General features: G+C 32.3%; 6 protein-coding genes across 12 annotated transcripts; 3 read left to right on the top strand and 3 right to left on the bottom strand.

The window, feature by feature from the left end:
• Nucleotides 1-6,975: 6,975 nt before the first annotated feature.
• Nucleotides 6,976-20,300, top strand: LOC131641734 (DNA (cytosine-5)-methyltransferase CMT2-like). Of its 2 annotated transcripts, XM_058912048.1 has the most exons (23): nucleotides 6,976-7,433; nucleotides 9,128-9,508; nucleotides 9,731-9,765; nucleotides 9,882-9,984; nucleotides 10,681-10,785; nucleotides 10,869-10,988; nucleotides 11,147-11,240; nucleotides 11,668-11,870; nucleotides 11,979-12,044; nucleotides 12,130-12,372; nucleotides 13,672-13,730; nucleotides 13,905-13,971; nucleotides 14,059-14,388; nucleotides 16,541-16,609; nucleotides 16,693-16,779; nucleotides 16,985-17,072; nucleotides 17,548-17,666; nucleotides 17,742-17,846; nucleotides 18,505-18,548; nucleotides 18,637-18,706; nucleotides 18,777-18,880; nucleotides 19,151-19,479; nucleotides 19,513-20,300. In XM_058912048.1, exons 1-23 carry the CDS (start codon nucleotides 7,191-7,193, stop codon nucleotides 19,752-19,754), a joined length of 3,306 nt encoding a protein of 1,101 aa, XP_058768031.1. In that variant the 5' UTR covers nucleotides 6,976-7,190; the 3' UTR covers nucleotides 19,755-20,300. The 2 variants fall into 2 exon arrangements, with proteins under 2 accessions (XP_058768031.1, XP_058768023.1); XM_058912040.1 differs by having other exon boundaries at nucleotides 19,151-20,300.
• Nucleotides 20,301-21,206: 906 nt separating this feature from the next.
• On the bottom strand, nucleotides 21,207-22,795 carry LOC131645532 (protein MAIN-LIKE 1-like). Its single transcript, XM_058915955.1, has 5 exons — nucleotides 22,754-22,795; nucleotides 22,192-22,635; nucleotides 21,972-22,118; nucleotides 21,495-21,884; nucleotides 21,207-21,392 (listed from the first exon to the last, which is right to left on the bottom strand). Exons 1-5 carry the CDS (start codon nucleotides 22,793-22,795, stop codon nucleotides 21,207-21,209), a joined length of 1,209 nt encoding a protein of 402 aa, XP_058771938.1.
• An 8,096-nt stretch (nucleotides 22,796-30,891) lies between these two features.
• LOC131641710 (uncharacterized) lies at nucleotides 30,892-37,927 on the top strand. Of its 3 annotated transcripts, none has more exons than XR_009295604.1 (11): nucleotides 30,892-31,202; nucleotides 31,287-31,352; nucleotides 32,102-32,285; nucleotides 32,745-32,941; nucleotides 33,082-33,132; nucleotides 35,248-35,339; nucleotides 35,533-35,597; nucleotides 36,381-36,478; nucleotides 36,857-36,961; nucleotides 37,063-37,311; nucleotides 37,397-37,927. XR_009295604.1 is itself a non-coding variant. In XM_058912020.1 (11 exons), the coding sequence occupies exons 1-10, from the start codon at nucleotides 30,963-30,965 to the stop codon at nucleotides 37,198-37,200; spliced, it is 1,236 nt and encodes a 411-aa protein (XP_058768003.1). In that variant the 5' UTR covers nucleotides 30,892-30,962; the 3' UTR covers nucleotides 37,201-37,209; nucleotides 37,397-37,927. The 3 variants fall into 3 exon arrangements, 2 of the variants coding, with proteins under 2 accessions (XP_058768003.1, XP_058767993.1); XM_058912020.1 differs by having other exon boundaries at nucleotides 37,063-37,209; XM_058912010.1 differs by having other exon boundaries at nucleotides 37,063-37,927.
• LOC131641724 (isoflavone reductase homolog) lies at nucleotides 37,379-38,939 on the bottom strand. The gene is made up of 4 exons (XM_058912030.1): nucleotides 38,463-38,939; nucleotides 38,131-38,371; nucleotides 37,652-37,855; nucleotides 37,379-37,542 (listed from the first exon to the last, which is right to left on the bottom strand). Exons 1-4 carry the CDS (start codon nucleotides 38,790-38,792, stop codon nucleotides 37,379-37,381), a joined length of 939 nt encoding a protein of 312 aa, XP_058768013.1. The 5' UTR covers nucleotides 38,793-38,939.
• A 6,133-nt stretch (nucleotides 38,940-45,072) lies between these two features.
• Nucleotides 45,073-46,784, top strand: LOC131641679 (uncharacterized). Of its 4 annotated transcripts, none has more exons than XM_058911985.1 (3): nucleotides 45,073-45,222; nucleotides 45,500-45,960; nucleotides 46,104-46,784. In XM_058911985.1, the coding sequence occupies exons 2-3, from the start codon at nucleotides 45,614-45,616 to the stop codon at nucleotides 46,576-46,578; spliced, it is 822 nt and encodes a 273-aa protein (XP_058767968.1). In that variant the 5' UTR covers nucleotides 45,073-45,222; nucleotides 45,500-45,613; the 3' UTR covers nucleotides 46,579-46,784. The 4 variants fall into 4 exon arrangements, with proteins under 4 accessions (XP_058767968.1, XP_058767960.1, XP_058767965.1 ...); XM_058911977.1 differs by having other exon boundaries at nucleotides 45,076-45,310; XM_058911990.1 differs by having other exon boundaries at nucleotides 45,083-45,237.
• A 193-nt stretch (nucleotides 46,785-46,977) lies between these two features.
• Nucleotides 46,978-50,897, bottom strand: LOC131641699 (cadmium-induced protein AS8-like). Its single transcript, XM_058912002.1, has 4 exons — nucleotides 50,771-50,897; nucleotides 50,324-50,570; nucleotides 48,908-49,165; nucleotides 46,978-47,716 (listed from the first exon to the last, which is right to left on the bottom strand). Exons 2-4 carry the CDS (start codon nucleotides 50,562-50,564, stop codon nucleotides 47,700-47,702), a joined length of 516 nt encoding a protein of 171 aa, XP_058767985.1. The 5' UTR covers nucleotides 50,565-50,570; nucleotides 50,771-50,897; the 3' UTR covers nucleotides 46,978-47,699.
• Nucleotides 50,898-72,089: the final 21,192 nt, after the last annotated feature.

Below are 72,089 nucleotides of genomic sequence, written 5' to 3'. Positions count from 1 at the left end.
AAAAACGTGATTTTACTAGATTTTCAAAACACTATATTTTACAGTGTTTAAAAAAATAAATTTTAATGTATTTTGAAAAAAACTCATTTTTACTGTATTTTCAAAAAACTCAATTTTATCGTATTTTCAAAAAACTCAATTTTACAGTATTTTCTAAAAATCGAGTTTTTCTAAATATACTGTAAATTCAAGTTTTCACAATTACAATAAAATCGAGTCTTTCCAAAAATAGTAAAATCAGTTTTTTTTTAAAATACAGTAAAATATGGTTTTTTGAAAATACAATAAAATCAGGTGTTTTGAAATTACATTAAAATCGAGTTCTTTTAAAAATACAGTAAAATCAATTATTTTGAAAATTCAGTAAGACCGAGTTTTCTGAAAATACAGTAAAATTAGGTTTTCTAAAAATACAGTAAAATATAGTATTCCCTAAATTACACTAAAATCTAGATTTTCGAAAATACAGTAAAATCGAGTTTTTTGAAAATATAGTAAAATCGAGTTTTTGAAAATACAGTAAATTCGAGTTTTTTGAAAATATAATAAATCCGAGTTTTTGAAAATACAGTAAAATTGAGTTTTTCCAAAATTACTGTAAAATTGAGTTTTTTGAAAATACAGTAAAATAGATTTTTTTTTTAAATTCAGTAAAATCAAGTTTTTTTGAAAATACAGTAAAATCGAGTTTTTTTGAACATACAGTAAAATCAAGTTATTTATTAAAATACAGTAAAATCGAGTTTTTTTTAAATTTTTAAAAATTCAAGTTTTTTCTTAAATACATTGAAATCGGGTTTTTTGAAAATACAGTAAAATCGAGTTTTTTAAAAATACAGTAAAATCGGGTTTTTTTAAGTATAGTAAAATTGATTTTTTGAAAATACAAAAGACCGAGTTTTCTGAAAATACAGTAAAATCGAGTTTTTCCAAAATTATAGTAGAATCAAGTTTTTTGAAAATATTGTAAAATCAAGTTTTTTGAAAATATAGTAAAATCAAGTTTTTTTTGAAATTTATAAAAACTCGAGTTTTTACTTAAATACATTAAAATCGAGTTTTTTTAAAAATACTGTAAAATCAATTTTTTTCTCAAAAATACAGTCAAATTGAGTTTTTTCAGAAATACAAAAAAATTGATTTTTTTCAAAAATACAGTTAAATCAAGTTTTTCCGAAACTATATTAAAAAAATCTAATGTTTTTTGAGAAATACGAAATATTGATTATATTTCTGAAAACATAAAACAAATATTCTATACAAAATATTTATTAAAAAAATGAATATATTTAAGTTAATTTTTTGGATGGATGGATATTCATCCATTAAAATGATCTAGATGGATGGATATTCATCCATTAAAATGATCTAAATGGATGAATTTGATGAATTTTATTCTTAATGGATGGATTGAATATTTTTAAGGAAGTTTAAGTGGATTGTTAATGGACTAATAGATTATTTTGATCCATCCATTAACAATCCAATCCATATCCATCCATTTTGACACCCCTAATTTTTTCCTTCTTTTGTGTTTTTGCAAAAAACAAGAATTTGTACAAGCTTGATTGTATTGTGAAATGTTAATTTGTTCATGACATATTTTTGCACACCAAACGCTTGAACCCATGACTTTATTTATATTTTTCTTTTGAGAATTTATGCAGGTTGTGTTATTTGTGAATGGAGGTAGTGATTATTGTGTAGTGGATTGGATGGATAGATTTTGATCTATGTTGATTTTTTATTTTTTTTTTTAATTTTGAAGGTTGATAGTTGTGTGAAGTTTGGTGTCTTGGCAGGTTTGTGTATTGATTTGAAAAAGGTTTGTGTTTATGATTTTTGGTGAATAATGGTTATGTTTGTTTGAAGGTGGATTTTGGTTTTGATTATGGATGCAAGGTTTTTATGGTTTTGCGATGGATGATTAGGAATTTGGTAAGATGATGGTTATGGTAATATAGTGTAGGCTAATGTATGCATTGTGTTTGATTATTATGCTCATGTAATTCAAAATTGTGCGAGCATATCGATACTTCTAAATACTTAACTAATAAACATGTTAAAGTTTATAAGAATGATTTCAAATATGAGTTATTGTGTGGTGTCATTTTGTAATGCCGAGATGACCATCTCACACAGTGGTTCTAGACCTCATTATTAAACTTTTCAAGTAAATAATCTATGAAAATTTCTCATTCCACCTTTATACATTCTCCTAGGTCCTTTGTGAAATTTTCAAAATGCCCCCTATTTTCGAAGATGTATCCCCGGACGCACCAAAAATCATTTTTTCTCAATAAAATTTAGAGATGCACAATCGATCCGAAGTCATTTTGAGGGTGTGTTCAGAGATGCATTTTCTCATTCTTCATTTTCAAAATATGAATTTTCTTTCTACCTCAATATATTCATTTCTCACTCAAGATCAAATTTTGAAGCTACATTTACTTGTTTCTTACCATTCTCAACTCCTTCCCACTTCAATTAACATCAAAGCTCTTTAATCCCTCACAAAACACATTTTTGAGTAAATTTTTCATTTAGCTTATTTTGATTTTTGATTAATGTATTAGCTCAAATAAGTTAGTTTTAATGCATTACATAACTCAAATAGTTTAGTGTTCGTATTTGGAGACTCTGTGATATGCTTAGGATGAGTTTGGTTGAGTTTAAATGAGCTAGGGCAGTTGTTACCATTAAAGTAGATGAAGCTTTTTTTCGGATATGCATTTCTAAACTGGGTTATTTCAGGTGTTCGGAGATGCATTTCCGAACTCTTTCATGTGCCATAATTTGTTTTTTCCAAGATATGGCTGAAAGCCAATGAAACCAAGGAAGGATGAGACTCGAGCGACCCACCCTATCTGCCTCAGCACGAGCATGCTACAATCGTCCCCCTCGGCTTCACGATAGGGAGACTTCAACCTCTAGGAGTTGACTTTCACGAGGGTCGGGATCCTAGGGTCATGCGACCCATGACGAGGATGAGCTAGTTGCACCCCGGGTCCTAGTTGTTGAGGATGCCCCCTTACAGACCCATTTCCAAGAGGTCCTACAGACACATCTTTACTCCTATATTTTGGAGAGCACGTGGCTCCGTATGTTTGTGAAGAAGAGGTATATTTTTTTTAACTTCCTCTATTTTTTATTTTGTATCCAAATTCAACTCAATTAATCATGTTATATTTTATTTTCAACAGGAGTGTGACTGTCTGAAATGTGTGAATCGTGCAAGAAATATTCACAATTTTTATCAGCATGGGGAAGCATAGTTCCAAACTGTACTCCAAGACTCTGGGCTTGCAGATCCTTGTGCTCCAGGGTACACCAGCATCATCAGTGGCATGCATGCTGCATTTGTTGAGAGATGGCATAATGAGACATCATCTTTCCACCTCCCTATTGGTGAGATGACTATTAAACTGGATGATGTAGCATGCCTCATACACTATCCCATTAAAGGAAGATTTATTAATCATTCTAAGTTCACCAGGACTAAGGCCATTGATATGATGATGACCTTTTGGGGAGGTGATTATGATGATGCCTTTGAGCAGTGTAGAAGCACCAAGGGTGCACATGCCAAGTTTTCCTATTTGGCGAAATTGTATGAAAAAAACTTGGAGACATCTGAACACCTAGACGCCGATGATTTATGGGTTGCGTTCCATAGGGAGTGTGTCCTAAGGTGCTACTTCTTGTTCTTGGTGGGCACGTCCATGTTTGTGGACAAAAGTGCTAACTACGTGATATGGCCTACTTAAAATATTTCATCGACTTGGAGTCCATTCGCGAGTGGAAATTAGGGGCAACATGCTTGGTTTACCTGTACCACAACCTAAACGAAGCTTGTAGATGGACGATAAATCAGATGACAGACTCATGCACCCTACTTACGGTAATTTCCAAATCCCACTATTAAGTTACAAACTATTTTTTGTTTTTCTTTTTACACTTGTTACTAATACTTTTTTCTTATTGGTTTTCAGGGATGGATACTGGCTCACTATCACTGCATCCACGGGTTTTCACATTCATCGACCTATAGTCATTATTGGCCATATGATTGCCGATTTGTCCCTCGCAGAGGGAATGATCACATCTTCTCGTACCATGTGTATATTGGCCGCACTCAACATGATGACGTAAAATAGAGGCCATACAGTGCACCGAGACAGAGTTTCATTCGACCCCATTTCCTTATACTCTAGATGGTTGGCATGTGAGACCAACATCATATGCAAGTATCTTTTCGAGCGGTGCATGCGACAATTTGGGTACATGCAGATCATTCTCAGGTCACCCTTTCAGGGTGTTTCTATCCGTACTGTCTGTAGAGACCTGGATGACATTTTGGCGGATTTTGAGAATCATCTGGTATCGGTGGAGTATCAGACTCACGAGGCCACGTCTCAGTGGAGCTATGTTGAGGGTTACATGTCATGGTTCTATAAAGTGTCACACCCTTACATGACACAATACGCTCTTGGATGTCCACCTAGACCTGCTGACGAGAAGCTCTAGGAGAATTAGCAGGCATTGGACGACCACGTCGTTAAGGTGTTGCCGCATAATCAGAATATTATGTGGCTTACACGTCAGAGCATCAAGTCCAGAGTGTTTGCGAGAGATGGAGATGAAGCGGTCGTCCTAACACAGTTCATGTTTGTGGACAAAAGTGCTAACTACGTGGATATGGCCTACTTAAAATATTTCATCGGCTTAGAGTCCATTCGCGAGTGGAAATAGGGGCAACATGATTGGTTTACCTGTACCACAACTTAAACGAAGCTTGTAGATGGACGACAAATCAGATGACAGACTCATGCATCTTACTTACGGTAATTTCCAAATCTCACTATTAAGTTAGAAACTAATTTTTTTTCTTTTTACACTTGTTAGTAATACTTTTTTCTTATTGGTTTTCGGGGATGGATCCTGGCTCACTATCATTGCATCCACAGGTTTTCACATTCATCGACCTATAGTCATGATTGGCCATATGCTTGTCGGTTTGTCCCTCGCAGAGGGGATGGTCATATCTTGTCGTACCATGTGTATATTGCCCGCACTCAACATGATGACGTAAAATGGAGGCCATACAGCATACCGAGACAGAGTTTCATTCGACCCCATTTCCTTATACTCTGAATGGTTGACATGTGAGACCAACATCATATGCAAGTATCTGCCCGAGCAGTGCATGCGACAATTTGGGTACATGCAGATCATTCTCAGGTCACCCTTTTAGGGTGTTTCTATGCGTACTGTCCGCAAAGACCTGGATGACATTTTGGCGGATTTTGAGAATCATGTGGTACCGGTGGAGTATGAGACTCACGAGGCCACGTCTCAATGGAGCTATGTTGAGGGTTACATGTCATGGTTCTATAAAGTGTCACACCCTTACATGACACAAGACGCTATTGGATGTCCACCTAGACCTGCTGACAAGAAGCTCTAGGAGAATTAGTAGGCATTGGACGACCACGCCGTTGATGTGTTGCCGCATAATCAAAATATTATGTGGCTTACACGTCAGGGCATCAAGTCCAGAGTGTTTGCGAGAGGTGGAGATGAAACAGTCGTCCTAACACAATTCATTTTTTTTGAGGCACAAAGTGACGTGGTTTACCATAGGTAGAGGAGGAACTAGGGTGTTAGGATTAGGAATACACATAAGAGTATTTTATTTAATTTTAATTGACTTTGAGAATAATGGTTGTACTAATATATTCAATTTCTATAATATTTGATTTTATTAAAGTTTTACGTGGTTCTATAATATTTTTTCTTAATCCTTGAAATAAATAACGTGGTTCTATAATATTCAGTTTCTATAATATTTTTAATCGAATTGAAATTAGTTTGGATCGAAAACATCACAATACTTGAAAACTGATTTTGAAAAAATTACAGAGACAAAAATTTAGAGATGCATCTCCGAATCAATTTCCTTAAGAAACGCGAGGGTTGTTTGATTTTTAAAACACAAAGGGTGACTTTGGTGATGCATTTCCGAACTAAATTTTGGCAAAAAATAGTATTTTGTGCGTGCGGAGATGCATCTCCGAATTCACTTAGGGGCATTTTTTAGATTTTCAGAGATTTGCCCCATGTAACACACGTGAGATGAGAAATTACCTAATTTATTACTCATCCGTTCTGTTATGAGTGACCAACTTAGAATAAAATAGTATCTCAAAATAAATGATCCATTTCAATTTCCAATGTACTTTTTCTAATTCTCCTATTTAATTAATAAAAATTTCATCATTCCCAATATATGACAGAGACACTCTAATAAAATCATAATTTTATTTCTTATTTTTATATATTTTTTAATAGATGTGAAATCATCCACTATGTCAATTGGACGGTGTAACTATTTCGAGTTGAATTGATTAGGTCCATACCACTATTAATATAATTTTATTATTATTTTTTAAAGACTCGTATACAACCTAAAATATGTAATAGTATAACACTCTCAATTTAGAATGAATAATATATTTATGGATCTTGCTAACGAATATCTTCATAGCACTTTTTAAGCATACTAAATAAAGAAAATATCCTTTATAAAAGTCAAGATTACAATTTTCAATGTATTTAATACACATATTTTTAAAAATTCTTACTAATTTAATTACTTAAAAGAGTACCCTAAGGGCACTAGTTAGCATTTTCCTATATTTATAAACAAAATGTTCTAAAATGAATAATTTTTTAATTTTTTCAATTTGATCCTACTTTACTTCTAATTTGTGTAAAATAAACAATTTTCCCACTCTAAATTATATTAATGAACGAATACACTAATATTCAATAAAAACAATTTTATAAATTTATAATTTGTGTAAAATGTTAAAATAAATTGGTAAAAGAGGATTTTGAGTTGTCACTAAAGTACATTTTTGGGTTCCCGTGTGCTGTTAGATTAGATTAGATTCGCAGTGAAACTAAATTCCACCACATACACACTATTGGTGTATTTCCTTTTCTCACCTCACTCACACGATTTACATTTTCCAACACATTAACCAACTCACTCTTAAACGGTCAACACAAAAAAAGCAAAACCCTGCCTCTAACATTTATCGAGATTTAGATCTTCAAAACCAAAACCCTTCCAAACTTTAACCTAACTCAATTCAATTCACTGCCTCTCCGTCGTTAACCTCCAAATGACGGAGGGATCGCCGCCGAAGGTGCTCCCGGTACAGCATGCAGATGACGACTCCATGCGATCTCCTCCGCCGAAACCGAATTCCGCCGATGCGAATGGTCGCAATGCAGGTTCTTCCGGAGGATCTTCGCGGAGGAAAGGTAGGGTTTCTGAGGTGAGATTGTCGGAGGAGAATCGACGACGCTCGCCGAGATTTTCCGTTGAATCTGACGAAACTGACTCTTCTTCTCGTGATGTGAAGGTTCGTCACTCGTAATTCTCTCTTTTCTTTTAGTTCTTTCTTGGTTTTAGTGTTTTTCTTTTTTCTGCGTCATAATAATCTTTATTTTGTGGATAATTTTGTGTTTTTAAGATAATCTTATTTTTTTAGTTTAAGAATTATCCAATTAAATCTTTATTTTGTGGAAATTTCTTTGTTAATTGTATAGTTCAACTCTAAAAAAACTAATTTTGTTCTTCGGAAATAAAAAACAATTTTTTATTACAAGCGTTTTTTTATACTTATTATTATATTAATTTTTTTTTATCAGTTTGGTTTCGGTGTTTGTTTTTTTATGAAAGGATTTATTTGGTATCCATAGTGACGTCATATTTTAAAGTAAATATTGATTTTATTTAAAGTAATATTTACGGATGGTAACAAACTTTTTTGTGTATAATATATTTTTGGAAATGTTAGTACAAGTTAAGTTATAGAGAGGTTTAATTGGATAATTCTATAAAATTGTTTTATTGATATAGAAAATTCTTTGTTAATTATATAGTTATTGCCTTATTGGATAATATTTTCAAGACTTATTAACGTTTTTTTTTATCAGTTTGATTTCCGTATTTTTTAATAAAAGGATTTATTTGTTATCCATAGTGACGTCATATTTTAAATCATATTTAAATTTTATTTTTACGTAATATTTATTTTATTTAAAGTAATATTTACGGATGGTCAAAAAAAACTTTTTCTGTGCATAACAATGATTTCCTTTATATTATAAACGTTCTCTTTTAAAATACTATTATAAGACTTCATATTGCATCATTATGATGTGATTCAATATGTGCGTAAAATTTCATCACGTTAATAGTGCACAGTTATTAAATTATATCAATTTTTAATTTATTAATTAATGGATGTTTACTTGTCAAAAAAATTAATGGATATTAAAAATATATAGTATATATCCTAAAATAAAATATAAATACTATAAACAAATAAACAAATATCAAGCTTATTTCTATTACCTGAATTTTATGCTGTTTATTTAACTGATAATATTTTCAATTCAAAAGTTATATTAAATAAATTTAAAAAGTTTATTTCAATCCCGAAGCATATCAATATTTACTCTTGGGTTGTGTTATTGTAAACCAATTCAGCAATTTCTGCCTGCTTCTCTCTCATTTTGATAAATAAATAATCTTGTTTTCACAAGCACATTCGCTATATTGCTTTTGATAGAATTCATGTAAATAACTTGTGAAACATCTTTAATCCCTTAAACGTGAATAATTTGAGTGTCGCGGGTTCGAACTTACGTTCATGCAATCGGAACGGAGGTCCCTAGAGCTATCAACTAAGCTAGTTTAACTAAACGAAAAATGTATTATTTATAAAATGACAATTTAACCATATTTCTTCTTTGATTATAGAAATAATCCATGCATAAGCGGTTAATTAAGTTGTTTTCCCAAGCGATGTACAATTGTTTTTTTAATTATTTTTGTTGTTGTGGTTATTTAAGTGTATTTGATTCTTAATGTGTTGTTACTTTAGTTCCTATGTCCTCAACCTAAACTACTTTCATTTTTTTACTAGTATTATATGTAACAACACATTGGCACAATGTGCGCATTGTTGACATACCTGAAACCTTTGATATTACTTTTCTTGTTATCCAATGATAAAAGATTCTGTATTCTGATTCTTGAGTCATGCAGCTTCGAAGATGTAGGTCTTCAAACGGGAATGAGAACATGCCAGTAGTTCACCAGAAGAAGAAAACTAAAAAAGTGATTTCTTCTTCCATTGAATTGCCTAATTCATCAGAGGAACAACATTCCCCTGAAGTTGATGATATCAACTGCTCAGCACTGTCTCTTGAGGAAATGACATCCTCAACCTGGGTTGAAAATGGCCAAACAAATTCTGATTATTTCGCTTTGTCTAAGCTACAAGGAAAACCACCAAAAAAGAAATTTAACTCATCAGCTTCATTTGCAAATGGAAGTATGGGTGAGAAAAGCATTTCTTCATTCATTGGTGATCCTATACCTGACGATGAAGCTCGCGAAAGATGGGGATGGCGTTATGAATTGAAGGTTGTTGGCCTGATTCATTTAGTATGCTTTTCATGTTATTATAACTACATTATGCTGTATCCAAAAAAGGAAGAAAATATTAACCATTTTCATTTCCCATAAGTAGTTGGTCATTATCTGCATTCTTCATTTTAAGAAATGAAAAGGTCTGTTAGTTTCTATTGATTCAAACACATTGTATTCCATTTTCTTTTTATCTGATTTTTCTGTTGAAAATTGCAGGACAAGCAATGTAAAGATAGAGTGTTCAAAATAAAGTAAGTACTGACTTATTCATAAATTCAACTTTGGCGATTTTAACACTCTTTCTCAGATGATAAGTGTTCTAAATTTTTCACTGTATTTTTTCTTTTTGACATGGCTGATATCATAGTGAGGATGAAGAAGACGAGACTATTATAAATGTTAAATGCCATTATGCCCAAGCTAAAATTGGGAACTGCATTTTCAATATTGGTGATTGTGCATCTATAGAAGTAAGTGCATACTTCAGAAAACATGGTATTTTATCTGTTTGCTTGTCACCTAAGCAAAACTTGTTATAGATTTACCGTGTACTTTAACTTATTAGTGCAGCTATAATGACTGTAATTACTAATTTATTTAAGTTTGGATTAGTTAGTGTCTTCAACTTTTTTATAATATATATATATATATATATATATATATATATGTCTCTTCTAAAAATAATATATCTTTTCTTTTTTAATTTTTCATATTTATTTTTAAAATGGTGTAGTCTCACTATCAATTCCCACGTCTAGTGTTAATCACGTGCAAGTGATTTAACTATCTGATAGATGAACGGGTCTATTACACTATTTGAATCTTTCGGAAGGTTCTGGATTCAAAATTTCATGGCGTGATCAGTTCAAAACAAAGTAAATAGATATCAGGGGTTGCTATGCATTTTTCTTTTGTTTTCTAATTAAATTCCTCCCAGCATACTGCTATATGTTTATGTTCATTGACTTTATTATTAAAGGTGTACGAGTATATCCTTAAAACTTGCTTGTGAGTACGGCTTGTCATATTAATCTCTCTACTGTCCTCCTATGAAGAGCCATCAGAGTAATATATGGATATCAGTGACATCTGTGTACCACAAAATCTCGTGATTCTATGAACACAATGAGAGCTAGTTATACTTATATTCTATGTGATTCTTACAGGGTGAAGAAGAACAAAAACATATTGGCAAGATTGTTGAGTTTTTTCAAACTACTGATAGGAAAAAATATTTCCGGGTCCAATGGTTTTACAGAATTCAAGATACAGTGAGTACCAAGTATGTGCTGATATTAATTTAGTTATGTTGAAATATATGTCATTCTAATTATTGCATCTGATTTTTTCACAGGTTGTCAAAGATGCAGGTGATTATCATGACAAGAGGCGTTTGTTCTATTCATCAATAATGAATGATAACTTAATAGATTCCATAATAGAGAAAGTGAATGTTAGATACATAAAACCTAAGGTATGTATGACAAGACTCAGTTAAGATCTTTCTTATTTTTTTCTATTTGCTCACAACTTCATCTGATAAGGTACTGCTGCCTTGTCAATTTTGAGGTTTATATTTCTGTCTTTGTATGTAATAATGGCCAGTTCTTTTTTCTGTATGACTTCTTCCAGGTTGGTCTGAGAGTGACTTCTGTTTCACCATCTAACTTCTATTATGATATGGAATATTGTGTTGAGTACTCTACATTCCGTAAAATACCAACAGGTATGTCATGAATGAGTGCAAGATGCTTTTAGTCTTTTCTTTACCAAAATTTTCTTGTTTAATCTATCACTAGACAAGGAATTGGAAGGCAGAAGTGCCTTGATAGGAAGAAAAAAAAGTAGTTTAGAAATAGGAAACAATTCTGTTCAGTGTGCTTCTTGCAGTTGTCATGTTTGTTTGATGAACACAAAAATTAATTTTTTGTAGTGATCTCGAGTTTTAGCTAAAAAATCATCTATTCGCTGGTCATATTATATACTGTTACCAGTTCTCAGGTGGTCAGCATTTGCATCCTTTAACTGTTGAATTGACAACAAAGTGCAATTTCAGTGATCATTTAAAACTGCAAGTTGAGATATTCAAACTAAGTTCATACAATATGTGTTGTTTTGTTCAAATTTAATGCTAAAAAATGTCTATTTCTTAGATAATGTTGTTAAGATTAAGGAGTCATCACAACCTGCTGTGCTTGAGAGTCTCTCAACAGAGGCATCTACTATTTCCAAGAGCCTACCTAGTCCTGAATTGCACAGGACAGAACTGACATTGCTAGATCTCTATTCTGGCTGTGGTGGCATGTCAACCGGACTGTGCTTAGGTGCCAATCTATCATCAGTTAATCTTGTCGCGGTAATTATAAATGAAATTCATATTTGTACTGAAATTATTTGTATTTCACAAATTACATTGAGTATCATTGTTATACTCTGATCTTCTATTGTTTGCTTTTTTGCTCAGAGATGGGCTGTTGATAGTGATAACTCTGCAACTAATAGCTTGAAACTAAACCACCCAGATACGCACGTAAGTGCTGACTATCTTCTTCTACAATTTTTTGGATGATAAATTTTCTGATTCCATATAATATTTATTTAATTTTATTGTATAGGTGAGAAATGAATCTGCAGAGGACTTTCTGCAACTATTAAAAGAGTGGGAAAAGCTATGCAAACGATATAATGTTGGTGACATAGAAAGAAAAACTCCAATACGGGCAAGGAGCTCAGGAGAAAAGAAGCAAGTGAATTCTCAAGCGGATGATAGTTCTGATGATGAACTTGAAGTATCTAGGTTAGTTGATATATGCTACGGTGATCCCAGTAAAACAGGAAAACATAGTCTATATTTGAAGGTAATAAATCTAATTTCTGTCAATTTTTGGCTTTTTTCCTTCCAGACAAAACTTTATTTTTCTTGAAATATCTATGCAGATATATATAGTTGCTTACTTGTTTTTTGATATGGTGATATTCATGTCACCTTCAAGTGACTAGTATTTGCCATTGTTTCAAGTTCCGATACATTTTTTGATTATACAATTTTCTAATTAGATGTTGACAACTGTGGGTTATAAAGAGGCATGCAAATTAAAAAAAGGCTTTGTTAAAGAGAAACAGAAAAAAATCAAGTGAGATTTAAACAATGGCAGTGTTAAAATTTTGTTGGACCTTAAGAATTACTAGAAACGTGGGTTGAATTTGGCTGATTATTCTGTAAAGTAGCGGTTACAGGCTTAAGAACATCCATTCTAAAAGTTGTCTGTAGCTGTTACAAAATCTAAGAGCAGCCATTAGTATTATTAGAGTAACAATTATTATTATTAGAAGCAATTATATTTGGGAGGGAGAGACCAAGCTCTCAAATTCTTGGAAGGGAGAGAACCAAGACTCTTGAATTTCTTGGAAACTCATTGTAATAATTAGTATAAAAATTTATTGTTTGGTACCTGTTTCTATCAAAATTCACTTCAAAGACTACGCAAAATACGGATGAGAACAATTTTACCTCATTAAAAAATGATGCAAATGAGAAAAGCGGCTTCTGAATTGTTTGGTGAGCACTAGGATTGAAGACCTTTACACTATTAAATCTAAAGCCCAAACCCTTTGCATTATTTTTTTAATCAAAATAACTTCGCATCTTATTTATGAATAAATCTCATTTTTAATTGAATTTTCTTTAGTTATATATACGAATGAAAGGAGACACGTGTTTTTTTTACTCCTATTTTTCAGTTAATAACAGTGATGGAATAGAAAATGTTTGCATATCTAAAATCAAACTTTTTCCAAACTCAATTCTGCTTAGTTTTGCAAATTTTAAGATAACATTGTCCTTAGCGACCAATCAGATTTTGTTAATGTTCAATAAACTTTAACATCAGTGCTGCAGACTCTACTAGTCTACATCACTAGTCCAATACATCTAATGGCTAAAAATTATCAGTTTTGTTGACACTGTTTGATTTTATATTTATTTTGTTTTATTATTGAGTGTCTTTATGTACTCTTTCCTATAAATGGAGCATCCTTTCATGGGAATAATCCAGTTCTAAAGTTATACAATACTTTTAACAAGTTTACTGTCTAATCTTCTACTCATATGTTTCCATATTGAAATCTCTGAAAATATTCATGAATTTCTTTTGTAGGTGAACTGGAAAGGTTATGATGAAAGTGAAGATACATGGGAACCAATTGAAAACTTACGGTATATAACTTGATTTTTCCAATGATTGATAATTTTAAGTATTTTTAGTGCTTCCATACTTATTATTATTATTATTATTATTATTATTATTATTATTATTATTATTATTATTATTATTATTATTATTATTATTATTATTATTATTATTATTATTATTATTATTTGTTTATGCAGCAATTGTAAGCAAATCATTCAGGATTTTGTGAGAGAGGGGATACAATCAAAACTCTTGCCTCTTCCTGTAAGTATTAATTTTTATGGTCTAAATTTGAAAAAATCTCTAGGGCTTTTGCATTTTAATTAGAATTGTTGCTTAAAATCATTTCAGGGTGAAGTTGGTGTTGTTTGTGGAGGTCCTCCATGTCAAGGAATTAGTGGCTATAATCGCTATAGAAACATGGAATCACCACTGGATGATGAAAGAAATCATCAGATAGTAGTTTTCATGGATATAGTGAAATATTTAAAGCCTAAGTATGTTTTAATGGAGAATGTGGTTGACATATTAAGATTTGACAAGGGTTCACTCGGAAGATATGCTTTAGGCCGTTTGGTACATATGAATTACCAAGCAAGATTGGGAATTGTTGCAGCTGGGTGTTATGGTCTTCCACAATTTCGATTGCGCGTTTTCATGTGGGGGGCTCATCCTGATGAGGTGTGTTTTATAATTTGATATTTAGTAAATTTGATGAATATGGAATTGAAAACTAACACATCCCTCTCTTTTAAAAATATATTTTAAAGCCTATGTCTATGTTAATTGACCCGACTTTAAGGGAACACAGATGTCTCTTTCCATCAATACATTAAACATATGCGTTAGCTACTTCCATTTCTAACATTCATGGTTGTACCTCAAGAATAGTAACCAAAGTATTTTTCCAGTGGTTGGGGGTAAGCTACATATCAAATGATGCAATGCAGGATTCTACTATCTTGTCATCAATAAATGTCATTTTTTTCTTGTTAAATACACTAGTTCCTGATGTATGGTGCCACTCAACCAAGACAGTATTGTCATAACTTCTCAGTTCTCACTTCCCTTTACAGTCTAATAATCAGTACCATACTACATTATTAGTCTACCATTCGCATTTTTTTCCTTCTAACTTTAATTGTTCCTTTCTATCAGAAGTAACACTAGAATATTCATCATTTGCTTGAATTATATTTTTGAACTTCTACTATTTTTTTGTCTAGCTTAATTAAGAGTTTGAACTTCTACTATTTCTTTGTTTTTGTATCCAAGATACCTAAACTATGTGACATGTTGTATCTATAACCTCCAAGACAAAATGCTAGGTGCAGACCCAATTAATAGGGCCCACTTTAAGTTAATTGCATATTTTAAATAGAATAAGGGTAGGAAACCAAGAAGATTCGGTTGTTTTATGTGAATTAGCTCGGGAGAGACCGGACTCTCTAATTCCTAGAAAATTATGCTACTTATTAGTTTATCATTCCTATTGCTGCAGTTGTAATTTCCTTTTGTTCTGTACCTGCTCCTGCTGGTAGTTACTGTAGAATTACTCTATCAATAATATTAAGTTTATCGTTCTATCAATCACTCTCATAAATATCAAAGAACTATCACAATTATAGTTTGTACCTGAATAAATTTGCATTTCACATATTCCACTTTAGTTATTTATTGTTAAATGGAACCTATATTATTCCAAGATTCACTACCACCACTCTTGTTTACTACCTTCTATTTCCACTAAAACATGTTTTGTAAAAAACATGTATTAAGGGTTTCTCGTTTCTCCAAAAACTTTAATGTTGTGATCATCTCTGACCCATCTAAGATCCACTATGTTATTCTACCAAATCTAATCTACTATTATGTTTATCCCATTTATGATATCATATTTTCTATCTACCACAAGTTTGTTCTCATATAGGCACGTGACAGTAAATTCTCCTGCCCACCAATTTCCATTGTGCAAATATTTCAAGTTTAAAAGCAAGTTTAGTGTCAAATACTTTTGTAGACTTCTAAGTTACATAACAATTACTTTCTTTACCAAATTATTTCTCAAAAGTATGAGAACTCATGTTTATCAATGCATTAATGTAGTTGTTCTTACAAAGATGTGGTGTACTTGAGATGTGCAAGTCATACAACATATTACTTACGATTGACAATATAGGATTAACAAAATGACATCTTCTATCCACTTAATAAGGATTTGATAATGTTTTACGTTGGCTATTGACAATCCGACACAGTTCCTTGTCTTTTTTCGGACTTAGGACAAGCTACATAAGATAAGCAATCACAACATAGGCAGAGGATAGATCTCTCATTTGCTTACTACACACATGTCTATATAGAAATATATCAGGAGCATATCTGTTTTCAGAAAGTAGAAGATCTTGAAGATGAATTTTACTATGATTCAACGTACTTAAAACTACCCTCTAGGGCAAATCTTCAGAAATAGACAACCAAACTTGCAGACTGACAATGTAAATGAAATGCAGCCCAAACATGAAGTTTTGATGGGTTCCTTTCAACTGAAAATTTGTCTTTCATTGAATATCTTCCAATCATTTTCTGCCAAGGGCACTTTTTCATTAGCATATCAATTTTACTCACTGATCTAATTCTTTTTATTCATCACATCAGATTCTTGAATGTAGTAAATTTTATGCATTTTGTTAAGAAACACATCAATTTTACATAACATTAATATAATGACTTGTATTAAGCTCATCAAATTCTTGTATGAAGTAAATTTCTTAAGTTTCATTGATCTAAAAATAATTATTTTACTTTTCTATGGTTTGTCATTTTTTTCCAGGTCCTACCCCAATTTCCATTGCCAACACATGATGTTATTGTTAGATACTGGCCTCCACCTGAGTATGAGGTATTAATCCTTACTCTTTTTTGTAAAATAATTCTATCTGGAGTTCTTTCTATTTTTCACTAGCTTTTGGCTTTTGTTTGCAGCGTAATACTGTTGCTTATGATGAGGACCACAAACGAGAATTAGAGAAAGCTCTTGTTATTCAAGATGCCATCTCCGATCTTCCTCCTGTAACGACTTACTTTTGCTTGACTTTTTATGTTTGGACAAGGCTTCTCTTAATTGACCTTGGTTTTTATAGTGAACTACTAATGTTATATTGATTAAATTCTGGTGTGGTAAATTCTTACATTTTACACAATCGTACTGATAGAGAAGCCTTTTCCTTTATGTTTACTGGTTTTAACATAACTTTAACTTAACTCAATATTGTAGGTCACAAACTTTGAAACTCGGGACGAAATGCCTTACGAAAAACCTCCAGAAACAGAATTTCAAAGATATATACGGTCAACTAAGTACGGTAATAGTGCCTTCCCTTGAGTGCATAATTTGTAATAATAAAAAATATATTTAGTATTCATAAAACACAGTTTGCTTATCTACATTGTTATAAGTGGTTGTGTCTCCAATCGCCGTCTATCTTTCACATTTGTATATATAGGAAAAAAGAAACTCCTAGACAAACTGGTTGCCATGGATCTGTCCCATATGTCAATTTCATATTAAATGTAACAATTTTTCATGATAGTTGATTCTGCATTCTTTTGTCATTTCAAAATTAAAATTAATGCACCTATTTTTTTTTCTAGATTCAATTTATTAAGCCTTTGTGGAATTTATCTTAATGGTTGGTGTTCCTTTGTTTTCATCATAGTCCACTTAGTTTACATATGCTGTACGCAGTTCCCTTTTTATTGTTTATGTATTTTAGCAATAAATATATGGATCAAGCAAGCATTGGCTCATCTTGTTCACTTGTTATTCATTTTGAGTAGAGATGACTGGATCCACATTAAATGGAACAACAGAGCAAAATCATTTATTATATGATCACCGACCTCAATTTATGTCTGAAGATGACTACCAACGTATTTGTCAAATACCCAAACAGAAGGTTGTATTCTGGATCAATTTCATGTATTGCACTTGTGCCATTCCTTGAACAACCTTTAATTTAATATTACTGCAGGGAGCGAATTTCCGTAATCTTCCTGGCATAGTTGTTGGAGCTGACAATGTGGTTAAGCCACATCCAGTAGATAAAAGGCCATTGCTACCATCTGGAAAGCCATTGGTAAATCTTTACATATTGCTTTCCTTAGATTTATTAAGACATAATAAATGAATATTCTTAGAGTTTGGGCTAGAACTCACACAAGTCCATAAAGCCAACCTGTGTGGTAAAAACTGCCCTAGAGTTATAACTTATAAGGATTACTTTGGCCATATCTCTCTAATTGACATGGGATCTCAACTATTATTGTCTAATAGTAGCCATGGCAGACTGAGGTGCTGGAAATTGTGTAGAAATTTTTTATTGGAAATTGTGTAATATTTTTATTAAAAATTTATAATTAATGTTTTCATTAAATTTTATTAATAATAATGATTATATACTACTATTTAGGTACTGCCAAGATTTACATTCTTTATTCCTATTTGATTTGATAGATATAGGCTCTCATTCTTATCGCTATAACTAAGGGATCTTGATCGTAATCTTTTCATTATAAATACATATGGCTAGGGGTTGTTAGCCTCTCAAGCAGTTCAATTGAAGCAAACTTGTAAGCTGTATCGCCTGCCATATGTATAGAAAAATAAGATGTTATTAGATGTTTCTGGTCTCTATATGCAGTTGAATTTCCAGTGTTTTAAATGAGAGGTTATGCATTTAGATTCAAACGGTACTAAGTTAGTTAATCTTTACCGTCTTTACTGTTTGGTCTCAGGTCCCGGATTATTGCTTCACTTTTGAGCAGGGGAGGTCCAAGAGGTAATTTTTTTCAGTTCAGTAGTCTATCTGGTTATTTTTCTTGCTTTGCATTTGATTACTTTTGATCTAAATTTGGACGTATATGTAGGCCATTTGGACGATTGTGGTGGGATGAGACTGTTCCTACTGCACTAACCTCCCCAAGTTGTCATAACCAGGTCTTATCACAGTCTCTAATTTGTTGCCGAAATTACAAAATTGGTTTCTTATATATTCAAACTCTTGCAGATAGTACTACATCCAGAGCAGGATCGAATCCTCACTATACGAGAATTTGCCCGGTTGCAAGGATTTCAGGATTATTATAGATTTTATGGGTCTGTGAAAGCTAGGTAAGACCATTATTTAATGAATATAAACTAGGTTTAATTTAAATATGCTTTTCTTTCCTAAATCTTACCAAATTTTGATCCCTTTTGCTCCACCGTAGTCACAACTCTGCATTTGAAATCTGTTTTGTAGATAGTGAAAAAAACAAGGGACAGAAATAGAAACTGATTTTAGAAAGACCTACAGTCAAAATTCCCTTGTAAAACATTGTGATAATATAGCAAGATACTTAGTGTAGTGTCCTTACATTTTTCTTATGATATTATTTACAGGTACCGTCAAATTGGAAATGCAGTTGCTGTTCCTGTTTCGCGAGCTTTAGGATATGCCCTAGGAATTGCACATAGGAAGCTTGTCAGTAATGAGCATCATATGACCCTCCCATCCAAATTCTCTCTTTCCAATTATCTTCAATTGTCAAGTAATCATATTGGCGACTCAATTTTTGAGTCAGAAAATGCAGACGTAACCACCGGAGTTGAGTCAGAAAATGCTGCCAATACCACACTTGATTCAAAAAATGCTACCCACACCAAAATTGCTACCACCATTTTTGAGTCAGAAAATGCTGCCAACACCATTTTTGAGTCAGAAAATGCAGGTGACTCCACCATTTTTGAGTCAGAAAATGCAGGTGACTCCACCATTTTTGAGTCAGAAAATGCTGTAGACACCACCATGTTTGAGTCAGAAAATGCTGCCAACACCATTTTTGAGTCAGAAAATGCTGCAGACACCACCATGTTTGAGTTAGAAAATGCAGCCGACACCAATTTTGATTCAGGAAATGCTACAGACACCATTTTTGATTCAGAAAATGCTGCAAAGACCTCCATTTTTCAGTCAGAAAATGCAGGTGACACCGCCATTTTTTAGTCAGAAAATGCTACCAAAACCTTTTTTGATTAAAAAAATGCCGGAGACACCAACTAGTGTAACATTCACGTCTCATGACAAGTGGAGTTGACGTTTTGACTTTCTTGCTGAGCAATTTTTTCAATCTCATAGACAAGTTTCAGCTACTCCATTTAATTTGAACGTGTAATCTCATTTATTTGTACAACTCTTGTGCTACTATGTAACTTATTTAAGATGTAATATCATATCTAAGTACTAGTTAAAAAAAAAAATCCAATAAGTACTTGAATTTCCGTTGTAAGCAAATTATTTCCATGCCTCATTTCAAGCCTGTAAGCTTGTATGAGAGATTTAATGTGAAGAGAAAAAAAGATAGTTTTCCATCTAATTTAGGTGGATAGAAATAACATTCGTTGCTTTGATTTGGGATTCAGTTCTTTTAGATATATGATTCATTTTATATCGTAAAGTTAGCAATCACAATCATGAGAAAACCATTAGCTGATATTAATATATGGTTTTTCAACTTTCCACTTAACTTTTAAACATACTCATACTAGGAAAAATTAACCCCCCAAATTATAATTATATATGTCACCCTTCCATTTTTACCTCTGATGAGATGCAAGGAATTTAAAGACGACATTTTTGGTACATTCTACTAAATTTTTAGTATAAGTAAATTTTCGGTAATGTATTTGAAATTTTCGGTATATCAGAAATTTTAAATTCCCATGCAGTACTGGAAATTTCATTATAACTGAAATTTCTGGTATGTTCTAATGTTAGGTTTTTTCAATGGTTGAGATTTTGCCCACACTTTTGGAGGGTCCTGATTGCATCGGCACATGTGTGGTCTATAATGCATCACCATTTGTATAAATAGGGGTCTTAGGGTTATTGGCTAACATATCTCAACAAACCTCTTCCTTAGTATTTGATTAATATAGAAGTGTATTTCAATGGCTGCAACCCTACTGTTGAAACCAAGATTCCATATGGGCCCGAATTCTTTGCCACCTTGAAATAAACGTTGAATAATTTGCTGCTTGATTCCGATAACAAAAGGGTGACAAAGATCGAGTTTTGGGACTAAATTGATACAAATGGAAGGGTGAAATACAACCTAATCGAGTTGAAGAATGATGAAGATGTGAAGCCCATGTGGAAATCATTTCGTCATATGATAACTAAAGGTCCGATCGAGTTGGACGCACAAATCCAAAGATCCGTGGACGACATAATGAAGTGTCTGAAACGTCTAGAGTCATCCGTTAATGCCTAGGTTTTCATGTTTTGGAGTACTATTTATGTTTGATGTTTGTCATCTAATATTTGTTAACTATGTTTGTTTGTTATTGATATCATTTTATTTTCTTTATCTAATCGAAACATGTTATAGCAAAAAAGATCATGCAATAAAAAAGATGTCCGTACATAATATACATATAATACAATCATAAAAAAAATCTACATAGGCCTTCCACGGGCAACATCGGCCAACCTAGCTAAAATAGTATGAACCTCACCATTAGAGTTCACCAAATCCATGAGGCTATCTAAGTGAACGGTGATGAACTGTAGGCGTCTGTCCTGGTCACCCGCGGGAGGTGGAGGTGGTGATGGTGGAACGGAAGAATCCCTGGTACCTGAAGGCTATGGAACATCAGATGTTGTGGCAGGTGATATGACCCTAGGGTGTGACACACGATGAAACCACTCCAGGTATCCATCCTCGCACTGCCCAGGCTCCTAAACCTCAATGGTTGTATCAATGATCTCACGGGGGAAACTGATGATGTGACTCTCAAACCATCGATCAATGCCACTAGTTGGAGCCTCTAGGACCGGACGTGAGATGCCTTGTATATAACCATACTGGCGTAGACACCTCTCAGGCAAGTGTCTAGCCAAATGGCTCTCCCATCTGACATACCCTGAATATAAAGTAGATACGTCAAAAGGACAATGAGGACGGCGAACTGTATACGATGTCCAAATTACATAATCCAAGGCCAGAGCATCCAGCCTCTGCATGTATTCCACCAACCCTTCTGGAATGGCCTCTTTGGCCTTCCACCTCTTCTCACATGAGTCAGTAGCCGCACCACGCAGAATTTTCCGCTCACAGATGTGAGGGAAATGCTCCTAGATCCAACACTACATAAATAAAAATTATAAAATAAATACATCAAAATAATTAAACACAAAACCATCTAATAAATTAGAATATACCTGAAACAAGCTCAGGTAACCAGCTAGCTGTCTGGTGTCAAGACGAGATGCAACATCAAATGCCGTATACATCATCGTCATTGTCGCCACTCCCCAAGCCCAACATGGGGGTGTCAATGGCGCTGAATAGAGAAAGGTATCGAACATCTATATAAACTCCAAACTTATCCACAAAGAAAGTACATGTCACTAGATGTAGCATGTACACCCTAACGGTAACCTGGTACCTCTCTGCATTCACAAGCTCCTGATAAGTAGTCCTCAACCAAGATATCGTAAGGTGAAAACCCCGAGTCTCACCAAATTCATGTAGCACATCCACCTCATCAACCTCCAAAGCATCCATAACCATGCGCACCGCCGTCGCTTGGTCCCTATAAACTAGTGTGAAAAACGTACCAGCAATCGGAATGTGAAAGAGGGCATCCACATCATCAAAAGTCATTGTCATCTCCCCAAATGGAGGATAGAAGGATGATGTATCCGAGTTCCACCTCTCAACAAAAGCTGATAACAGGGAGGCGTCCAACATCATTAAGGAGCATCCAGCAAAGTCCATCAGATGGAAATCCTGAACTATCCTCCTCACCTGCTTAGGCATCCGAATCTCGGGGAAGTTCTTTAACTTCAACCCGTGAGAAGCGACCTTCAACACTGGACGCTCCTGTAACAAAATAATACAATTAAGCATTTAAATAAGACCATTATTACAAGACCAACATTATAATTAGTATAAATCAAATTGCGTATGAAACATAAAAAACTAAGTATTTAAACAAGACCAATATTACATACCCTTCCCTTCCATATCCTATAAGCGACATGGTCAGCGTATCCCGTCAACATAGACCTGTTAGAAGGTCCTCCGGGGAAGCCTCCATCAGTGTGTACTGATAACTTCGTAGATGCATAAATGGTGGTGTCTGTATCCTGAACCACCCGTTCCTGAACCACCTGATCCTGAACCACTATTTCCTAAACCACCGGCTTAACAACTACTTGCTCCTGGACCACCTGAACCACCGGCTCAACAACCATAGGCTCCTTAGCCACCTGCTCCTGAACCACCGGCTCCTAAACTGTCTGCATCCGAACCACCGGCTCCTCCACTATAGTGGATGCTCTATTAGTCTGACGGCAAGGTGCGCGGAACCCCGCCACTGCTTGCTACCTAGCGCTCTGTTTCCGGTTAGAATCTGTCGGAGGATGTCGTCCAACACGTAGCTTTGAGGCATGCGCCTCATCAATAGCTCGAGCAACCGCACCGACTCTATCGGTGGTCCGTCCCGCAATAGAACCGTTCCTGCCTCTGGTCCTCACTGCAAAATTTAAAAAATATAAAGAAAATAGCTTCTTTTTTTAAAAGTTAAAATACCGGAAATTTCGAAATTTCCAGTATGATAATAGGCATCGAAAAATTTCAAAAATTTTCGTAATATTGGCAAATGATAATAATATCGGAAATTTTGAAATTTTCGGTAGAAAATATCGATTTTTTTTTAAATAATCGGTGTAAAATTTCAGAAATTTCAAAATTTTCGGTAGAAAATACCGAAATTTTTACAAAATATACCATAAATCTTACTTGTTTTCGTCAAATTTCCGGTAATTCTTCTAAATTTCCGATATCTTCAGAAAATTTGAAAAATCTGATTCTTCACGTAAAATTCTGAAAATCTGGTAATGAATATTGGTTGGACAATTTGGTCTTTTCATAAATGGGGGGGGGGGGGGGGGGGGGTTGACATGTATAATTTGGGGATGGCATGTTAATTCCTGTCATATGAGTTGACAATTTAAGGTCACAAAAATGAATTAAAACATATATGAACTCATCAACAATAACAAGTGAGAATGACTACATTGATGAAACATAATATTACACTAAATTCTAATATCATATGGCCGTCTAGTTCAATATTGTCAATTAACCACTAAAAGAGAAAAAACCACATTAAAATCATTGCACCAGGCCGATTGAAAACATGTTAAATCTTAACTCAAAGAGACCATCATTAACATAAATAGAAAGCTCCTTAAAATACACCAAGAACACTCTTATGCAAAAACAAGGTTATAGACTCTCAAAATGCTATTAGCTCAGACAAAGAATATGACTTTCAAGCCAAGTAGCGAAAGAACGAGAGTTGACTGTAGAACTATCAAGATACTCCCTCCGTCCCATAATGAGCGATTCATTTGAAATAAAATATTGTCCTAAAATGAATGACCCATTTCAATTTTCAATATACTTTTTTCAATTCTACCCTCTAATGAATAAAAATTTCATCATTTCCAATACATGTTAAAGGTACTATAGTAAAACAATGAAACAAAGAAACAAAGATATCCTCGATATTAAATTAGGCAAAGATTAAAATAACACCATGATCAATAAAAACCTATAACAATATGCATTCTCCTAATCTTAGCATGTGAACAAAGTTATACATCTCTATAATCATGTATCACTCGTGACACACGGTCTATGTCTAAAGCAGCGTTGCAGGATTATGCCAGTTGATTAATAGAAGACGTATCAACATATTAAACAACACACAAACGATAAGATCTGATACATAGTGAATATCACCTCCTAAATCTATGTCTAGAGTTTGGTTATCGATAGATGATTAATCTTAGATCAATAGTTTGACGTATATTTCTCAACACAAATCAAACCATGATATAACATAAAAGCGAAGATTAACATCTATATTGGTTCAAAACAAAGTTCACAATACAAAGCTTAAAAGAAATACATACTATTATGATGAAGTCATTCCAATCCTAACAAGAAAATGGTTGATACAACGAAAAAAAAGAAGATGAACAAGCCTCAACCTTGATGTCTCAACAATCGACGCGAATTCAGTTTCCAATCTTCAAGATGCACCCTTGCTTGTTGATTACTAAGCCTTTCACCTTCAAAATTGTGGATTTCAGTCAACAAATGGAACCCCCACAAAAATGGGTGAAACCATACTATGAAAAATTGGGTCACACCCTAAGCCACACTAGGGCGTGCTAAGTGCGCTTCTACTAATAACACATCAAACCGCCTTAAAGCGCGCTAAGTGCCAAAATAGGGCGCTAAGCATGCTAGCCCCTGTCCTAAAAAATGCTAGCGCGCTAGGAGTCTGCGAAGCCTAGAGTTAGACCATATCTTCTCATTTCCTTCCAAAAATGCATCTTGAAGCTTTATTTGTGGTTCCAATGCCCAATGCTTCAACAATGCGATTAATCCTACAAATTGAAAAAAAATCAATATATACAGTATTTACATGATAAAACTATAAAGCTAATATTTACAATAAAGTTGAGGTTTTAACTTATTAATACAAAGAATCAAGCAATATGTGCCACAAAATACTACTAATTTTAACTACAATTAGGCACTTACCACTCTCCCCAACTTTAAAACTTTGTTTGTCCTCAAACAAAAGTCTTTCCAATCTAAAGAAACAAAAGCAAGATCCAAGCAATTATGAATCAACAAGTTTTAAGAAACGAAAAAACAAATGTATGGTTCAAATTTCCATAAGCACAAGCAAAGTAACGCTTATCACTATACTTCAACGACACCATGAGCAAGAAACAAATTCTAAGCACAAAATACATATAAAAAATCCTAAGACAATACATATTCAAAATTGAACCACACCTAGCACACGACATCATCGATAGATGGAAAATAAACATGAGGGACTTGACTCTCACCCAACAATCTTGCTAAAAACAAATTAAATTATGTATTCATCCAAAAAAGTCATTTTGAAAAGCATAAAATTATGACTCACAAGGACTTTCAAGGGTTGTAACGTGGCTTGCCTAATACTATAAGAGCAATCACTTCCCACATTTTCAAGCAATAAGAAATTATTCACCCTTTTCTCTTTGCTCATTTGCTACACCTTTGATCTTATTTTTTTTTCTTTTGTTTGTTTTCTTTTTCTTTTATTTTTCACAATTTTTCTCTTTTCTCTTTTCTTTTTTTTTTCAACCAGTTTATTTTTTTTCAACCTCTAGCAACCAACCTTTAAGCAAATAATTATTTTTATCCCAAACTTGAATACAATCACAATCATGACATGAATGCTACCAACTTTATAAGGCAAGGAAAAATTCTAACCATGATAAATGGTTGATGGCTCAAGTTCTTTAGAAACAAATTCAGAATCCATGATGAACTACTTACTCATGCAGAACTTTATAGTTCAACATCAAGATGGATCCTAACACAAAGGCTAAAAAGGGGTTAAAAAATTCTCGCTCACTCACAAGGTAAATAACTTTTGGTTAGGTGGTTATGCTTAATTTAAAAAAAAAACGCCTTGATCCTTTTCACGCTTTCATACAAAACAACACAAATGCAAGATTAAACATAATAAAACCGAGTTAAGACAAAGATTGTTGGTCTCTTGTGCATATAGTAAACAATATAAAGCTTCTGCACATTTTGGTTTTATTCTAAAATAATTCAATTCATGAACAAGTAGTGTAAAAGAATGAATGACATGATATTTGTACAAATTACAAGTTTCATAATCATGCTATGTTTTAGAAAGCAATAAACATTTAACTTGCATTGTACCAACTTCAAGGTCAAACACTATCATTAACAGACATTTGCATGTTGAAACATCAAAACTTGGACAAATCACTTTATGCTTCTTCAAACCATTAGATCAATTTTTAAAGACACACAACAATATTAAAACTTACTACTACTATTTACTACTTTAAATGACCTATGTGAAAGTGGGTAAGAGGGCCGAGTGAAAAGAATTTCCACTGGATCAGCAGCAATGCACACTTAGCCCCACTAGTTGCGCTTAGTGCGTGTAAAGTTTCCGGGCACGCTTAGCGATCACATACCGCACTCAACGCGAGCATGTCTGTGCTGAAGACTCCAAAATACACCAAAAGGACATGCATTTCATCCACTTTCACCAATAACTATATATACTACTAAATACAACTATTAAAAAATTAAAAAAGTTGGGTTTCCTCCCAACAAGCGTTTGTTTTACGTTGTAGCTCGACGCCTTCATTTATGCATAGACGCTCCTTCATGTTGCCTCTTTGCTTGGCTAGTTGTTCACCAATGACTACTCCTAACCAATCACTTTAGTAAACATGATGAAGCAAAGATATATATATACAATATACAGAAGTATATAAAACATGTACAAAGCAAATATATACACTATAGACAAGTATGGAAAACGTGTACAAATATACAAGTATGGGAAACATAGAGAAGTAAATATACGAGTATCAATATACAAGTGTAAATACAATATAAACAATATGTACAAAGCTCAAAAACACAAGAATTATTGCAATGCTTTCAAATCTAAACATTAATCCTTAGAAACAATGTCATTTTGTTGGTTGCAGTAAAGAAGCAAGTAAAAGTAAGTATTTTTGTTTTATCGTCTCCACAGGGATTAATGTGATATCAACGTCGTTCAATAGTCTCCAGGTTTTTAAGCTTGGGTGTGCATGTTGTTTACATGTATAAAGTATAAAACATAAAAAAACGAAAAAGTAAAGTCTCAGAGAGAAGAGAACTTTTCAGGATTGAATTTCATTTGCCCATAGAATATGCATTTTACCAATCAGTTAAATACATTATAAACATTCACTAACAACATCACGTATCGCTCGTAACTGAGGTCATGCCTATCGCAAAATTAAGATTTCAACCTTATTGTTTAATCGACGATATCTTAACCTATCAAATAATACGACAACATTAAGAACAGATACTCCCGTGAATGTTAAACCTAAAGTTATGTCTAGCATTTATAATATAACAAAGGCTTATCTTAGATCAAGATTTGAACCATATCTCTCAATAGCAATTAAAATCCATGGTTAAATAATGAAATAAAGATATCCTCGGTATTAAACCAGGGAAAAATTACAAATAACACCATGATCAATAAAAACCTATAACAATATGCATTCTCCTAATCTTAGCATGTGAACAAAGTTATTCATCTCTATAATCACATATCACTCGTCAATACAATATATGTCTAGAGCAGTGTTGCAGGATTATACTAGTTGATTAATAGAAAATGCCTCAACATATTAAACAACACAAACGTTAAGATCTGATACCGAATGAATATCAACTCTCAAATATATGTCTAGATTTTGGTTATCGATAGATGATTAATCTTAGATCAATAGTTCGACATATATTTCTCAATAAAAATCAAACCATGATATAACATGAAAGCGAAGATTAACGTCTATAATGATTCAAAACAAAGTTCACAATACAAACCTTAAAAGAAATACATGCTAATATGATGAAATCATTCCAATCCCAACAAGAAAAGGATTGATGCAAAAAAAATAGAAGATGAACAAGCCTTAACCTTAATGTCTCAACAATCGACGCGAATCCAACTTCTAATCATTAAGATGCACCCTCACTTGTTGATTTCTATTCCTCTCACCTCCAAAATTGTGGTGTTCACTAAAAAATTGGAACCCCCACGAAAATTGGTGAAACCCTTCTTTAAAAAATGGGCCACACTCTAAAAATCTAATTTAGAACTCTATTTATACAAGTGAAAAATCGTAGACCGTGCTAAGCCACACCAGGACACGCTAAGTGCGCTTCCACTAATAACACATCAAACCGCCTTAAAGCGTGATAAGCGGCAAAATAGGGCGTTAAGTGCGCTAGTCCATGTCCTAAAAAATGCTAGCGCGCCAGGAGTGTGCTTTGCCTGCTCTATAGCTCCTTATTTCCTTCCAAAAATGCATCTTGAAGCTTTATTTGTAGTTCCAATGACTAATACTTCCACAATACGATAAATCCTACAAATTGAACCAAACATTATTAATCTATACAATATTTACATGATAAAAGTATAAAGCTAATATTTACATTAAAGTTGAGGTTTTAACTTATTAATACAAAAAATAAGCAATAAGTGCCACAAAACACTACTAATAATTAGACACTTATCTTTATATTCTGTTCAGGGACCGTTTAGTTTTGGAGGAGAATGAAGAAGAAACGACTGTTTAAAAGTAAATGGAAAAAATAGTCTAGTTTTAGGAAGTACATGTAAAAGAAATGACCTCTTTGTTGGAACTCCCAACTCAAAAAATATATAATTAAAAAAAACAAGAAAGAGAAAATGATCATTTGAAATACAAAGTTGATATTTGCTCTCAGTTGGAAGTCCCAATCGAGAGAATAAATAAATTATAAATAAATATAATAAGAAAGGCGCCAATTGAAAAAAAAAAAGTAAAAATGCAAAAAGTAGATTTTGAAGCTTGGTCTCTGAGACACGTTTTCTATTGGTTGATTCATACAATCAATGGAAAAGATTATATTGATTGATTTAGAAGTAGAAAAATAGAAACACACTAATTGTAAAAAAAACATGATAGGTTAATTCCCACAACCGAGAGAATAAATGATATTTATTTTAAAAAATTAAAATATGACGTGTCTAAGAATTATATCTCAAATGCATGTTGATTAAGGTAAAAACATTGTCATAAAATGTATCATTTGTTATAGTGACATTTTTATTTAAAGGAAGATGTAACAACTATCAAGAATAAATAAAACAAGAAAGAAACAACTTAAAGATAATTTCTAAAGTACTTCTTTAAGTATAAATGGTTGGTTTGAGCTATAAATAATCGAGTTTAGATAACACAAAAAATCTAAAAACTCATAAGGGTTAATAATAGTTTATCCCCTGTAATATGAGCGTGTTTTGGTTTACCCTCCACCGTTGTCAAGGGCAGGTTTTGGCAACGGTTTTTTTGAAAAAACCGTTGCCAAAAGGTAAGGAGGGGAAAAAACAAAATTCGCTAACATTATAGGGGTGAATTACTATTAACCCAATTCATAAAAACAATGAGTTTAAGGTGATAACAACTACTCATCTACAATACTTACCCCTCACATAATTCAAATCATGGTAAAAAGAAACTTAGGTTCACCTAATTTGTCACGACTAAAGTGAAGATAAGTAGGTATGCATGACATTTTAAAAATAGTTTTCGAAGAATTTATCAAAATAATTGAATAGAGAAAAGACACCACGAGATAGTTTTCAACTCAATAAGAAGAGATCAATCTTACGAATAACTTTGAAAGTGTAAAAACAAAATAAAATTGTAGTAGTGGAAAAAACTTTCTAATGCGCACATATTAGCTCAAAAACATCTAATGTATGTCCAACTATTTGAATGAAGTTAAGAGGTAATACCGTATAGTCATGACATCTCCTCATATTTGAAGTCAATAAAAAGGAGACGAAAATTAAATTCAAATGTAAACAATATGATAGATATAAAAGAAGTCCAATTCTTCATTCCTACTCCTACTCTTACTAAAACAATCACTGCCTATTTTAAAAAAAAAAATATAAATGGACATAAAGACCCACAAAGTAGATTTTGTTTTTTCAAATGGGAGTTAAGGTAACAAAAGACCGAACTTTGAAACTTCATCAAACACATATAATAGGCTTTTATGACATTGTCTTTTACAAATTCATACCTAAAAAATTCCTAGTCACGATGTTTCTTATTTGATTTATAAAAAAAAAAATAGAATTTAATTAAAATACATAGATTATGTAAAAAAAATTCGTTGATTAATTTAAAATATTTAACTTTTATTTTAATTTTTAAAAATGAGGAGAAATATTCTTAATTCATGAGTAAATTTAAAAAAAGTTACTCCAAATCTTAAGATGTGATCTTCATTAATTTAATAACTTTAATTCATCATTTAATTTTTTTAAAAATAAATTTCTATATAAAAAGTCAATTAAAATTATTAAATTAATGAAAATTAATTTGGAGGAAGTAATTCAAATATTCCTCCCTTTTAAAAGTATCACATAAACCCCTTATGCGAGGGTTTAACAATTTCCCATTAAAACAGAAAAACATTTCCCTCTCACTTTTGCAGCGATTCTCTTCCGGTGAAAAATGGTGACGATGAAATACACAACTCTAACAAACTCCATCAAAACCCTAATCCAATTCCAACTCCGTTCTATCACAACCCTACATTCCTCCGTTTCCCGTCCTCAACCCACCGCTCATAACTTCTACTATGGAAGCTTCTTCAGGTACATGTCCTCTGCCCCAACCCATGTTCACCAAGAAGCTTCTACTGATAATCGCGTTCCAGCTACAATTATAACTGGTTTTCTTGGCTCTGGAAAGGTGCCACTTTTCTCACACTTCCAAATCTTCATCATGTTTTTTTCTTATTCATTTTTTTGAATGTTTTTAGTTTCTGTATTGTAGACTACTCTTCTGAATCATATTCTCACTTCCCAACACGGCAAGCGGATAGCTGTTATTGAAAATGAGGTATCAAGTTTCTTCTACCTAACACATTAAACACAATAGCCCGGTGGTAGTTTTAGCACGTGTTTTGTTCTGCGGTGAAAATAATTGATTATGAAAAATTGATTCCGATTAAAAGTGAGTTGAAGGTAAAGTGATTTATATTTGAATAAATCCTTGCAAAAGTGAGTTAAACGGTAAATTTCAATTTAAAAATCACATTTAGACTCAAAAGCTACAAATCATAGCTTTTAGTAGAATCAATTCTAGAAAGCAGAATCAATTCTAGCAAACATGTCAAAATCAATTATTCACATTCAGAATCAATTCTAAGTGTTCCAATCGTGAAACCAAACACACTTAATTTTTTATTTGATATCAATTAATTCCATATGATTAGATGATGGCCATGTCAAGTTTAATTGGCATCATTTTATTTTGGAACTCTATCAAATTTTGAAATGGGAATAGTAGGTTGATAATTTTGCTAGGAAAATATTTTTGACAAGATGTAACTTATGAAATAACATCATGGGTAGCTTTTTCTTCGGAGATTGACTCAACTCAAGCTAAATATTATTACTCGTGTATGATACCCGGCTCAAGGTGATATGTTAGGTAGTTTATTGGAAAATTACTTAACATGTTATTTGTTAGGATAACTGTAAAATAAGGGAAGAATTTGAGTGCATGGAGTGTTTTTGAGGATCTGTTTTTATAATATGGGTTTATAGTTAGTTATTCATGAAAGTGTCTCGTTGTAAATAATGCAGTTTGGTGAGGTTGATATTGATGGATCACTGGTTGCTAGTCATTCTTCTGTGAGTGGGGAAAACATTATCATGGTCAATAATGGCTGCCTATGCTGCACTGTGCGAGGAGATCTAGTTAAAATGCTGTTGGAGTTGGTTAGGAAAAAAAGAGACAAATTTGATCACATTGTTATTGAAACCACAGGTTTGCAAAATGCTCACGTTGTTCAAAGAATTTGTTCATTATGTACTAAGGATTGAAGTGTTAGAGAATGAATATTTACTTGCAAGTTGAAACTAATGGACCAAATTGGCAAGTACTAATATTGTAGGGACCTCTGAAATTCACTTTCTCGGGACTTTAATGAAAAAGATTTTAAAAAATATATGTTGTTTGAGGAAAAAAGATTATATAAATAAAGAGTTGGAAAAACACATTATTATTGCCCTTATTTATATAACTCTAAATACAAGTTTATTTCTGATCATGTGGTGCTTAAAAATCTTTTATGAAGTCCCTTGATGGTTCTTCAACTTTTTTTGAATCTAATGTATGGGCTAAATGATTGATTGCATGGTTAAAATTTGTCTGTTTGGATGTTAGGCATATGAAACAGTTTAATAAAACATTATTTTAATGTCCAATTTTTTAACTGGTTTGCAGGTCTTGCGAAACCCGCCCCTGTTATTGAAACTTTCTTCAGTGATGAACTAGTTTCTGAGTATGTTAAACTGGATGGAGTTGTGACTCTAGTTGACTGCAAGCATGCTATGCAACATTTGAACGAGGTGAAACCAAGATTTGTAGTCAATGAGGCAGTTGAACAAGTTGCATATGCTGACCGAATTGTTTTGAACAAGGCAATCACCTGGCTTTAAGATTCTGTGATATTTCTATGTTCACTTTCAACTTTGTTTCTAATTCCATATTGAAATATTGAATGCTAATATATGTTTTATCTGGGGATCTAGATTTTTATTATTATTACGTGCTTTTGCAGATAGATTTGGTTACTGAATCCGAGTTAAATATATTGACCAAGAAATTAAAGGTATGTTTTTGTTACTTATGGATGATACGCAAACAATGTTTTACTTAATCTTACTAGGAAGGTACGAGAATTTTTTGCTATATAAAGATGAATGTACAAACAACAAACTGAGTTCATGAAATGAACATGTGTTCTTGACCTCACGAGTTTCCACACCAATTTCATATTGGGTTCATCATGACCTAAATGATTTTATATTGGTTTTTTGACCTGAGTGAGTAGTGTAATTCAGAACATAGTTTACGAGAGAATTGCAGGTTGCAAAAATTCACCTGCCCGGAGCAAGTCATATATGGCATTGTGACTTGCAAAAGGGGAGTTTTACCTCCTGAGTACCCAGCGTTGTTAAATTGCGGAATGGCATGGCATTTTTTTGACAATTGCCATAGACAGTTTGTGAAGGAATGCCCACCATGGGGTGCCATTTGCCGCAATAGGATGTTTGTATGGTAAATTTTTGTCCTTCCGCCATATTTTGTCATGGAAGCTATTGACAACTCTAGGAGGACAAAACATTATTAAATTATTTAAAAAATCTCCCAGGAAGTTGCAAATACAAGGTATTACTTTTTTTGTCAAATATTGGATTTGTATCTACAACTGGTGTCATTTTTTTTTAATAAACAATCTCATCTTAGACTTGCTAATTTTTGTAAATAAACAATCTCCTGCAAGTCATAATAGATCCAATATATGACATGTCTAAATCTTTTTTTATTAAAAAATACCTATTCATATTCTGCCTGTGCTGCTACCTAGAAGTTTTTTGAAATGAATACATAATAATCTACTATGGAGGTCTGGCTTCCCATTTGGCAAGTTGCCAATGGCATCATCGAATTTCATGCAAGTAACTTTGTTATGTTCCGAATTTCACTACCAAGGTAAAAAAACTTCTACACAGTCTATGATTGCTTTTCAAATTTCAATTGATCAATGGTCGGGGATTAGTAGTTAGATGACTCAGATTACGAATTCCTAAACCTTCTTTTCACGGTGGTAAATAAAATTAGTTCTCTCCTGTTGATTTTCCAATATGGCTATAGTAGTTCTGTAGTTTTGGAGTGAATTACCTCCTGAGTACCCAGCGTTGTTAAATTGCGGAATGGCATGGCATTTTTTTGACAATTGCCATAGACAGTTTGTGAAGGAATGCCCACCATGGGGTGCCATTTGCCGCAATAGGATGTTTGTATGGTAAATTTTTGTCCTTCCGCCATATTTTGTCATGGAAGCTATTGACAACTCTAGGAGGACAAAACATTATTAAATTATTTAAAAAATCTCCCAGGAAGTTGCAAATACAAGGTATTACTTTTTTTGTCAAATATTGGATTTGTATCTACAACTGGTGTCATTTTTTTTTAATAAACAATCTCATCTTAGACTTGCTAATTTTTGTAAATAAACAATCTCCTGCAAGTCATAATAGATCCAATATATGACATGTCTAAATCTTTTTTTATTAAAAAATACCTATTCATATTCTGCCTGTGCTGCTACCTAGAAGTTTTTTGAAATGAATACATAATAATCTACTATGGAGGTCTGGCTTCCCATTTGGCAAGTTGCCAATGGCATCATCGAATTTCATGCAAGTAACTTTGTTATGTTCCGAATTTCACTACCAAGGTAAAAAAACTTCTACACAGTCTATGATTGCTTTTCAAATTTCAATTGATCAATGGTCGGGGATTAGTAGTTAGATGACTCAGATTACGAATTCCTAAACCTTCTTTTCACGGTGGTAAATAAAATTAGTTCTCTCCTGTTGATTTTCCAATATGGCTATAATAGTTCTGTAGTTTTGGAGTGAATTATATTTGCTCTGGAGCAAAAGATATTAAACATCTAATAATTTTTTTATCTGTTATGATAGATATAGCTATTTCATGTTTTATTATGATATGATAAATGCATGTGCATGTTTGTATTGAAGAGAAGCTGAGATAAATTTGAATTATTTTCTATGAAATGCTTCAGATTATTGCCTTTAATTTTTGTTTATATTGTTTATCATATTATCAGCTTCTATAGAGTTATATATGAATGTACCTAGCTCCCCTTGAAAACATGCTAATGAAATAATTTTTTCATTTATGGAATTTTTGCCAGCACATCAATGGAATGGCACAAATTAAGAAAGCTAAATTTGGATCTGTTGACATAGACTTTGTTCTGGGTGTGGGAGGATATGATCTTCAGAGGTAAGAGAATAAGAGGTATATTTACCTTTTTTAAGCTCCTGTTAAAGTACTATACTCCTCTTCCTATCATGCCCCCTTTTTACTTCCTAAATATTATGGCTATAAATATGACAGATCATAATGCTCAGTAATCCATTTGTCTGTATTTACTGCAAGTTTATCTTCATCTTGATCAAATGTCTTGATATTGCAGAATTGAATCTGAGGTAGATGGAGAATGCCCCTCTACAGCGAGCCACTCAGATGATTGTGGGAATGGTACTTATTTGAAACCTTGTTGTCAGTTTCTTTCTTATTTACATTTTTTTTTTTCACTTGTGTTGTTAGAGTTGACTGCAAATGGAAAGATGTTTTTGTTTAATCATGTTGCTTTGATTAAATTTCATTTATCATCCATGACACAAGAAATTTTACCATTGCATTATGCTAATATCCTTCTTTTCTTAAAAGACTAAAGTAGAAACAGTAAAGAATGAACTTGATGTCTTCCATATAGAAATCTAGTCTTGTATAGTGCATTGTCATTTAATAGTCATGTCTACTGTTTTTCTTGCTGATCATAATGTTGTCTAGTACATAGGAAAAATCGATCAAAGTGTTTAGTCATTGGTGTGGGTAGAAGTAATCTTTCAGTCTAATTCAAACAATGATAACTTTATACAAGCATTTGTGTATCATTGAAATTGAATTTGAGATTGAAACAACATAAGAGCTAGGGTTGTAATGCAAAGTTAGTTGTCCTTTGTGGTAATTAATAGCAAATTATTTCTTTCTCCCTCAGGCTCTATTTGTAGTTTGTAGTAAAGTCTTTTGTTTAACTATATTGAGTTCTGTCTTATCCTTCCCTTACATTTGAAACTCTTTAGTCTTGCGCCATATCCTTCCTTTTCCATTGTTTGGTTGGTTTGAGTCTAAAATTTTGAAATAATAACAAAGTCTGTGTGGCTTTGATTTGGTTAATACACCATGTTTCCTGATTTTTTTTATCATAATATTTTCTTGTGATTGTGAGTTAGTTCATCATTCTGACTGAATCGACAGGACACAAAGGGCATCATCATCATCATCACGATCATGTGCATGATTCCGCTGTCACTAGTGTCAGCATTGTTGCAGAGGGAACTCTTGATCGTGATGAGGTAATTGTAATAATTCTGCATGTTTCTGTAATCATCAGCCCTATTATGATTTAGTTATTGAGTAACTAATCCTTAGTCCTCAATCAGTCACGATGACCAGTTAACATGAATTTCATATCAAATGGATTTTTAAATGGTTTTGTTGATGGTAACAATTGCTCAGTATAAAACGATAGAGTTGTGAATTTGCTTACGGAATACAGCTTTTGAAATCGAACTTATACTTTTTGGCCACTAATTTTGCATAACCATTCATAATATGCACAATGCTTAAGTGGGCTATGCCTGTTTCATAGAAACATATATATTGATCAATGATATTTTCTAATGAGCGCTGATCATGTTTCTCCCTTACTTTCACAATAAATGATGGTTAAGGTTGAAGATTGGCTTGAAAGATTGGTTGAAGAAAAGGGAGAGGACCTATACAGAATGAAAGGTGTCCTGTCAGTGGATGGTTCTGAACAACGATATGTGTTTCAGGTTCTCTTCTACAATATTATCATTCTTCCATTCTATTGTCTATTTGCAATTTTAAAGCTTTCAACCTCAAATTTGTTACCCTAATTCTCTATTACTTTCAGGGGGTGCATTCCATGTTGGATGACAGCCCAGGAAAAACATGGGAACCCAACGAAAAGAGGATAAACAAGCTCGTGTTCATTGGAAGGAATTTAGACGAAACTGCCCTCAGAAAAGGCTTCAAAGGCTGTTTAGTCTAATATTAGATGGTGAGCAACAGTGTTGTTATTGAGAAAAATTGAAAAACAAAAAATTAAACATTAAATTGACATTTGATATCCAAGATATCCAGTTTACAGAATCTCTTAAAGGTAATGTATTTTTAACCAGCAACCATGTCTGTGCTTGAACCACTGTCGCGTGTGGAAATATTTCATTTTACACATAAATTTTCAGGTATTCGTCCATGCGTGTGTAATTCACCTCAGGGTAAAGCTCAGATGCTTCTTCTCCGTCTTCCCCAATTTCAAAGTTTGTCAAACAACCCTCATAGAAAATATGATAGAAGTGTCCAATTCCTACTTGAAGTTTATAATCCAACCCTGCAAATCAAGTTCACATAAACCATAAATCACTGACACTAATTGCTTACGACAATAATGTTACTTTGTCTACAGAAACTTAATTAGGACAATTAAGTGAATGTGTAACCTTTCAATGTTGTGAGAAAGCCTTCAGGAGGTATATATGTTTTCTCCAGTTCCTTTCCAATTAGTTTCTCCCAAATTCCAATAAGTTCTCCTTGGGACAGAATGTTTTCTTGTGGTCGAAGGTATATTGTTTTGTTTAAGGTTCGAGGATCATCTATTGTCTTGATTGTATATGTTGCAACATCATATTCATCCAAAAACACAGCTGCAATCATACATATATGTACATGAATATTTCATTATTGACAGAAAATGAAACACTATCAGTTTGTTCAAATTCTACTATGTTATACTGTTACAGCACCGTTATAACAATGGTGTAGCGTATTGCAGAACAATAACAATTTGTTCAAATTATACTACGCTGTGACACTTCAGCACTATTATAGCTGCTATTTTACAACAAATTTGATATATTTTGTGTTTAATTTTCTAGCCGATTCAATTATTTTTAGAAGTTTGTTGAAGTTCTAAAGGTACCTTTGAGTTTTCCATCTCCAAAGAGATGAACTTTGTCCCTTGGAGGAACAAAGGATCCCATCTGAGAGAGGCTGCCAGCAAAGTATCCAGCAAAGAGGTTAGCAGAGATGTAAGTGAAAGGAATGTTAGCTTCTTCTATTGCTTTCCTTACAGCCATTTTATCATCAAATGTTACTCTTCCTGGCTCCAATGCATCTCCCATTCTTGCTGGATCTAGTCCAAATTCCGAAGGGAGGAACCGCTGCAAAAGAAAATGATATTATCATTTTAGTATCCATGTTGTATATAATTTTAAGAATCTTTGATAGAAAACACCAGTGAAATTAAATTACCTTAACATTACCAGCTTCTTTGATAGCATCAACAAGTTTGAGTTGCAAGCCAATACTATGACTCCTAATATGAACACCAGAGATGGCACTGATCACAACATCAACCTTCTTGATAGCATCAACTAAGCTTTTGTGATCTGAAAAAGATGCTTCAATCAAATGAGCACCTTGTTTCTTGAATGAGAGAAGCCTTTGAAGCTTCTCAATTTGAAGACCCAACTCTGGTCTTTGAATCACATAGGTTTCATGTCCTTGTTCTAAGCTTGCTTTCACTATTCTTCTTCCTATGTACCCTGTTCCTCCCACTACTAAAACCTTGCTCTTTACCATTTTTTTTCTCTTCTCTTCTTTGTGATTCAATGTTTTGTTTCGTTGGATCTTTGGTTTCACCTTTTATGCATTAAGAACTTAGTTTTAGCTGAATTAAATAATGTAATACTGATAACTATTATTATAATATGGGATAAGAAAGAAAGAACAAGTTGTTGGTGTGCACTAATAGTAAAATATTATTTAGGTTATTAGTATTAAACTATGACTAATTATGGGGTAGCTGGGTAGGTAGGTGGAGATAAAACGAATTTGGTGTTTAAGATTCAATCTTAGTTGACTATGTGAGGTAGCCAATTTTGAACAGAGAAAACAACTAAGCTTTTTTTTCATTTTAAATTTTTAATTGCATTAATTATTTTATTTACAACTATAACATTAATTAATTTTTTTATAATTAACAGTAAATACTGTTTGAGAACACAAACATATCATCTCTTAAATGATAAATTTATAAAAATATTATCAATTATCAACAAAATTTAATATCAATATTATTTTTGTTACTTTTTAAGGTTAATTTTATTGATCTTATATCGAAAATTAATGTAATGAAAAATAAATTGGAAAGAAAACTAGTGATGCTCCAACCCATAAACAAATAGACATCATTGGGGAAGCGTGAACAAAATTGCTACAATCATTTAAACCTTAATGATAGCAAGTTTTATATTTCAAAATTTCATATGTGTTTTATCACATCAAAAAAGGAGTAAAAGAAATGTAATTTAAGGTAAAAATTATATATTTCATTCCTTATTGTGATTTATAGTGTTTTGTAGTGTATAAAAAACAAATACAAGTACCAAAAAGACATGGGAATTAAATTTAAAAAATAATACAATTAAAAATAAAGTAAGACAAAAAAGAAATATCAAGTTTAAAAGATTTACACTAAATAATAAAAATATCTATCGAGTATTAAATTTTTTTAATAAAAAAATATATAAAAATTAATGAAAGAATTACACTAAAACTAATATTAATTATTTTCACAAAATTCAGTTGAAGACAAATTCAACAAAGATTAAAAGATAAAAGAACGTCTCTTTTAATAAGGTAATACAACGATCTTAACAAAATTTAATGATATAACTTAAAGATTTGAGTATTTGACAAAAAAAGAAATATCAAGTTTAAAAGATTTACACTAAATAATAAAAATAAGTATCGATTATTAAACAATTTTTCTAAAAAAAATTACATGCAAAATTAATGAAAGAATTACTCTAAATTTAAAGGAAGAAAGGGGATCCTAATTCACACGCTTACACCTAAGTACCTAACACATATACAAAGTCTCTCACCTCTCACGTGAATAGATCCTCTAAACCAGCATAAACACTGTCGTACAGGGCTTCTCGTCACTCTAGGCAAATTCTAACCATTATTATTTGTTATACAATAGGTCTCTGAGTTCGTAACATGCATACCTATACTTTTTGAATTATACAAACAGGAAGTATACTAGAGAAATATGAAAATTGCACAACTTTAGTACGTTTTAGATTAATAAAGAATTCACTTTACACCGTTGTTCCTTCAGGTATATGGAGCCTGCCAAATTTGGAAATGTTTGATTTTGGAAGGAATCAATTTGAAGGTTCAAATTCTTTTGATATTTGTAAAGCTAAATCTCTAGCTCAATTTTATTTATATAATAATCAATTATTAAGTGAGTTACCTTTGGAAATCTTAGAAGCTTCTTCTTCTTTGATTTTGATTCAGTTAAGTTTGAATTGTATTTCCGATAACATACATGTTATTATAGAAAGACTAATCAAGCTGACTAATCTTTTTGGTGTGTTACCAGGTTCTATTGGTTCTTATTACTGGAGCAAACCTTGCTGATAATTCCATTTTGGTGTAATTCCAATTGATATTCGTGCTTTGCATACACTTAATTTGTTGAATTTGTCATTAAAGAAGTTGTCTAATGAGATTCCATCGAGTTTATCATCTCTTAAACTTAGCAAGCTTGATTTATCAAGCAATCATTTTTTGGTTCCATACCAGACTCACTAGCTATTTCAACTTTCAAAGATAGTTTCATGGGAAATCGTGGCTTATGTAGCAAGATTTTGAAGAATTTTTCGACCATGTTCATCTGACGGATATAAGAGACTCTGAAAACTCGTGTTCTTTTCCATTGTCGGCATAATAATGGTTTTGATTGTTTCATTAGCACATTTTCTCTTTGCTAGACATAAACAGAAGAACAAATTTAAGCAGCAAGTACTTATGATTAATTCTTGGAATTTCAAGAAATACTATATGTTAAACACTAATAAGAATGAAATTACTTATGGAATCAAAGCTGAGAGTTTGATTGGAAAAGAAGCATCATGGAGTGTTTACAAGGTTGAGTGACAAAGTGGTGAAATTTTTGTAGTAAAACACATAATGACTTAAAATTCAAGAAGTGATTATAGGAGCAGTTCAACAATGCAAAAGAGGAGTTCAAGTTCACTTGAGTATGATGTTGAGGTGGCTACTTTGAGTTCTATAAGGCATATGCATATGGTGAATATATATTTTAGTATCACAAGTGAAGATAATAGTTTGCTTGTATATGAGTTTTACGAAATAAGGGTTTGTGAGAAAGGTTGCATACTTGTCGGAGACTTAGATGGGGTGGGAGGTTAGGTATGGTGTAGCACTAGGTGCAACAAGAGGATTAAAATATTTGCATAATGGTTGTGATAAACATGTTATGCATATGGATGCTAAATCAAGTAACATATTGCTTGATGAGGAACGGAAGGCAAGAATTGCTGATTTTGGACTTGCTAAGATACTACACGGATAAGTTGGTAGTTCGACTCATATCTTTGCTGGAACACTTGGCTACATAGCTCCTGGTAAGCCAAAATTATTAATATTTAGATATAAACCTTTTTGGCATTTTAGCTATTATTCTTAAAAATTGATCATGTTGATTGTTATTATGATAGAGTATGCCTACACTAGTAAGGTGACAGAGAAGATTGATGTTTATAATTTCGACGTAGTACTGAAGAAGCCTTTTTAGCCGGAGTTTAGAGAAAGTGCACTTGAATTGGTGGATTATACCATTGTAAAGGAGTTGAAAGAAGATATTATTAAGGTGTTATGAATCACAACATTATGCACGAAAAATGTCTCATCTTCAAGACCATCAATGAGAATGGATGTTCAAAAGTTATTGTCACCATAAATGATTAAAAGATGTTACAACAAAAAGTTTTAGAGACCAATTTAGTTATTGTCACCAATTTAGTTATTGTCACCAATTTAGTTAATCAAATTTAAATTTATAAACCAATTTAAACTTTTAAAATTGTTTAACTAAAATATTTTTTTAAAATTTCAAATAAAAGCTAATAAAAAGAAAAAAAAAATTGAACTTCCGATCATCTAATAGTAAGCTTTAGAGAAAAAATTATACAATTGCTTAAATGCGCGCGTACACACACGTATGTTTTACGAATAAATTATTTTAAACAGCAACACAAAGGTGTCGCACGTCATAAAAACATGCATAAATCAATCATGTTCCGTTACACGGATTTCCATAAAAATTAAAGTAAACATTTTAATTTACATGGGATGTTACACGACATCCAAAACACATCTGATAACTTACCTGAGATGTTACACGACATCCAAATCACATCTGAATAGCAACACAACGGAATATGATTAAAATATTTAATCCAACATATAAGTAAATATGTCGTTGATCTCATAAAACTCTTTTCAACTTCAATCAACATAAATAAGAGAGTTATGAATGTTCTATTCTCAACAACATAAAACATAAATTCAACAAATGATCGACAAAGTAAATAACATAAAATAGTTCACATCCCAATATTACATGATCAAAGCAAGACCCTTCAAGAAAATAAACAACACTAAATAGAAGACACTTCAAGAGCTATCCTTCCACTTACTTCAGCAACGCTACTCTTGAGTATATGCATGTTACCCACGTGGAGACAACATTTAAACATAAGGGACGAGTAATCATGATTAAATATAAAAGGCATAAGAGAAAAGTAAACTTCAACAATTATAGTCTACTATTCAACATCATCAATACAACATATACTCACACCTTCATTCATTATAAATAATTTACACAACATCTTTAAAACAACGTTTACACAGTCATATCATACACACAAGCATCATCACATCATAATTCAACAACAACCTTATGCAAATGTCACTTAAGATATTAAATGCAACAACACTAACACAATGCATGTGGTACGATAATATGAATACATAAACAACACTTCACTAGACCCCCTAGAGAAAGGATTAAGCTACTCACACTCGAACCATCACCATAAGAAATGAGGCCACAACATAATTTCGAGCATAAGTTCAACAACTTGGATGCATAGATATCTCAACATGCACAACAACATCATCAACATAATATATGTGCACGCACACACATGCATACACACACAAGTATGTGTGTGTATGTACGTATGCATGTATGTATATGTATGTATGCATGTATGTATAAATGTGAGGTATGCTTTACATCAACTATCACTCATATACTACCGCAAGTAAATTAGATTTTAAAATACAGATGTATTAAGGTGGATCGATAATATTTTAGTAGAGAAGTGGACTGAGGAATTTGACAAGGGTCGACGATAGGGCCACGTGACAACAAAACTTGTGGAATCAATGAACTTTGTCTTTAAAGGCATTAGATACCTATCAATAACAGCGTTGTTAAGAGAAACCTATTTTATATTGGGATCATAGCTCGCAATCAGAGGCGGAAAATGAAGTTCAATGTTACAAATTATTCAGTGAAAGCTGCATGAAAGTGATGAAGGAGGAAACTATCAAAGCTAGCACACATATTGTTACTTGCTTTGACCATCATAGATATACTTTCAGTGTAGAGGAGACAATATACCAAAATGAGGGAGGCCAAAGGAATAGTATCGGGTCGAACTACATGAAGGTTGATGCGATTTCTTAAAGTTGCAACTCTTCTGTATGTCTTGTTCCCATGTCGTTGAGGAATGTTCAAGTGTTCGCCGGGATTCTTCCAAGCATTTATCTGCCGTTTACAAAGTCATAAACATATTCAGTGTATACAACAATAGCTTCCTATTGGTAGCAAAAGAGAAATATTGGCCTACATATCAAGGAGATGCTATTTGGCACAACAAAAATATGAAAAGGAAGTAAAAGGTTTACTCCAACAGCACACACATTATAACCGAAATGGATACGACTACCAAAATGGAAAGATTGTGTGGTATATGTCGTCAACCCATACATGCTCTTCATGATATATATATATATATATATATATATATATATATATATATATATATATATATATATATATATATATATATATATATATATATATATATATATATATATATATATATAATAGCTTTTGATTACAACAAAACAAACACAAACACCCCTGAAACAACAACACAAACAACAAATAAAAGGACTTAACATCACAACATATCTAAGAGATTACAACAATCAGAACAATGTCATCTGGTGTAGACTTCATATGCCTAACCTTGTCATCTTTAACTGACACTCACATACGCTGGATATCATCATTATCATTCGTAATATATATGTACGAAATAAGTGTCTTAATACTTCTTATTCTTTTACTATCATTAATCTCTCCGTCTAACCAAAGCTTCAAGTTGCTCGAAACTCCAGATGTTCTAAAAATGCATCTTCATCGGAGGCTTGATTCTCGAAAAACAAATATACCCATTTCTTTTACTAACCATGTTAGAACAAGTGAAAAAAAGATTAAGATGAAAATGAGAAGAGGTGTGAACTAAATGGTAGAAGACACACCTCTATTATACTAAAAAAAATCTACACCAGGAGTAAGATGAATTGGCGACTACTCCTAAGGATTATACACAGTCACCGATTCAATTGGCTAGTCATAGTGCAGTGGCCAATTCAATTGGCTAGGGTTCTTATTTTTTAAACGGAACCGTCAATTAGATTGACATGTATTATGCATTGTAATTTTCTGTTTTTGTTTAAAACATCAATATTTTGAAAATTATTGAGAAAGATTTATTATTTGAAATAATTTATTGAAAAATAGTTTTTTGAAAAAAAAATTGCATTTTCAAGCAATTAATTATTTATTCATAAACTTATCGGTCATAAATGAAAATAAAATTGAGAAATTGTTTTTACTAAATTTAATAAAAAGATTCAATCAAATAATAAAAAAAAATTGATTTGTTAAGCCCAATTATTTTTTTCAATTCGTGATTCAAGAATCTTCCCTTACCAAACTGCTGCTGATGGTAAAATCTGAGTGAATAATTGCTTCTCCTTTTTCATCATCAACATCACTGAAGCTTCTGTTTTCAATTGTCGAATGATTTAGAAGAAGATTACTTAAAAAGTGATTTGAAAAAAGGTTCTTTCTATTCCACTTTCTACATCCAAACTCATCATCATTATCATGCCGTAACTATCTTTACACTATTACTGTAAGTATAATACCTAATCTTCATCATTTTTCCATAGAAACTCCTTGTTTGTTAGTTTCTCTGGAAAATCGATTATGCACTTCAAGATTCATGTGTGCTTTGATTGATGAATATTTTATGGATGGAGTCATTTGGTTAATTTTACTTTAAATATATTTTATAATTATTTTATGGATTCATGTGGACTAGTTGGGGTCAACAACATTGCAGTGCAAGATTTACAAACTGTACGTTGAACCAAACAACAAGCATTAAGCGAACTTGAAAGGTTTATTTAGAGAGTGGTGAAAGTAAATCAGGAAGATGGGATCTTTCATAGGTCATATTTTGCCAGGAACCTTGTTTCTTCTAGTTGGTTTATGGCATATATGGTGTGCGGTGGTAAGATATGTATCAAGTCCTAAGACATTCCGAGTTCGTGTATGGAATCCTGTACCAAGAGTTGATGGGAAGCTCAAGCACTTGGAACTCTATGTTATTTCAATTGGCGCTTTCATTGACTTGTGCGTTGAGCTTTTAGTTGCAACACAACTAAAGTTTTTTGTTGGTGGAGTCTTGAATTCCACTTACTTGATTAACTTTGAGCACTCGGGAATGCTTATCATGTTTCTTATCTTCGGCGTCGTTTCCCTGCTCTCAGAAAGAACAAGGTTAGGTGTTTCCGTTGTTGTTATGTTCTTGAACTTTTCCTGCCACAACTTTGCTTAATTTTGTTTTTTGTTTAAGATATAGCTTGTACATAAGAACTTATGCTAAAAGCACTTAATTGCTCAATTTGATCTTTATTATGTAGATATGTTTCCTTGCCAGAAGGTGCACTTTGTTTAATTGCTGCAACAGCATTCACTGCAGAGTATCTTCTGTTTTATTTTCACTCAACAGCGCACAAAGGCCTAGAAGGCTATTACCATGTCCTCCTCGCATTCCTAATTGGTCTTTGTATATTATGTTCAATTGCTGGAGCACTTTTTCCAACCAGTTTCCCGGTCGATTTATGTAAGGGCATTGCCATAACACTGCAAGGAATCTGGTTCTATCTGACAGCCTTTGTTCTCTTCGGCCCTATGCTACCAGCTGGTTGTAGCATGAAGGATAACGTTGTCACGTGTCATTCGCATGAGAGCGAGGTTCGTGGTGAGTTGTTTGCCAATGCTCAGCTCTTTTTTGCAGTCCTGGCGGTTCATTTAGGAACCATTGTATCCTTTGGTTTTGCAGCTTCTAGATATGGAAATTTAGAAGAACTTGCTCCTAATTCAGGGTTTGATTAGAAGAAAACTCATGTAGATTATGATATTATGTTTCCAGTTTTTTTGGTAAATGTAATGTTGGAGTAAACAAGTGCTGTTTTGGTGTGATGAAAAGATTTTTAGAAAGTAAGTGTAAAGTTAATTTGTAAATTATTCATTTAGTTGGGATACAATTACTATGTAAACTTAAATAATATGAGGAAATATCCATGATGGTGTATTCTTAAGTAGTTTAATTCTTTCAACACATTTTAAAAAGTTGCCATAATTTAATTGATTCTCCATATAGTTTTTTCAGTATAGAAGATAACTTCATGTGATAGAAGGATGCTTACCCTGAGCTTTAGGGGGGCGAATTACAACTTGTTTAGTAGCTGCAATGATGCAGATAAGTAGCTATTTGAGTTCCAACTTGAGATTTTTTACTTCAGGTTCGAACTTGAGATTTTAACTCAAGATTTTTTACTTCGAGTTCGAACTTGAGATTTTTTACTTCTCTACGCTTTAAGTGTGAGTCTGATCACTAGACTATTTAATCATTAAAAAAAGTTTACACCATCGTATTAATATATTATTTACTTAATATTATTCTCTTACATAAAATTAATTTCTTATATAATTTTAAGCAAGCTTTACAAGGGCGCATACTCATGTTTGAATATTTAACATTTTCCTTATTCATATTTAAAGAGTAAAATTTAGTCATTATCTATTAGATAAAAAAATCTTACATTTTATTTGACCAACATATTTCAAGAAGCCTCTAATATTATATGCTAAACACCAACATATATTAACAACTCATAACACAAGATCAGACCAACTTAGTGAAGAGTAAATAGATGTTTTTAACTTGTGGACTTGAAAACAAAATTATCCTATATTTCTTCACAAATCATGATACCAGTAACATTTTTTAATAACTGACACGTCAACAATATCTGACTTGATATTCTTCTCTATTTGTCGAAAACCTTTTAGTCTTTCTTGTCACTGATGTGTTCTCTCCATCCTGGAATCGAAGGCTAGGAGAGTCTGGAGGAAATAAACTTCAGTGCTACGAATAAGACCTCTTGTTCCATGTTAACAAAATGAGAAACTAAGAGTTCCATCAAAAAGTAACCACAAAAGCAATAGTTGTTTTAGGAATCTTCTTTTCCTGCAAAATAAGAGATGCAAATGTCAAGCTACTTTCTTCGACATCAGCAGCAGGTAATGAAGTTAATGTAGAGGGAGAATAGTGCAAATATAGTCTTAAAAACACTTACTTTCAAGCTTGATGCTTTCAACAGAACATCGTCTATAACATGCATGCTTTTTCCGTTATAAGATTCTCAAATGTGTACTAACAGGAAGATCTTCGTAAAGATATCAAAACTTTCACACGGGAAGATAATAAAATACAACAATTGGAACTGAATGCAGCATTCAGTTCAAAAAATTAATAATCCTTGGTTTTTCATGTCATAAGACGAAAAAAAACAGACTTGGATCTACAGTCACGTTTTCACGCATTCATCACAGTAGCGGATTGCAGGCCGTCCTTTCAAAATTGGACGGCTCACGTTTTATCTGTGTGATTTGACAAATAGTGCACAGTTGAAATATGCGGCGTCTGATTTTAATCAAACGACCTGCGACTTCAGAAAATGCAACTGCAAAGATTCGCAAACCATGGAAAACCTAAAGCTATTAGCTTTTGTTAACGGAAAGTTGTCAACCTATATTTAAGGTTAGCTATAGTACGAAAGTTGGGGCATTTCTCTAGATTCTGATTTTGGACTTGTTTCTAGCTGGTGCCTTGAGCACATTAAATAAGAAAGTTATAAGATAAAAGACATTTTTCCAAATGAAGGTACCTTTCTAACATTGTTATATGACATAAAATGAAATAGCTCCATCAACTTAAGAGTAATAGTTGAAGTTTGACTGCTTGAGAGATTCTCACTCCTAACTGTTTAAGTTATAGGGTTCTAGGTATAGAAGGCTGTGTAAGATAAGGCTGCCTAAAATAGAACAAAAGTAAGTCCAATCATTCCCTAGAACCTATCTCAATGGGAGGTTTGTAACACCAGAATGCCTTTATAGGTTTAGAGGAAAAATAGAGAAAAGAGATCAAATATTTCAAAATTAATAGAAAATAATGGGCTGGATAACTTAGTAGATGAATGAGCTAAATGCTAAAATGGAGAAGAAATGCACTATAAAATAAAGATAAGCATAAGAACATGCACGTAACTAACTCAGCAAGATAGATAAATGGCGCAAAAAGGAAAGCAAATAATTTCTACAAGACAAATACTAGGTAATTGAGTAGAGATGAATTTGATATTCTAAAACAAAATAATACCTTTATGAGGGAAAAATTGGTCATGAAATGTTTGAATATTTTTACAGGCAGATGCAGTAAGCAAAGGCAAGCTGTTCTTCACGTCAAAGAAATCAGTTCCATTGATTGATAAATACTTTTGGCGAAAGCAAGAGAACTTTTCACCGGCTTCTCGTTGAAAATCAGACATAAGAGGTGAATTTCTAATCCAAACGTCCTCGGCGGTTTGTGTACCAGAACGTGCTAACTTCAATGCAGAGCTTTTTGTTGCCAGAAAAGCTGGATTAAAATAAGTCACAAGTAACATGCTAGAGTTTAAGACTAGGAATCTTTGATTTTAATCACACATAATATTTGCATTAATTTGAGCATGGCCATCAATATCTTACAAAACATGTGAGCCATATCTCTATTTAGTACAAAACTGGATAAAATCGATAGGAGAATCTCTATTGTTTATCTATTTTAGACATGACTCTTATACTGAATTCTGATTTAATATGACGAATCCTGATTCACTATGATGAGTTCTGATTCATTCCAATCCAATGAATCACAAAGGAACAAAACACAACCTAAAAATTAGTGTAGTGAGCCACTATTTTTGTCAGCTATGTATAGCCAGCCACTTTTCTTATGCCTTGAATCTAAATTATTTTCAGGTTCTAATATGCAATGTAGTCAAGCACGAGATCTTAAGTAGGATCAGCCGGCTTGTGAAAGATCGTAAAACTCGGATCGTTAGCAACGCACGTAAGATCCAACCGAAGGGAAAAAAAAGGATAATTTCGTACATATATATGCACACCATTGCACAAAAACATGAAAATCATAATACAGGCCCCAAAGAAAAACCAACATTTTTTTTATGATCTTGCTTCAAAAACTTGATCTTGACAACGCTGGCTACAAAAACGATATTTCTCTAATCGTAGCACTCTCAAACATCCTTAGCATGTAAGATATTACGATCTTATGATCCAGTACTCGATCTTGACTACACTGCTAATATGACATATAAGCTTATAACATATTTATGTCACTCCTCTTTACTTAAAAATAACATATTTTTATTAATAATCTATCTTTTGATTCATGATTAAGAAAATAGTTTTTTGAATTCACAATATGAATCTCAATTTGATATAATCATGAGTTTGACACATAGTTACATACAACTCCTGAATCCTGATAAACCCTAAATGCAAGCAAATTAGTTTAGTACTAGTCTATTCACAATTATAAGCAAATATTCTCATTTCAGGTTCATTGAATAATTAATGTATCTGATCTATATCTAGACCAGGTACAAAAGTTATTCAATGAATCTGAAAATGGAATCTTCGCTAATAATAGTAACCGGATGGTGTACGTTAAAGTGATAAATTTGATAAAGCAAAGAATAGCTTCTCATAACAATTAACCAAAGGGGTTTACCATTATACGGAGCTGCAAAGATAACATTAGCTGGAAGACCAATTCCAAAGCCAGCAAGAGTAACACCAACATTGAATCCAACGCCACAACCAGATCCAACATAGCCAACAACTTCAGGACCAAACCCAGGACCCCATCCAACACCACAACCTATTCCAAAACCCATTCCATAAAAGGCTCCATAAGTTGGATGAACAGGGTTCCATTTTTTATATCTTCTAAATAATCCTTTTATAATCATTACAACCTAAACAAATTGCAGTTGTAAGTAATCAACAAACTAGCACACAACATGTTTGGTGAAATGACAATGATAAACTTTCAGTCAAAGTACTAAACGAGTGAAGTTTTACTGAAATCACGTTTGGAAAATCGATCTTGATAATCTATAATTTGAAATATACGCGTGACTGAATATGAAATGGAAAGAGAATTGAGAAAACTTACGAGGGGAAATATGGAGTAAGTAGAAATTATAATTGAGTTTGGAAGAAGCGGAGAAAAAAGGATTGGAGATTTTGAGCAGAAGCTAAATTGACACTGAAATCGTAGAAAAAATCATTATCCATTCCGGTCACTATTGTAAAAAAAACTAAAAAAAACTGAGTATTTATATTTTAATAAATTCTTTGTTATCCATGAAGTTAACTTGGATACCTGTCTCTTTAGTTTAAATTATATTAAAATTTTAATTTAATTTAAAATAAAATAAAATAAAAATATGACATGACATGACGAAGAATCATAGTCTTTGATTAATTGAAGATATTGGTATCCAACTTAATTCAAGGGTATCGGAGTGTTCACCTTATTTTTTTCCACACAATTTTAACTTAATTATCTTAATTATAAACATAATAAAATGGCAAATACTTGGACTGGATATGTCACATTTGTAGTAAAAACTGGTCATATCAATCCACGATATTTCAAGTTGTATAGCTATCCCAAAGGTACAACTCAACCTAAGATTGACCAAACAATGGATGAAACTCGAGGAAGGTGCTAGTTACCTTATTACTCAGATTTCTCCTAGAGTTTTGCTTAGCAAAAAAAGATTGGTATATTCTCTTTTGACACTAGCTGTTTCCAAACTCATGACTGACTAAAGGTGTTTTGCTGATCTTCAAGTCTCACTCTTTCAACTATGTTACTTCAGAGACAATGCTAAATGTGAAGTAAAAAGGGGGTTGAGAAACTGGATGGAACAAGGTTTCCTAGTCTTGATGCAGTTTTTCTTGCTAAAATAAATGATGACTAGCATGATAAACATAAGCCAGTTGTGTGACCAAGGTCTGAAGGCAAGTTTCGCTAATGAAGAATGTCTGGTCTCTAATGAGATAGATGGAGTCTAATGAGGGAGTTAAGTCCAAAGACAACTTTTATTTGTGTGTACCACGAGGAACTACTTACTCTTTCACATGCTTGAAGTTCAAGGAAGATAAAGTCTAGATGTTACACCAGAAGTTGCAACATCAGACAGGTGCCAAAATTCTAAAACTTCATCTTATGAACCTAATAAAGGTAAATGTCTTGGTGAATAAGGGTATATCTATGACCCGGATGATCTATATCAAGAAAATTCAAAGATCTCTATCAACTCCTTCAAAGATATCAGAGGGATGGTCCTGGTTTTCTCTGTTGATAGCAGAATTTATGTATGATATCTCCATAACCAAAGTCATTGGTTCAATTCTTGAAGAAATGACTGATGTTCAAACATATGTTGGGACATCTCAGCAGATTGACACTCTAGAAAATGAGGCAGATTCTAAAAGAGCTAACAGGCATTGAATCAGATAACTCTTAAGTCAACAAAATTTTCTCTAGAGCTCAGTTATTTTATACAAGGGTTTTCATTATTTAGAGTTTGTATCACCTATTGTTTCAAAGATGAAATACCTAATTATGGTGAATTTAGGAGTAAGATTATTTGCCAAGTCTGATGAAGATAATTTTAATGGAGAATGTTTCTTATTTTAGAAACAAATTTTGTTCCTTGAATCGGCAATGAGCTAGTCCTGGTTTACGAATGGCTAGACATAATGATGCATGAAGTTATTACCCTCAATTGTTTTGGATGTTAAAGGAATACAATGTCCAACAGGATGTCATGACATTATACTTTGGAAAGTTGGTTTTAGTCAAGATACTCAAGGATGTCAGTTTCCATAGTAAGTCAAAGATCATTATTACTGGTCATCTATTTTCAGGGCTTTTGGTACAGGAAATAGTATTTCTCCTAAGCATGGAACTTCTGAGAATCTACTGAGAGATAAATATGTTTGAGTATTGGAGGGGTATTTTGGGAATTTTATATTGCTGAAGAATCATAGCAGTTATTGATTGAAAGACTTGCCAATAATATTTCTTCCACCATCATCTATTGATGGTGTGCAATTCCAAGAAAGAAACACTTTTCAATGACATAGAGAATGCAATTTCAAATGTTGGAACATTTTCAGCAATCAAAGCTTGGAAAAAGAAAAAGGAGAACAAGAAAGTATCTCTCTCCCAGGATGAGAGGTGCACTGTTAATAAAAAATGATTTAACGTCTTTCAATCACTCTCTCATTAATTGATTTATCATTACAAACAAGGCATCGTTACAAACAAGGTAACTCTTTCTTCAATTAATATCTTACTGGTTGTTCATCCTCTCAAGCTGTGTTTCAACATGAGTCAGTCTACCAAAAATGTTGATGCTAAAAAAGGTTCATTTGCTGGAAACCAAGAAGGATGATAGGTCTGGTCCAAAGAAGGTTAAGTCCAATATTGTAACATTTATTGGATCATCCACTAGAGTATCAGTGATAGGAAAGAAGTCTATGACAAAGATGAAGTCTCTAAAAAAATCTTGTTCAATTACATGACTTTAACTCAGATGCTGATGAAGATTTGGTCAATTTCATTGACTCAAGTGGAATGATTGAGTAAATGTTCTATTTTTTGTTAGGATTTCAAAAAAACAAAAAATGTTTCTGTTTGCTAGTGTGTCTTACCAGCTATTTTTCTGTTTGTTGCTCATTTACTTTATTCTTATCAATTTTTGACTAAAAAGGGGGAGTAAAGTAGTGTTAGTGTATTTGTTTTTTTTTATAGTTTTTAGGAGTAAAGAGTGTTGCATTTTTTTAGGAATAAAAAGTGTTGCATGCCATATGTTTTGACATGTTAATGAATAATAGGTATGTACAATTGCTTAAGGATATAATAGTTTATTATTTAGGGGGAGCATGATAGTCTGTCATGTTTGGTGTTGTGGTGCTTCTGCTACTACTGATGCGATTGAGTGTAGGATGTCGTACCAGATGTTCTAAGATCCTGCCTGTTGAGGTTTATGAAGAACTTTGGCTAGTGTACTCTGAGTTATGTGTGCTACTTCTGCTGCATGTTCTTCTAATGTGTGAACTGTGATAGTTCAAGGTTGAGTTCATGGTTGGTTTTCTTGTGGTTCAAGGTTGGTTTTCTTGTGCTTTAAATTTTCTCTTTGAAGGGGGGAATTGGTTTTGTATGACATGGGGAGTAATGGACATGTCTGATTGTACAAGCTATTGCGTTGTGTTAATGTGATGTCAGACCACATGTCTTGACAAGTGTCTTATGGAGTATTGAAGATTATTATTTATAACTGCATGTGTGTGTGTGTGTGTGTGTGTGTGATTGGAGAATTTACAAAGTTTACATGTTTCATGTAGCTTGTGTTTTTTGCTTGTGGTTTTATTCCTTTCTCTCTCTCTCTCTCTCTCTCTCTCTCTCTCCAGGTTTATTGTGCAAAAGGGTGTTTTAGCAAAAAAAAATAAAGGGGGGATTGTTATATCCATGATTTTAGGATTGACAATAGTTTTGCTAAAACATGGTTCATGACAGATGTTGGGCAAGATGTCATAACATCTTGATCAAACTGATACAGCGGAGTGTGAAGGTTGTGACAGCCCAATTTTCATTTCCGTATTTATATATTAGGTGTTTTTTTATTAATTATTATTTATGTGATAATTAATTATTTGGTGTGTTTTGTGATTATTTGAATATATGTGGTATTTAAATAATTGAGTAGATGTGTTAAGATTAGTAATTAGCTAATGAGCCTAATTAATTAGAATGTGGGGTTGGGTGGGTTAAACCCAAATAATAAAATAGATTTAGTAAAGGTGTTATGTTAGAAAATCCTAAATTAGAGAAATGGAAAGAAAAGAGACTAGAAGAAAACATAAGAGAAGAGAAAAAGAAGAGATTCTTGAAGAAGAAGGACTAGAGATTCAATCTAAGCCAAGGTAAGGGTGTGAATCAAAGTGATTATGGGTAGATAAAATTGAGTAATGTATGTGGGGTTAGAAAATACATGATTTTAGGTTGGGAGGTTACTATTTCATGAGTTTTGTTGTGGAATAGGTACGTTAATCGATAAGTTGTGTGAAATTTAACTTGTTATAATGATTCTATGTATGATTCTATGAATGGGTATGAAGATAGCATAAGATTTGATGAATGTATGTTGATTTTGTGAAACTCTAACTGTAGAGATTATGAAAGAATGTGATTTGTGAGTTGTGTGTTTAATGTTTATCATTGATTATATGTGGTGTATATGTGATATAAGCATGAAATTCGTGGTAAAATCTGAACTGGAACTGATTTTGGATGAAAATGGGGGTGTTGTCATCGCAGTTGTATTTTTGTAGAAAACGCATACCCTCTTAGCATAAGGTAGCGCGCATAGCGTGGGAGCTAGGGCGCGTAGCGCGACTTGTAGCTGGAAAATAAATATTTTATTTTCTTATTTTTGCTTTTGGAATTGCATGCTATTGATTTATGAATAATTATCATGAGTTTTGATTAATTGTTTTGGCATGTAATGAGTGGCTATCGGTGTGAATTATTGATGTTGTGTGATTTATGTGATGTGATTGTGTGGAATGATGTGATGGATGTGCATATATGTGGATTTTTGATGATGAAGAGTGAATATAAACTTGTTTGTGACGTATGTTCATGAGATGATAGATGATTGTAGTAGTTGAATATGATTACTTGATTTGAGAAGCTATGTCGTATGAGATAAACATGTGATTTTAATAAAGTAATTTATAATGCATGTTTATATGAAGCGTGATGAATTCTTGGAATGTATTGTTGTTTTGTTTAATATTTCCTATTATTATATTTATCTATAATGATTTGAATTCTCACCCTTTTGTTGGAATGATGTTCTATTGCGAAATCGCTCAGGTACCGAGGATAGTGGTGCTTCGGAGGAGGTCTAGCTTAGAGGTTTAGATCTCTTGTAGTGTGTCTTGACTAAGTAGTCATATTATGCTCTGGTCAATGTAACACTTGGGATTTTGGGTTTATTATCTTTGAATTAATGATATGAAATATTGTTTTACTCATATGTATTTCCTATTTTGGATATGTTACATTTTGATATGCGACTTTGAGCCAAGATATTGTGACATGGTAGGTGATGTATGGGAATCATCTGAGTTTACCATTATATTGATGAGACAATTATTCCGCTGTAGCTTTGCATGTTTTATTTTGAATCTTTAATTCCGTGTTACTCGTATGTGACCATTGCATGTTAAAGTGTTGTTTGTTGAAAGTGTGTGTAATGACCTCATGTGATGCATGCTTATTTACTCTGAATTATGCAATTGTATGCTTTATTATGTAGTATAGATTTGGGGGTGTTACAAAGGTTGCATTGAAGATAGATGTTCTGACAGAAATTGTGACACGCTGAACTAGAACATCAGTACATGTTGTTTTAAATCTTGACATGTTTGATTTTGTGATATTTCTTTTGGATATATCTCAATTATTTTTGCAGGTCAAGAATATTTAATCTAGAACAAGGGATTTGATCTCAAACTGCACATAAGTTTTTAAAATTGGATATTGAGACAATTTAGGAAACTTAATGTTTTGTTCCAAGATTTAAGGAGATTTTTCTACATAATTGGTGTAGCTCTCAGCTTGTGGATCAAGAAATATTTAGGTGAAGATTTCGAAGCCCATGGATTGTTGAGTAGTATTTAAAGAGAAACGTAAACCTAATGTCATCAAGTTTTTCCCAATTTTTAAAATTAGGGGAAGTTTAGAAGTCTTAGGTTTTGAGAGTCTCTTGTGTTTTAAGTCACCCATGTATCTTTTGATACAATGAGGAAGACTAATTGTTACTTGATTGTTTTGTATTGAGTATTGTTCTTGGTTGAAACTTTCAAGCAAGACTAAGTATTTTGTATTGGAAGTATAATGTTCTGGTTAGTTGTTTTGATACAGTTACTAGGATTGAGACTGTTTTATCACTGAGGTGATTAGTTGTAGGAAGTGAGAGGGGATCGCATATCTAGAGGGTTATAGGTAGAAATTGCACAAGGTAAGAATTAAGCGAGAAGTTGTAAATTGGAATTGTTTAGGCTTTGAACGAATACTATCATAGAGAATTTCCTTCATGGCTTGGTAACCCCCAGAGTGGGTGAGGTTGCACCGAATTGGGTTAACAATTATTTTTGTAATTTATCACTCTGCAATTTATTTCTGCATAAGTTAAAGTTTTGATATATTAGTTCTGTCAGTCAACAGATGTCACAACATATGTCCTGACATTGTGTTCTGATGTTGGAATATCAGTATTAATATATGTTGCAAGTTATAGAATTACACGAAGGCTTACCTAGTTGGTCGAAGTCCAACAATCGCTGCGATGTCAAAGAGGGTAGGAGTCAACATTCCACAAGGGAAATGAAAGGTGTTGTGGAAGCTATCCCAAAAATACAAAGAGGCTACTAACATATTTTGACAATAACCTGGCCATACTTTCAACAATTAGATCATGTAATAAATACCCATTTCTTTCCATAATGGAGCCTTCTTATTCTTGACTTTGGCAAGCCAAGCGAGATAAGGTTCAGGGTTTTTAACCAAAGGGAAAGAGAGAAATTCTCTAAGAGCATTTCTCATATAATCTATACTAAGAGGTTATTCTAGGTTCGAGGCTTTAGTCGAAGACTTGGCCTGATCATCTACAGTTTTTGAATCAAAATTAACATTACCCTTATCAGCATTCCCCGTCTATCACCGTACGAAAGGAGTTCTTAAGGATGTTTACTCCTAAGGCCTTAGGAGGCAAACCTTTAAACATTCAATCCTAATCCTGATGTCCTTCTGAATTAGTGATGAAATTAAGCAATGGTATTATCAAGAATGTTCTGGTTACTATAGGGTATCCCTAGTCCTAGGTGATATCTACTATAGTATAATCAATCAAATAATTCAACAAAAGGTGACCCAACCCTAATTTTTAACCATGAATCAATCCATGTTGGTCCAATAGGAAAAGCATTAAAAATGTTGAATGATTAAATCGATTGTGAAAAACTAATGGTTACTAAAAATACGAATTCAAAGTAATTACAATGTAAAATCAGGGACACTCCCTAGCATTTGGGGATTTAGCCACACATATTGTTCAAAATAATTGCAATACAAAAATTAAACATTACAAAGAATTGGGAACTTGGATCTTCAATTGCTTCCGCACATGAATCTTTTCAGCTTCCTGGTAACCTTGATCTCTCCAATCTTCAGTATTATAAATTATTCGTGTTGTCAAAAGTCCTATTTTCCTTGATCTTAACCTCCCTTTTATACTCCTCATTCCTCATTCACAAGTGATCCACTTAACTCAGCCGGAAAGTACCAAAATGCCTTTTCAGGTCGCTTTTCAGGGAAGGTTAGAAAATCAACAAATATTAGCGTAACTGACCAACACGCCCCGTGTCAGACAACATGGGTGCCCATGTTGGCCCCCTGAGTTTCACCAAAAAAATTAGTTTCAGGATGTGCAACACGACCGCCCGTGTTGCACCTCTATTTACTTCCTTTCCTTTAATTCTTAGGGCTAGGTAACACGGCCCGTGTCAACTAACACGGGTGTCCGTGTTGCACTTCTGTGTCTTCACTTATTCCTTTCCTCGACCTTAGCTCGTACCACTTTCTTGCTCCGAGTTTGATAGATCTTTAACTTACACCTGAGGAAAATCAATAATAACAAAAACCAAGCATCAAATGGAACAAGATGGACATAAATTCAAGATAACAAAATGAGAGAATGAAATTGCGGAAAATGAAATTAACTTGAAAATCAACGAGATTACAAAATAAAGTGTTACCGAATTCATGGATTTAAGCCGAATAAGTGACAAAAACGTAGTAGAAATGGTGACCGATCAAGACCTTTGGGAAAAATGGTCATAATGACCATGACGTCACAACAACAAACGTATTGTCGCGTCGAAGGCTATAAAAAATGTTCATTTCTTCATTTGGTCGAAAAAGACATTTGGGGGGGGGGGGGGGGGGGCAATTTGTTAGCGGTAATTTCAACGCTCCATAAGGTGTGCGATGTTCTGGTGAAACTTAGGGGAATATTTGAAGTGGACAAGCTAATTTTGACAAGAAGGTCAAGCGATTGTTCTTTGACTGAGATTTGTTGGGAAGAGTTGTCATGCTGGCGAAATGACATGTCACTAAGACTTAGAATATTTTTGGAAACGACTCAGACAAGAGCTCGACATTGACGAATTTAAAATAGGAATGATAACTATAATTCGATGTTATCCGTTCCTTAAAGGGACGAAACACATGCAAACGAGAACGTGTCATCCTCTGAAGAAGAGGTTGTTTGTTACCATTACTATCGAAGTAGTATAAATAGGGGTCTTAGAAATTAGATTGCGTGTGTTCAATATTGTACCATGCATACTCAAATCACTCAAATTAAGTATCTAAGTATGTTGAGAAAAGAGATTCTGAGAAAATGTACGTATGAAACGCCATTTCTATTTTAAACTCAATTTACTTGCATTAAAGTCCCACTTTTTATTTCATTTACATCTCAGTAGAAATTATCTCTTTTGCCTTTTACTTTTACAACCAGTCTTTATATAATATTTGCTTTATCTTTAAGTTTACCATTACCATCAAAACAATTTAGTATCGAGAAAACTCAAAACAAAATTATACGCATATGTCCTAGGATCAATCTAATCGATCCTGTAAGTAACCAAAATATCGATTTTGGAAGACTAGCGGTTGTTTACCAAAATCAAAGATAAACAGAAATGTAGGGATATGGATGCCTTGTTTAATGAATATGTTAATCATCTGGTGCCAAATGAGTTTTAGAATACCTTAGCACCAGAAGAATGGAGCTACATGGACGGTTCCATCCTATGATTTTTTAGGGTGTCCCATCTATATTTAGGTTATTCCTTTCATTCCTTTCCACTAAGCCACTTGTGCTATTTGATTTTTATTTGCAATGCATGCTATTTGGTTATATTTTGTTCTAATTTTTGTTTTGTAAGCAGCAAATTTGCTAATATTTTCCACTAACGCCTACAACAATATATTTGTTTTATATTTTGTTCTAATTTTTGTTTTGTAAGCAGCAAATTTTTTTATTTATAAACAACAATATATTTATTTATAAGCGCTGGTATTAATTTTTATTTTGTTCTAAATAAATAGTAATATACAGTAATTTATATATATTAAATAATTTGAAACATTTTAATTATTATTTAACTATATTATATTATTATTACAAATTAAAATATTTAATATTTCATATTTAATATACTAATTTAATTATTGAAATATTTAATAGTTGAGATATTAAATAGTTAAAATATTTAATAAATAGTTGAAATAATTATTAATCTATTTAATAAATATTTGACATATTTAATAAATTAATTATTTATCAACCATTTTATTAACATATTTAGCGTTAATATTTATCGTTAATGTTTAGCATTAATATTAATCGTTAATATTTATTAACCTATTTAGCGTTAATATTTATCAATTTTTTAATTTATTAAATATTTTATTTATTAATTTTTTAAATTGAAGACTAGTAAATACTAAATATTTGAAACATTGCATAGTGGAAATAATATGAAATATTATGTAAAATATTTACAGTTATTTATTATTGTATATTATTATTTATTAGAACAAAATAAAAATTAATACCAAAACTCAAAATAAAATAAAGTCTATTTTAAAAAAATTATCTCATTATGTAATGTATACAAATGGATTGCAAATATATCACAAGTAATAGATTGATTGAGTGGAAAGCCTTTGATGTTTTTAAGCTAAATGTCATGGGTTCAAAACCTAAAATTTTAAGGTTTTAGGGACCAAAATAGAAAAAAACAAAATGCAAAGCTTACGTGGAATAAATAATTATTTAAAAAAGAAAAACATGCATGCCACGGACCTAAGTGAGCAAGAAATGGGTATATAGGGACACATGGACTAAACACGCTAACGAAAACACTATTTAAGCCTAACATTTATAATTAATTGAGTACGGGGTCGGCGCAACACATCTAGAGGTCTAAGGCAAAATTTAAAATTAAATATTTTTAATATAAAAATATTTTTTATAATTAATATATTTTAGATATTTAAGGATGTAAAATCATTTAATTATCACAATTAATTTTATTTAATAGTTTATTTTAATTGATGATAAAACTAACCCATCTAAATATTCTTTTCATTATTTAAAAAAAAAATTAAAAACTGTCAAAATTATAAAAAAAAATTAAATATCAAATCTCCTATTATATTAAAGAACTAAAATTTTTATTATATACCCATGTGATTTTTAATTTAAAAAATCAAACAATGACGTTATTACATATATATATATATATATATATATATATATATATATATATATATATATATATATATATATATATATATATATATATATATATATATATATATATATATATATATATATATATATATATATATATATAGCGTATCCGGTGAGAACTGATATCTTATATGAGAAATGAGAACTATTAATATCAATCGTTAGATTTAATTAACGCTTGAGATTGTAATAAATAAAATAAATTGGAGTGTACATGATTATTTTTAAATAAGTATAACACTCATTTAATATTAGATATTATTTTTTTAATAGGCTTGATATTGTTGATTATCTTAAATCAAAATAAAAAGTATTTTATTTTTCCTTTTTAGATCCCTTATTTTAAGATTTTTTTTCAAGAATTATTTCTATAAAACCTACCCTATAATTGCAATCAATTTTTCAAGAATTATACTCGCAATCAATTTTTAAATATAATCACAATCAATTTTTAAATATAATCACAATAATAGAAATTTAATATAACCAACCCTATAAGCCTTACCTCATTTCCGCCCTCTTTTATCTATAAATTGTATTTTTCATTAAATATAATAATCACACTAATAAAAATGTATATAATAGTAGTAATTTAATATAGATAATTTTGAATAATATATAAGTTGTTAGTTTTTAATATAAACATTACATATGTTTAAATATTAATTATAAATAAATACTTTTATAAAAAAAATATAATTTTTAAAATACATATAAAAAGCATATACAAATATCTTTAAAAAAACTTATAATTATTAATATTAAAACAAATTTTTTTTTATAATTAATACAATTCTATTTGTCGTATCCAAAAAATAATTAATATATATTTTTCTTCATTTTATAAAATTATATAATGATATTTATAAATAAATATTTATATTAGTTTCTATTCTTTGAAAACAACGATATAATATATATAACTATTTAAATTAGTAAAAAATTACTAGAAAATTGTATAATAATATAATATAATATAACTATGATTTTATATTAAAAATTCAATATTGTAAATATGATTTTATATTAAAAAGAAAAAAATATGAATTATTTGTTTGGATACAACAACATATAATTATATTAATCATAAAAAAAATTGTTTTAAGATTAAAAATAACATGGTTTTTTTTGGTATATTTTTTAGTAGGTATTTTAAAATAATTATATTAGTTATAATTTTTTTTTTTATAATTAATATATAAAAATGTATTATCGTTATACTAAAAAGTAATAATATATTAATTAAAATGTCAATGTTACTATGTATTAGAAAAATAATTGCTACGATTATGAATTTATTTTTTGGGACACTAATAGAATAAGGGACGTATAAAAAAATTAGTTGCAATTATAGAGTAGGTCTTATAGAAAAATTTCTTGAAAAATATCTTAAAATAAGGGACCTAAAAAGGAAAAATAAAATATTTTTTATTTTCGTTTAAGATAATCAACAATATCTAATATTAAATGAGTGTTATACTTATTTAAAAATAATAATGTACACTCCAACTTATTTTATTTATTACAATCTCAAGCGTTAATTAAATCTAACGATTGATATATATATATATATATATATATATATATATATATATATATATATATATATATATATATATATATATATATATATATATATATATATATATATATATATATATATATATATATATAATTTCTTATTCTTTAATTGATATATAACCAAATTTAAAATGTTATTCTTTTAAAAAATAGTTAGATAAAATTATCTAAATATAAAATAAAAATGTGAGGCGATAGGCGATAGCCTTCATGGCCTATCCCTAGGGTCGGCCCTGACTAGATATATAAACGAAAATTGTATATAGTTTTAAACTCAAATTTGTATAACTTTAAAAGACACACTTTTTTTTTTAAATATCTTATCACATTCCTTGTATCTCACACACCATGCGAGTTATCAAAATTGTCCCTCTATTTCCGTAGATGTATATCCAGAAGTATTTTTTTTAAATAATGGTTTTTTCGTATGTGCATCTACGGAAGTGTTAAAACATAGTTTAATTGAGAAAATTTCAAAATAATTAAGTTTATGAAATCTTTTGTAGCTATATCTACGGAAGGTTTTGAAAATAGAGTGTTCCGTAGATGTACCTACAGAACATTCTGTTATATTTTTAAATCAACTATATTTCACTTTAAACTCCAATTTTTTTAACAAAAATGGAACATATAGTAAATCAAAATAATTAGAAAACCTCAATTTTTGACTATAATTTGATGTTTCATTTTTGTTATAAAAATTGAGTTTTGGAGTGAAATATAATTGATTTAAAATATAACAAAATATTTCGTAGGTATATTTACGAAACACTCTATTTTCAAAACCTTCCGTAGATGTAGCTACCAAATATTTCATTTAATTTGGAATTTTCCCAATTAATTTGGGATCTTTCCAATTTTCACTATGTTTTAACGTTTCCGTAGATGCCCCTACGGAAAAAAACTTTTTTTTTTAAAAGTGCTTCCGGAGGAACATCTACGGAAGTAGGGGGCATAAATGAAATTTCGTCGGGTGACTAAGAGATTCAAGAGGTATAATGAGATATTATATATTTTTTTAAGTGTTGTTTTAGAAGATTTATTTCTTTTTATTTAAGTGTTGTTTTTATAGTTTAAATATTATAATTTGTCAATTATACCCTTACTTTCTTAATAAATTCACTTTATATTTTTTATAAAATTAAAATTTTTTTCAATTAGTTATTGGAAAAAGAGAGAGTGTGATTGAATTTATTTAAAAAGAAAAATAAATGAGAGTATAATAGAAAAAGTAACTCTAATAATTTATAGTTTTGATTAAAAAATTTTATACTAAAATGACACTTAAAAAGAAACCGAAGAAAAATAACAAAATAAATCATAAAGCAAGTACAACTTTCATTCTTTTCTAGAAAATAAAGTAGAACATTCATTGCAATTTAAAATCTAAGCCTTAATTAACAATTCCATTGTGGGGTTTCATTTCCCTTAAGTTGCCTACTTATAAATAGAATCTTCTATATTTTTCAAAGAAATAGAGACAACATATAGTCTCTTGATAGACCTTTGCATGCAACAAAGGGCCACAACAAGGGTAGAAGACAGAACATAAGGCCTAGGAATCAACATAAGCAAAATGTTAACATTCATGGTTCAAATTTCCATCATCATGCAAAAAATTGATTAGTTGCATAATCCAACAGCTTATTAAGCATCTCATTATAAATATAGGTACGGATTAAATTAAAAGCAATGATGAATAGTATTTGCACAAGACAGCCACTTGTGTCTCTTTTAACATAGGTACTAGTAATGTTTTTATTGAGGAGCAAGAAATCAAAAGAGAAACAGTGCATAATAATAACCAAAGTAATCAAATCCCAAACATTGGAAACTGAGAAAAGGAAATAAATATACTTGGGGATTGAGATTATGGGATTTTTTTACCTCTATGCCACAAAAATGGAATAAATATACCATAATGCCACTAAGTGAAATAAAATTACCAATGTGCCACACTTTCCCTTGTGGTCCGGCCAGGGGTGGGACGGACGGCTGAAGCAATTTTCATCGTAGTTTGGGTCCGGCCAGGGGTGGGCCGGACGCCAACTACACCCTTTTTTTTTTTGATTTTTTTTTAATTTTTTTTTTTAAAATTGATATAAGTGTAGAAATTAATTATAAAAAATTATTTTTTTATTTTAATATAATTATTTGGACGAACATGTGTGGGTTCGGCCAATAGATGGACGAGGGCATATATTTTATTATTATTTGTTTGCCTATAAATAAGACTGTACAACCACATTTCCAATCACATCAGTTACAATTGAAGGTATAGTGTTACTATTGCAGATGGCTGAGGAACCCCTTCCAACGTTTCCACCTATGAAGAGAGATGCAACATTATTTTTTTCAGCAACAAAGCCTCCGTTGAAGATCAAACTATGGAACACTCAAACTTTCGAGCATCTACAGAGGCACTTGATCGGATGGTTAGATGATAACATTCTCGAGGGTGAAAAGATAAGGAAAATTGAAAGGCAGGTCACAGAGAAAGGCCCAAATGGAGTAGTAACTCGTTCTTGGAGAGCCGTGAAAAATGACGCTGGTGTCCTTATGATGATGCTAGGACCACACGATATTGTGTTGATGGTTGTAATCTCTTAGAATATGTTTGTGTTGATGGTTGTAATCTCTTAGAATATGTTTTATTTGTTTCCTGTGATGTCGTTTTAAGTGTTTCATGTGTGGTTGTTTTATTTGTGGCGGTCTTTATTTCGATGTCATTGAATGTTGTATTAGTAATGTGAAACGTTGTTTTAGTTATGTTTAATGTGAAATGTTGTTTTAGTCATTGATGGTTGCAAACTCAATTAAAAAAACATTATATTACATTCATAAAGCTAGTTTTAGTAAACATTAAATAAAGCTAGTTGAAGTAAACATTAAATAAAGCTAGTTGAAGTAAACATTAAGGAGGCCTATTGGACGGGCCTGATACATTTGGACATTTACTTCGGATATGGCCTACTTCACGGCATATCCCACACATTCTCTTTTCCTTTTCCACGTCGTCCATTTCGGTTCGAATCCGAGTACTGTTAGGGCGGCCTCTTTTTTTCCTACGCATAGTTTCGTCATGACAAAGAGTAGGCCCTCTATATTGAGGCCAATTGTCTTGATGTGGGAGGATCTGGAAGCTTTGTTGGTAGACTTTAAAAACATGTTGTATCTTGAACACGTCGGGTATGTGAATGGTGTAGTCTTGGCGTATACTTTCACATGCTGCAATCACATGTGAGCAAGGCAAATGGAACGCTTGAAATTTTCCACAATCACATGTTCGCTTTCGCAAATCAACACCGTAAGTACCAGTTGGACGACCATCGTTGCGGTTTATTCTTTCGGCCACCATAAAATAGAACCTCTCCCGGTCAAACTGGTAAACATTATGACTGCTTGCTTTGTTGACTTCTTCAGTCATCCCCTTGATACACTTGTCTGTAAAAGTTTGGCCTGATGTCAACCTCTTTGTCCATTCATGTCCGCGTTGACCAAATAATGCTCCCATCCGAAAATATGTGGCCGAAAACAAAGACGCTATTGGAAGATTTCTGGTAGCCTTTAGCACAGAGTTCATTGCTTCTGCAAGGTTAGTCGTCATGTGTCCCCATCGTTGCCCTCTATCAAACGCCCTTGCCCACTTCTCCCTGGGGATATTTTCAATCCACTCCATAGCATCTCTATTTGTCTGACGAATTTCGGTTCTATAGTAATTGTACGTTGACTCCGTCAATGCATATCCTGTCACAAATAATAAACATGTCAAGAAACCGACAAAGTGAAATAAACATGTCAAAAATTTACTTCAAAAATATCAACCAGACTATTACCCATGTTGACGAGTTTTTTACGTAGTTCTTTGTCTCTAATCGCACGCATAAAATTTTGCGCGATATGCCTTATGCAATAGACATGTGATGACGGAGGATTTTGCCATCCATTTGCAGGATCATCGTAGGCACCTTTAATCGATGGATGTCTGTCTGATATTAGGCATAGATTGGGTTGGGGTGTCACATGGATTCTTAGATTACGAAGGAAAAAACTCCAAGCATCCTTGGTTTCACCCTCGACAATAGCGAAAGCAATAGGTGAGACCGAAGGTCCCGATTATGCTTGTATCGATGCTTTAGGCATACAACCGGTCGGTTATAGGGTGAAGGGTGCGGTAAAATTAACATGGATACACGACGAGTTGATTGAATTAGAAACCCATTCTCAACAAACCGAGGAGGAAAATATACTGCATGCAAAATTATATATCTTAAGTATGATTGCTGTTTTATTTCCTGATAAATCTCATAGTGTATTGCATTCTTCTTGGTTCAAATTTGTCAAAGATTTTGATGAATGTGGCAAATATAGTTGGGGGTCCGCGTGTTTGGCTTACCTTTACAGGGAGATGTGCAAAGCATGTCGTGTAGGATGCATGAGTGTTGGAGGATGCTCACTCATTCTCGCTGTGTGGACATACTATCGTATTCCACAACTTGCTCCAAGGAGTGAAATTGCTCCATCCTATCCATACGCCACTAGGTAAATTCTTTACTCTATATATTTATTTTTCCAATAAATTAACGCATAGTCCTAATTGAACTTTTTAAATATGCAAGATTTGCACAACGAGGTATGGAGTATTACTCATCTCCAAATACTTTTCTTGATGGATATCGTTTCATTTTGGATCACATGGTCCAAGGAGATGTAAGTTATTTTCCAAGCCATATACTAAATCTTTCATTTACTTGAATACGACTCTTATATTTATTTATGTCTTACAGTTTTTGTGGAGGCCTTACGAAGAATATCCTCATCGCACTCAACGAGAAGCTCGAGCGTGGAGTGCAACTACATATATTATCTGTTTTCATATTGTGGAAATGCATCACGCCGACAGGGTTAGGCTTCAATTTGGTTTTACGCAAAACATCCCTCAACCCCCGAGGTGTCTTGGAGATCATCACTTGGTGACTAAGAATGATGTAAAGGATTGTAATTATCGACATGTGAACATTCACGAGAACAATGAGTGGAAAGGTAGAAGAAACTTAATAATGACAGGTGAGTTGAGTACTACTTTACGACACACCGATGATTATATGCAATGGTTAAGAAATATTCCATTGTTATATTTGTCGAAAGAAACGTATTTGGCAGACCCTCGTTATTATCCTTCCTCTACATCAACCCCACAAACAACCTTTCATCAACAAATCCCACAATCATTCCAACCAACACCACAATTCCAACAAACACCACAATTCCAAACAACACCACATTTCCAACCAACAACACAATTCCAAACAACACCACAATTCCAACCAACAACACAATTCCAACAAACACAATTCTTCCTTTCCACAAACATACCAACACACTCAAACCACACAACAACACACATTTTTTGCCACCCCATCTCAAATTCCAACCCCTTACACCTCAACCCCGCAAACAAACTACTACTATCACCAAGAACAATATCAACAATCAACACTTCGACCACCGCTACATAACACCCCAATCCCTCAACCCGACTTCGACCAATCATACTCCCAATCTCAACCGCTTTCCTCCGCCCCTTCACTCTCCCAACAACAATATACCTTTGACACGACGAATGTCTACTATCCACCATTTCAAGCACAAATGGCACAACCCGTTGTGGCGTCCGATAAACCAATCCTTGAAATGACCGATGAGGAATTACTTAATTTACCACCATTAACTACAGAACAACTGGCTAGTTTTATGGATGGTGGTCCGTCGCATCAAAACGATGATCTTTCAAGTGACGATTCTCCACAAAGACAACCTCCACCAGACAACGAGCAACCGTTACGCAAGAGTAAAAGAGTACCGATACCCAAAAAATGTTTAACTGGGGGTCATATGGTCCAACCAAAGCCCAAAAAAAAATAGGCTTTTTTTCCTTGTAGTTTATATGGTGAATAAAATAAATATTGGCAATTGTATGTTTTTTTAAATATATTATAATGTTTTTTATTACATTTTATTATATTTTAATTATTATTTATAATAATAAATCAATTGGCAAATAATTAATGAAATTATATTATAATATTTTTTATTATATTTAATTGAATATAATTATTATTAATTATATTAAAATAAAAAAATAATTTTTTATAATTAATTTCTACACTTATATCAATTTTAAAAAAAAAATTAAAAAAAAATCAAAAAAAAAAAGGGTGTAGTTGGCGTCCGGCCCACCCCTGGCCGGACCCAAACTACGATGAAAATTGCTTCAGCCGTCCGTCCCACCCCTGGCCGGACCACAAGGGAAAGTGTGGCACATTGGTAATTTTATTTCACTTAGTGGCATTATGGTATATTTATTCCATTTTTGTGGCATAGAGGTAAAAAAATCAGATTATGGAGATCTACCTTGGGAGAGAGGGTTACTCAACAGGAAGAGCTTTAGAGTAATCACTTTTGAAAGTACATTGTTCTATACATTTTTCTCTATTCTTATAAATCATGCTGTTGTGTGGTTGGGATTATGCATTCACATATTCAAAATAATGATACTCATTTAATCAAGATGTATGATTCAAGTGAACATTTTAAATTATAAAAGAAATTAAGCCATGCTTTTGTTTGAATTTTTTCTCAAATATTTAGAGGTTCAATAAAACTCATTCAATCAGGTCAAACACTCAATTGAACTGACTTATAAATAAAATTTTATTATGAAATATCACATCATATATTTCTTCCGATCAATGTTACAAGAAAGAAAAATAAAAGACCTTTAGTCTTGATCATTATTATAAATAAAAATTAAAAATATTTTTTATTTAATTAAAAAACATTAAATATTAGTAATTAAAGGATATTATAGTACATTTTACTTTGATCATATAAATAAAAAAAATGTATTATAATTAACAAACTTTTTTTAAAGAACTTTAGACTTTATTTGGATTGATGAAATCAGATAGAGCGGAGCGGAATGTAATGAAATAAAATGATATTCCATTGTTTGGATAATTTAAAAACGGATGGAGCGGAGCGAAAAGGAGTGATATGGATTCCACTCCATCACTTACCACCATATTCCTTCCCCTCTGATTTGGACGGAATGAACAATTTGTCTTATTCCGTCATAAAATTTCTAAATAATGGAATGGTATATTTGTTCCGCTCTATTCCATTCCGCTCCATCTCACTCTGCTCCGCTCTATTCTACCCCGTTCATTTTGAGATATCCAAACATAGCCTAACTAACTTCTTTAATTAGTGTAAAAAATAATTATTTCTTATAACTATAATTGAAAATGAATAGTGTTTGTTTTCATCTCGGTTGTTGTTACGCATTTTGGGCTTTGGTCAAATGTCAACATATTTGGATTCTATAAATATCAACTTAAACAATGTGGCTCTGGGCTAAATGCTCACATGTTTGGATTATACAAATATCAACTTAAACATCCATTCTCAGGCTTATGCTTAGTGAGTGTCTGAAATAAATATTCACATTGTAGTCCTTAATTTGGCCGGGATAGCATATTAAATATACTTGAATCTCAACCCTCTAAAAATTAGTTCAAAGGTAAGGTTGCCCTCACATATTTATATATTTAACAATGTGAAAACTTAAGCAATATGAGACTCTAGACAAACTTCAACAACACAAATATGAACTTCAACAACTTCGAAACAAACCTAAATATTTTTCTTTTTCATACTTGCATAATTTCATCTTTAGTCATCTTCAACCACCGTATCTAAAGCTCTTCTATTAAAAAGGAATAATGATCATATCAACAAAAAAAAGAAAAGTACGATGGGAGTATTTATCAGCCTTAGTAATATTCTTGTTAAGCAGATTGAAAACAAAAACAGAACATTCCTAACGTTAAAAGTGGTCTAATCTACGCCATGCTTTCATGTTCTCTCACTTTTTCTGAGGTTTTTGAATTTGATAACCTAAAGATGGATTCTAGAGCTTTTAATCGGTAACAGAAAACAGAATAATACTTTATAAAGAGTTTGAGAAGCATATGTGCCCACTAGACAAAGGAATAGAATTTTTGTTCTTAATGTTTCACATAGTTTTTCATACAATTGTTGTTGTTAATGTGTTAACAATATATTTCACTTTTTTATACATTGATTGAAGATAAAGATGCATGAAATTTTTTTAAACAAAGATAAAAATTTATGAATACTCTTTAAAACAAAATGAAACCAAGGGTGAAAGAAGGGCTTTAGACCTTGACTATGCTTTTCTTACTAAACAAGATCTAGTGAGAACATATCTTTAGCTAAAGCATGACCCCATATGCTGACACATTTGGAAGTCCAATTTTTCACATACAAAAAGAGAAGAGAGATCAAGCCACAAAAGATGGTTTTAGTTTTTACAAATTTAATGAAAGTAAATATTCTATTCATGTTTTGAGTTTTTATAATTTTGTGCATGTTTGGTTCTACTTTAATATATATATATATATATATATATATATATATATATATATATATATATATATATATATATATATATATATATATATATATATATATATATATATAGGTTTTTTTTTTACCCACCTCCCTATGGGGGTCACCCCAGCGAAATCCCCAACTTACCCCTGCTTCGGAGATTCATCTCCGAAGTAATTTTTTTTTTAGATTTTTAAGACTTCAGAAATGCATTTTCGAAAACACCAAAAAATTGGTGTTTTCGGAGATGCATTTCCGAAATGCATTTTCGAAAACACCAAAAAATTGGTGTTTTCGGAGATGCATTTCCGAAATGCATGAAAATTCAGTTATTTTTTACAATCAGGTAAGAAAACCATTACAGGACAAAAATTGTAATTGCATTGATAGTAAAATGGGAAGTCTCTTAATTATTCACCATTACAGGACAAAAATTGTAATCGCATTGATAGTAAATTGGGAAGTCTCTTAAATGATAGTAAATGTAGAACGAGTTGTAATCAACCTGATTTGAAATTTCGAAGTGCCTTTTCTTTCTCCCCCACCACTCTCAGACGGTTACCTTCTAAGAAATGTGGTAACACTTTCCTACTTAAAAGCCTGCTCTCTCACCCATTTTTCTTCCAATCACATCCAAAATCATTTTCGATCTTTACTCTTTTCCTCTACTCACACATTTTCTCTCTCTTGTAACCGCTTTCATCACAATGTCTCACCGCAGTCGAGGAAACCATCCCGAAAATTGCCGGAGTCAACCATCTCCTGCACATTCTCAACAATCATCCGTCAATGCTGCAGGATCAGGCCGTGGTAGTGGTGGCCGTGGCTCTCGCGGTGGACGTACCGCCGGTTCTTCCTCCTCCGGACATCCACCTCCTTTGTCATATGCTTCGCCATCGGTCACCCCTACTCCTACTCCTACATATGTTGCAGCTCCGGTTGTTCGTCCACCTGTTGCAGCGCCGT

This window comes from Vicia villosa, linkage group LG1 (genome assembly GCF_029867415.1).
Source record: "Vicia villosa cultivar HV-30 ecotype Madison, WI linkage group LG1, Vvil1.0, whole genome shotgun sequence".
Taxonomy (NCBI): domain Eukaryota; kingdom Viridiplantae; phylum Streptophyta; class Magnoliopsida; order Fabales; family Fabaceae; genus Vicia; species Vicia villosa.
This window is presented reverse-complemented; position numbering and strand designations above follow the sequence as displayed.

Excerpts from the sequence above, each read along its gene's own strand:
- LOC131641734 (XM_058912040.1), top strand. The coding sequence starts at position 7,191 with ATGACGGAGGGATCGCCGCCGAAGGTGCTCCCGGTACAGCATGCAGAT. Across the intron at positions 10,786-10,868 it reads TTTACAGAATTCAAGATACA|GTTGTCAAAGATGCAGGTGA; the intron begins GTGAGTACCAAG and ends ATTTTTTCACAG. Across the intron at positions 17,667-17,741 it reads GTCAAATACCCAAACAGAAG|GGAGCGAATTTCCGTAATCT; the intron begins GTTGTATTCTGG and ends ATATTACTGCAG.
- LOC131645532 (XM_058915955.1), bottom strand. The coding sequence starts at position 22,795 with ATGTCGCTTATAGGATATGGAAGGGAAGGGTATGTAATATTG. Across the intron at positions 22,119-22,191 it reads TGAATGCAGAGAGGTACCAG|ATGTTCGATACCTTTCTCTA; the intron begins GTTACCGTTAGG and ends GAGTTTATATAG. Across the intron at positions 21,393-21,494 it reads TCATTGATACAACCATTGAG|CCTTCAGGTACCAGGGATTC; the intron begins GTTTAGGAGCCT and ends GATGTTCCATAG.
- LOC131641710 (XM_058912020.1), top strand. The coding sequence starts at position 30,963 with ATGGTGACGATGAAATACACAACTCTAACAAACTCCATCAAAACCCTA. Across the intron at positions 32,286-32,744 it reads CATTGTTATTGAAACCACAG|GTCTTGCGAAACCCGCCCCT; the intron begins GTTTGCAAAATG and ends ACTGGTTTGCAG. Across the intron at positions 36,479-36,856 it reads GAACTCTTGATCGTGATGAG|GTTGAAGATTGGCTTGAAAG; the intron begins GTAATTGTAATA and ends ATGATGGTTAAG.
- LOC131641724 (XM_058912030.1), bottom strand. The coding sequence starts at position 38,792 with ATGGTAAAGAGCAAGGTTTTAGTAGTGGGAGGAACAGGGTACATAGGA. Across the intron at positions 37,856-38,130 it reads TGGAGATGGAAAACTCAAAG|CTGTGTTTTTGGATGAATAT; the intron begins GTACCTTTAGAA and ends GTATGATTGCAG. Across the intron at positions 37,543-37,651 it reads CTTTCTCACAACATTGAAAG|GGTTGGATTATAAACTTCAA; the intron begins GTTACACATTCA and ends CTTGATTTGCAG.
- LOC131641679 (XM_058911985.1), top strand. The coding sequence starts at position 45,614 with ATGGGATCTTTCATAGGTCATATTTTGCCAGGAACCTTGTTTCTTCTA. Across the intron at positions 45,961-46,103 it reads CTGCTCTCAGAAAGAACAAG|ATATGTTTCCTTGCCAGAAG; the intron begins GTTAGGTGTTTC and ends TTTATTATGTAG.
- LOC131641699 (XM_058912002.1), bottom strand. The coding sequence starts at position 50,564 with ATGATTATAAAAGGATTATTTAGAAGATATAAAAAATGGAACCCTGTT. Across the intron at positions 49,166-50,323 it reads CTTTGCAGCTCCGTATAATG|CTTTTCTGGCAACAAAAAGC; the intron begins GTAAACCCCTTT and ends ATTTTAATCCAG.